This window comes from Citrus sinensis, chromosome 4 (genome assembly GCF_022201045.2).
Source record: "Citrus sinensis cultivar Valencia sweet orange chromosome 4, DVS_A1.0, whole genome shotgun sequence".
In the NCBI taxonomy this organism is placed as follows: domain Eukaryota; kingdom Viridiplantae; phylum Streptophyta; class Magnoliopsida; order Sapindales; family Rutaceae; genus Citrus; species Citrus sinensis.
Genome location: NC_068559.1, coordinates 24,529,884 through 24,584,914, shown reverse-complemented (window position 1 = coordinate 24,584,914; position 55,031 = coordinate 24,529,884). Strand labels below are relative to the sequence as shown.

At 35.4% G+C, this 55,031-nt stretch overlaps 6 protein-coding genes across 15 annotated transcripts; 3 read left to right on the top strand and 3 right to left on the bottom strand.

The window, feature by feature from the left end:
- The first annotated feature begins 3,942 nt into the window (after nt 1-3,942).
- On the top strand, nt 3,943-7,439 carry LOC102627864 (cytochrome P450 85A1-like). Its single transcript, XM_006484289.4, has 9 exons — nt 3,943-4,293; nt 5,188-5,509; nt 5,862-6,011; nt 6,111-6,356; nt 6,444-6,530; nt 6,631-6,709; nt 6,789-6,895; nt 6,981-7,105; nt 7,208-7,439. The coding sequence occupies exons 1-9, from the start codon at nt 4,100-4,102 to the stop codon at nt 7,293-7,295; spliced, it is 1,398 nt and encodes a 465-aa protein (XP_006484352.1). The 5' UTR covers nt 3,943-4,099; the 3' UTR covers nt 7,296-7,439.
- A 2,833-nt stretch (nt 7,440-10,272) lies between these two features.
- LOC102618724 (probable UDP-arabinopyranose mutase 2) lies at nt 10,273-12,315 on the top strand. Its single transcript, XM_006484172.3, has 4 exons — nt 10,273-10,667; nt 11,052-11,302; nt 11,413-11,581; nt 11,800-12,315. The coding sequence occupies exons 1-4, from the start codon at nt 10,344-10,346 to the stop codon at nt 12,139-12,141; spliced, it is 1,086 nt and encodes a 361-aa protein (XP_006484235.1). The 5' UTR covers nt 10,273-10,343; the 3' UTR covers nt 12,142-12,315.
- Nucleotides 12,316-13,619: 1,304 nt separating this feature from the next.
- On the bottom strand, nt 13,620-24,181 carry LOC102628159 (uncharacterized). 4 transcript variants are annotated; one of them, XM_025100429.2, is made up of 15 exons: nt 23,900-24,181; nt 22,539-22,646; nt 22,318-22,452; nt 21,631-22,122; nt 21,257-21,389; nt 21,125-21,163; nt 20,807-21,046; nt 20,141-20,650; nt 18,920-19,779; nt 18,719-18,804; nt 18,411-18,629; nt 17,553-17,681; nt 15,973-16,329; nt 15,341-15,456; nt 13,620-14,262 (listed from the first exon to the last, which is right to left on the bottom strand). In XM_025100429.2, exons 1-15 carry the CDS (start codon nt 24,026-24,028, stop codon nt 14,135-14,137), a joined length of 3,681 nt encoding a protein of 1,226 aa, XP_024956197.1. In that variant the 5' UTR covers nt 24,029-24,181; the 3' UTR covers nt 13,620-14,134. The 4 variants fall into 4 exon arrangements, with proteins under 4 accessions (XP_024956197.1, XP_006484353.1, XP_024956196.1 ...); XM_006484290.4 differs by having other exon boundaries at nt 20,807-21,163; XM_025100428.2 differs by having other exon boundaries at nt 20,807-21,163; nt 21,631-22,092.
- An 8,196-nt stretch (nt 24,182-32,377) lies between these two features.
- LOC102619021 (protein CRABS CLAW) lies at nt 32,378-35,022 on the top strand. Its single transcript, XM_006484173.3, has 7 exons — nt 32,378-32,716; nt 33,123-33,248; nt 33,580-33,685; nt 33,805-33,853; nt 34,106-34,181; nt 34,393-34,449; nt 34,722-35,022. Exons 1-7 carry the CDS (start codon nt 32,621-32,623, stop codon nt 34,725-34,727), a joined length of 516 nt encoding a protein of 171 aa, XP_006484236.1. The 5' UTR covers nt 32,378-32,620; the 3' UTR covers nt 34,728-35,022.
- A 483-nt stretch (nt 35,023-35,505) lies between these two features.
- Nucleotides 35,506-36,888, bottom strand: LOC102628452 (PI-PLC X domain-containing protein At5g67130-like). The gene is made up of 5 exons (XM_006484291.3): nt 36,817-36,888; nt 36,579-36,713; nt 36,369-36,467; nt 35,965-36,268; nt 35,506-35,853 (listed from the first exon to the last, which is right to left on the bottom strand). The coding sequence occupies exons 1-5, from the start codon at nt 36,886-36,888 to the stop codon at nt 35,582-35,584; spliced, it is 882 nt and encodes a 293-aa protein (XP_006484354.1). The 3' UTR covers nt 35,506-35,581.
- Nucleotides 36,889-38,836: 1,948 nt separating this feature from the next.
- Nucleotides 38,837-45,442, bottom strand: LOC102619324 (squamosa promoter-binding-like protein 6). Of its 7 annotated transcripts, none has more exons than XM_025100341.2 (6): nt 44,661-45,442; nt 42,361-43,083; nt 41,773-41,909; nt 39,987-40,369; nt 39,611-39,702; nt 38,837-39,222 (listed from the first exon to the last, which is right to left on the bottom strand). In XM_025100341.2, exons 1-5 carry the CDS (start codon nt 44,681-44,683, stop codon nt 39,658-39,660), a joined length of 1,311 nt encoding a protein of 436 aa, XP_024956109.1. In that variant the 5' UTR covers nt 44,684-45,442; the 3' UTR covers nt 38,837-39,222; nt 39,611-39,657. The 7 variants fall into 7 exon arrangements, with proteins under 7 accessions (XP_024956109.1, XP_015387353.1, XP_015387349.1 ...); XM_015531867.3 differs by having other exon boundaries at nt 39,611-39,863; nt 44,661-45,424; XM_015531863.3 differs by having other exon boundaries at nt 39,611-40,369; nt 44,661-45,409.
- Between the last annotated feature and the right edge of the window lie 9,589 nt (nt 45,443-55,031).

Sequence of the window (55,031 nt, the reverse complement as noted above, 5' to 3'; positions counted from 1 at the left end):
ATATGTAGTTAGTCCAGTCTTTCCCAATTTTATGAAAAAATTGTTTGTATATTCGTCGTGCCAGCCCATGATCGGCGCAATGATGAGCAACGCAACTGAAACAAATAGGTGTTAAACAAGAAGAAATGCAATTTACTAAGAGAAGAAATTTATTTCGGGAAATTTACACTAATAACCATTAAAGTTTTGGTTTTTTTCATCTTAACCCCCCAAACAAATTTCTATCAACATTAGCCATAAAACAAGCTTTGAGACCAAAATACCCCTCTCCCTCATCTCTCCCCCAACACTCCCTTTCACTCATCTCTCCCAAACCGAACCAACTCCCATCATCGGCGGCAACATCAGCCCTCGTCGGCGGTGGCTCCATCTTTCATCGACGTCCGATCTACAATCTACAACTTTCAACAAAACCTAGATTAGCCATTTTTTTTATTTTCATTAATTTCAAATGAAATTTTAGAATAATAATGGTTGTAGTTTGAGAATAATGGTGGTGGTGGTGGTGTTTGTGGTGGTTGGTGGTGTTTTGGGAGTATTGTTTTTGGATTTTTGAGTGTTGTGGGGAGGGAGGGGGGGTGGGGGGCAGCGCGGGCGCATGTGCGCCCCACTGTCGCACCAATTTTGGTGCGACAGCGCCCTACTGCCGCACCAATTTGGTGCGACAGCAAGCCTCTCGCACCCTCTATTCTTTATGTTTTTGCATCCAGTTTTTCCAAATTTTGAATTTGTTGGTCTGCTTACGGGGTAAATGTCAGTAATATTGGTCTGCTTACGGTTGCTTCAAATTTTCAGGATGATATGTCTCGTAAAGACTGGAACTTGGTTAAGGTGCCGAAGAAAATTTTTAAGATACCATAAAGTGATGAATATTGTTCTATGAACGATTGGGCAGTTGAGTACTGCTCTTGGAATAATGCAGTCAATCTTTCTTTCATGCTAAGTTTTGTTAATAAATTTTTCATAGATACTTTGAGATAATCGATAACATGAATCTTTTAATTTCTTCGGATACTGATTCCAAATTCTGGGATTTTCTTCATCTTTCATTTGTTAGAAATTGGTGCCTGAAGCCTGAAGCCAAACGAACATATTGGCAGTTTTAAATCAAGTACCTTGGACAACCAATGATTCATTTAAAATAAATTTAAGAAAGAAAAAAAGAGAACAGTAACATATGACATCTCAAATACGGCCAAAGGTTCAAGCTACAAAATGTGCCAAGCCATGTTGTTGAGCAAGCGTGCCTCTGGAACTTCCATCTTCATCAACTCTACTTTCTTCCAGCAAAACAATAACCAAGCAAATGCGATTAATCCTCGAATAAAACTTGGTGCGACAGGTTGCCTGTCGCACCAAGCTAAGTGCGACAGGTTGGTTTGCAAATCGTTTTACATTACAGAATCAAAGCACTGCAAGAAACTGAAGCCTCTTCGCCAAGAGCACTTACCAGCTGTTCTCATTCGATATTCAAACACAACCCATCTTGATCTCAGTCTCTATCCACGCATAAATGACCATTCTTTATTTGCAATATCGAAAATCACTAGCTTTACACTTCAATCTATTGATCTTTCACGTTCTTGGGGCTTTTCAAGTTCTGGGTTGCTGAGTTTGACGTTGAGCTGTAAGAATTTGGAATGATTTATGGCTTCGAAGTGACACAAAACCGAACTTGTTGAAGACTGGACCCTCTGTAGCTCGCACTTATGGAAAAGCAAAACTTGGTGCGATTAATCCTCGAATAAAACTTGGTGCGACAGGTGCCTGTCGCACCAAGCTAAGTGCGACAGGTTGCCTGTCGCACCAAGCTAAGTGCGACAGGTGCCTGTCGCACCAAGCTAAGTGCGACAGGTGCCCGTCGCACAAAGCGAAGGGCGGCAGGGTGCCTGTCGCACCAAGCTAAGTGCGACAGGTTGCCTGTCGCACCAAGCTAAGTGCGACAGGTTGCCTGTCGCACCAAGCTAAGTGCGACAGGTGCCTGTCGCACCAAGCTAAGTGTGACAGGTGCCTGTCGCACCAAGCTAAGTGCGACAGGTGCCTGTCGCACCAAGTTTTTTTGCGACAGGCACCTGTCGCACCAAGTTTTTTTGCGACAGGCACCTGTCGCCATATTCACCCACGACTCAGTTCACTGAAACTCTCGAGCAAGTTCAAAAAATAACTCATGTGATGCCGATTAGTGTTGGATCCGGATAGATTATGATCAGATTTCACTTTTATCGTTGTCTTTTGCCGTCGCCGTTGGTTGATGATTAAAGAGTGGAAAGCTGCCTTTGGTTTGACGATATGTGAGAAAGAAAGTTGCTTTTGGTCTGTAAAGAAGGGTAATTTGGGGAGAAAAGCGTGTGTTTGGCTAATGTTGATAGAAAAAAGTTGAGAGGGTTAATTGTGAAAATAACAAAATTTTTATGGTTATTTTCGTAAATTTCCCATTTATTTCTCACCTAATTTGAGGAGACGAGAATCGAAGACCATCCATTAACAAGAAAGTCTTAAGTTGGATGGAAATATCGCATGATCCTTATGACTATCTAGTATAATTTTGAATTTAACACGTGTACTTATTTTGAAATTGACCAATTATAATGGCGAGAAAAAAAAAGTGTGAAGTAATTTACAGTGGCAATGCATGAATTTATTTTTAAATCACATTGGAACCATCTCTTATACAATTTGCTTCCAACCATATGTGTTATTTTGTTTTAGGAGACATAAATTGCTGGCATGCATTCCACTCTGGAATCTAAGGAATATGGTTTTCAAGAGCTTCTAGGGAGGAGCTACAATGCAGGACTTGGGTCATTTCAGACCCCAAATTTGTGTAATGATATTCTCTATTAACCTAAAGCAAATATTGATGAAGTCAATAGCTAGCGAGATAATGAGTGTAAGAGCTAGAACTTAGAACTTTAGAAGTGGTTCAGTATAAAGATAATTTCTCCAATGTGGTTGATGACACATTAGTGAAATTTGAATAATGATAAAGATTTTACAACGTTACGAATTTGTTGTGTCACGTGGACTTCCTTCTAAATAATATTTTTAGTATACGAAACCTCTTTAAGTTTATTTAATGATGTAAGATTTTGTGTATATTTCTTCATTAATTGAGGAAACACATCTATTTGCATAAAAAATAAGTTTATCATAAAATTTGGATACGCTTAAAAAATTGAAAAGATGACATGTAATGGAATCAATGCTATGTATAACTTATGTGACGACTGGTTTGATCATGAGCAGTCAATTTTTGACTCATTTCGAAATCAAATCTTCATTTCATTAAATCTATTTTTAACTTCGAAAAATCTAATAACAAGTAGTCATCATCTCTGTTTTGAGCTTTACACATTTACTTAACTAATATTTTAAGGCTTGTCCCGTATAGAATGTATGTAAAATGTGAGGTCTCTCTCTCTTTAATGTTGCAACCACACCAAGAAGTTTTTCTCTTGTGGAGCAAACAAGATAGTCCTAGTTATTCTAATGCATATCCTCCGTATTGGTTCATTGTCATAATAATAATAATAATAACAATTGGGAGGTATTGTATTTGATGAGTAGAAATCTTGAAAATTAAATGCACATTGGTTGAATTTCTCTTTGCCAACCAACATTTACATTTTACAACACCAAATCTTCGAGAAAAGATTTTTTTTTTTTTTGAGAAGATTTAATGAAATGAAGATTTGATTTCGAAATGAGTCAAAAATCAAATCTCCTAGATTGTGCTACTATTTTTATAACTTTTTCTTTTATGCTAATTCTGGCCTAGGAGAAGATTTCACTTGTCAATTTTGGTACCATTTATTACAATGCATAGGTAATGATAATGAGGTCACTAGGAGGTGCATGGTTTGGCCTATATAGCATCCCCTTCTGTCTGTCTGTCTGTCTCTCTCTCTCAATATATATGTGGGTGTGTGGGTGTGTGTGAGTGCGTACATAACTACATACTTTGTAGTATTTGTCCAGAGACACTCATAATACACAGACAACTGACTGAACCAAAACCTGAACCCAAGCCATACTACCATTTGCAGAAGCAGAAGCACAACTTTTTCTTTTGAGGCTTTTCTGCTTATTGGGAGCATCTATGGCAGTCCTGGCTATGGTGGTTTGCTGTTTGGTTTTGGGGTTCTCTTTCTTATGCTTTGCTCTCTTGAAATGGAATGAGATAAGATACAGAGGCGAAGGCTTGCCTCCAGGGACGATGGGTTGGCCAGTTTTTGGTGAAACAACGGACTTCCTCAAACATGGACCAAATTTTATGAAAAACCAAAGAGCAAGGTTAGGTGCTCCTTTTCTTGTTACAACATTTTTTTCTTGTTATTGTTAAGACATATTTTTGGCTTAACTTTCTTTCCTTTTCAGGTGCTTTCTTTTCTTTTTTTATATAATTTTTCTCTATGTTTGTTGAGTGTTATTGTGTCTCTTTGCCTTGTTTCTTCTTTCTCCCACACAAACATACACAAGTTGATTGACCTGTAAAGTGATTTAATTCTCTTTTATATACCAAGTGGTTTGTGATTCTTTCACTCTGAAGTTAGCCTGGCAAAAAGCAGAGTGCTTTAGCTTCAAGCAGTTTGTTAATCACAAGCCTCCTTCTTCTTCCTTTTTTTTTTCTCCCCTGGATTCAAAATGGCTACAGGCATGAAATGATTAGTGGGATCTTTCCAGGTGGTTAATTAACACATTTTAATCTGCATGGATACCACCACTGTTGCTTTGCCATATGATCTTTCTGAAAAGGAACTTGTTGTCTATTATTGTTAGCAAAAGCTTAGTTAGCAATTTGGGTGCCATCATACAAATGATAAATTTTCACAATGTTTCCATCATGTGTACGGCTTTAGTGATCATTTGATGAAAAGTAGGCTAGCTGCCTTTTCTTTTACCTTTTTATTTTTCATTGCAGAACTCAAAAGATACATTCCAATCGTTTGCAAGAGAAGTAATTGTAGTTTTGGATGGTACAATCCTAGCATTATTGCCCCAAAAGTTAAGGCAAAATTGAAACAAGTTGAAAAGAAACAGCTTTACCAAAATTTTCCCATTTTGTATGTCTTAGTGCTGAATCCCTGACAAACCAATTTTCTTTTCTTACAATTTGTCTTAGTTGTATTTCTACTGCAATTTTTATTTACAATGACATTTGTACATCGATGGCCGTATACTTAGCAGGTATGGAAGTTTATTCAAGTCACATATTCTGGGGTGTCCCACCATTGTTTCCATGGATCCAGAGCTTAACAGATATATCCTTATGAATGAAGGAAAAGGACTTGTTCCTGGCTATCCACAGTCCATGCTTGATATACTGGGCAAGTGCAACATTGGTGCTGTTCATGGATCGGCTCACAAATATATTAGAGGATCAATGATGTCACTTATAAGCCCTGCGATGATAAAAAAGCAGCTTTTGCCAAAAATTGACAAGTTTATGAGATCCTATCTTCACAATTGGGATGGCAAAGACATTGATATCCAAGAAAGAACCAATGAGGTTTGCACACTAACCACAAGGAAACAAGAAAACAGTTGTCTATGTTAATTGTCACGTATAGTTCATGAGTCTTAATCCATTGTCATTTTACTTTCTTTTCTAGATAGATTGTTTCAATCTAGAAGTAAGATCACTCATCATTAGAACGACATTACAATTACATGAGGTTCCCCCATTGTTTATAGTTAAAGTTGGATTTAGCTTTTGTACCATTTCTTATAAGCATTTGTTTTTATTAATAAGCAGTATAAAGTAGTCATATTACCAGAAGAATATTTTGAAAAGAAGTTGGACGATTTCTGGATACTGATTTTTCTGACTTTCCCTGCCTTTTTTCTTTTTTGGCATCTAGATGGCACTATTCATATCCTTCAAGCAGATTGTAGAAATTGAATCAAGTCAGCTATATGAGACCTTCAAACCAGAGTTCGATAAGCTGATGGTTGGAACATTGTCACTGCCTGTCAATATTCCCGGGACAAATTACCATCGCGGGTTCCAGGTATATCATTGAAGACTTAATCTTATTTCACAGTTTCTTCAGGATAAATGATGCGTATGGAACTCTCAACTGAGTTCAATTGGACTGTTTAATTTATAGGGAAGGAAGAGAGTCGTCAGAATTTTGAGACAAATTATGGAGGAGAGAAGAGCATCTTCGATAGTTCATAATGACATGCTTGATCATCTTCTCAGAAAGGAAGAGTCTAACTACAATCTCAGTGATGAGGAGACAATTGATCAAGTTATTACAATTTTATATTCAGGTTATGAGACGGTTTCAACAACATTAATGATGGCGATTAAGTATCTCCATGATCATCCAAGAGCTCTCAAGGAACTTAGAGTGAGTTAGGGCCTTTATGATCCTCATAGTTAACATGTAGCTTTATCATTATGGAGTTCATGATCACGCTTTGGTTAACTCATTCAGGATGAGCATATGGCAATCCGACAAAGGAAAAAGCCAGAGGAACCAATTGATTGGAATGAATACAAGTCCATGAGCTTTACCCGCGCTGTAAGCAATTTGAATCAGCTACAAGCCCCGTGTTATTTATTTTATTTTATTTTTTCCAACATGATGAAAATATGTTATGAGCATTACTTTTGCAATGCAGGTGATTTTTGAAACATCAAGATTGGCTTCAATAGTCAATGGGGTTCTGAGGAAGACAACCAAAGATATAGAACTGAATGGTATGTTCGGAAAACTATTTTCGTACCACAGCGGTAATCGTCTAACATAATCTTTTAAGAATTGCATTATGTTTTTCAGGATTTGTCATTCCTAAAGGATGGAGAATATATGTATACACAAGGGAGATAAACTATGATCCTTTCCTCTATCCAGAGCCATTAACTTTTAGTCCATGGAGATGGCTGGTGAGTGACACAAAACTGCTCTTCTAGCTTGTTTCTCTTCCTATTTACTAACTATAGGGCTAAAATCACATGAAATGGAATGCAGGATAAGAGCTTGGAGTCTCACAACTACTGTTTTGTATTTGGAGGAGGAAGCAGGCTTTGTCCCGGCAAAGAATTGGGCATCGTCCAAATCTCTACATTCCTTCACTATTTTGTTACAAGATATAGGTAAGCTATATTAGTCCAATAATGGTAATTCATCTTTATATGAGACAATGAAATTGGTAAAACTCCAGCGCATATGTTTGATCTCAATTTTAATGTTTGCAGATGGGAGGAAGTCGGGGGAGATAAAATAGTACAATTCCCCAGAGTTGAAGCACCTGATGGACTCCGCATCAGGGTATCAAAGTACTAATGTATTATATATATATATATATATATATTCAAATGAACATCAAATTCTAGAAGATATGTATAGATTTTAGAAAGAATATAGATTTTAATCCACAATCTAACGGCTGAAAATGTTGAAGGAATTGAAGATTTAGACGAGACCTTTAGATCTTCAGTTCATTATTACATAATTTTGCACTATATTTTTATTTCGGGACATCAAATTTAGAATGTTAAAATTGCTATTGCTCCAATTACTCCGAGGAATTGCAATCCCAATATAATTTGCAAGTTAGTTGACAAATATTTCCTAAAAAATGCGACTACGGCTCAGCGGCTCCCTTTTGATTCTGCTATTTTCTTTTGGGAGCACGTTGATTGTCTTATACAACTATGTACTTCCCAAAAAAAAAAAAAAATGTAAAATGTGATATTAAATAATTTTCACCATACAATCGGACGACTAGAGTTTTATTATAATAACAAGCAAAACCTTAACTTAATAAAGATTTAATCTGTAGGAATGTCAGATGACACGTCGTCTGCCCCGATCACGATGAAACGTTAGCCCAGGAGTCTTTGCATACCAGTGAGTTAGGTTACTATCATTAATCAATTCGGAAATATAACAAGCACGTAAACATAATAGCCATGTCTAGCGGTAGCGGGACATCGTCGGGGAGAATAAAAGATGGGCTTGGGCTTATAGGAGAAGAAGATGAGCATTTCCAAATCAAAGCCCAAGCTCCATAATTATGTGTTGATTTAAAAATTAGAAAAAAAAATCAACGAGAAGAATAACCTTAATCATTTGTGTTTGAGCCTCAGATTTTAGAGGTAAGAGGAAGTATCATTCGGAAAAGAAAAGAGAGGGAAATTAACCATGTAATGTAGGATGTGGTATTTGACATCAAAGCCTGTGGGGGTGGGGAGGCTCCAAGTCTTTTAAGTATGTTAATGCAACATTCTAAATCCTAGCTGTAAGTCTATGAACGAACGTGAAGCCTACTACTGAATTAATTGGTGGTTCCATTAATTAATGAGCAGTCCCCATGACCAATTCTTCTGTCAAACCACGTTCTTAGCGGATTAGAATCTTTAATTTGCACAATGAATCCACTCATTTAACAAAATTATGGATCAACCCGCAACACCAGCAACATTATGGGATGGCGCATGCGCCGACAGAGCCAGTGGCCAGGTCAACTACCGTGAAATATGGGATTAATTAAACAGCCAATACAGATTACAGGCTGAGGCTGCTGTGAGAGCGACTGAGTGAGAGAGATGTTGGGATAAATGTTGTGTGAAATTAAAATTTAAGGTTATTATTATTTTATTACTTTAAAAATTATCAAATATTAAATAATTACAACAAGTATTGTCTCATATTATTTTTTTACTATATCTTTATAAAAATATTATTTTATTACTTTTCTGTTATAACCGTTAGTTGACTAACAAAATACCAATTTCATCATTTATGATTAAAAAAATTACTTGAAACTTGTTTACAAAAATTATTTTTAATATATTTATTAAAATGGATATAAAATACCAACATAATTTTTTTTTGTTGGAATTATGAAAATGAAGCTTATTTACAAAATAAATTCGTCTTATTATTTTTTTAATGAAGCTTTTTTTTTTAATCATGAAAGGTAAAATTAGTATTTTGTTAGTCAACTAACTGGTCAACTAACGGTTATAACAGAAAAGTAGTCAAATGATATTTGTTATAACGAAAAAATAATAAAATGATATTTTTATAAAGATAGTAAGAAAATGATAAAAGATAATACTTGTTGCAGTCATTTGATATTTAGTAATTTTTAAAGTAGTAAAATGATAATAACCCTAAAATTTATTATTGCACGTCAGTTGCATGTGTGCTCACTGTTCTGCAGGGCCATATTCATTTGTCCGAATATTCTGTGGCTTCCAGTTTCTACTCTTTGTTCATGCTTCCATTGCCTTGTCTCAAATTCAAGCATCCCACTTAATAATATCCATTACCGTCATAACATGCACGACTCTCTTTTTTTATTTTTCTTTATTCCGGCGGTGTTTCTCTATTGGATTTGGATCTTCCCATTATTCCATTCATTAACTTTGAATATAAAATACATAATACTTTGAGGGTCAAGTTTGTTAAAATACCAAGTTACTTATAAAATAAGGCAATAAAGCCACCGCCTAAAGTTAGGTTAACGCGCAGTCATTAGTGGAAAAAAAACTACATATTAAATTTTAAAATATCCACTTATCTCTTAAAATCAAGTCTCTTATATATATTATCTTCTTATTTTCTTTTTACTCCAAAAAAAAATTGTCATTCTTTGTCAAAAGCTAGTACATGATAAGCTGGAAAATAATAAAAAAAATTCATAGAAGAACACTATTAGAAAAAAAATTCAAATATTTTTTTTATTGGAACTTACCGTCTTACCTCTACAATAGACTAGTAATGTGAACAAAATGAAAGAACTTAATGATAAAGTCAAAACCTAAGGGAGCAATTGGGTTTAAATTAAAACAACACGTATTTTTGCAACCTTAAATTTCTATGCATATGGAATGCTTCATATATATTTATTCTTAATCAATTTATATAGAGAATCACATGTTTGATGTGAAATAATAAAAAGATATTTCTGCAACTTGAATATTTATTAGTTGTTTCATAACAAACAATTAGTTAATTTCAATTTTTTTTGGAAAAAAAAATAACAACAACAACTAGATCTCTCTATTAAGATTCAAATTATTGACTTGCAAATTGGAATAAACAACACAATTACACCTTACCAAAAGTCTGCATGCTTCACTTATATTCTTTTTGTCACTCAAAATGAAACTAGGGACAGCCGACAAAGGACGAAATCTACAATTATGAAAACCTCGATGGGCCAAAAGAATATTACTTAAAAATATAAGGACTGATACGGAATTTTATCCTTCACTGAACAAACGCCCTCGTCTATATATGAGCCATAACCAGTAAGTTTGAAAACCCATCTGTAGGACGCGACCGGAAGTCTCTCTCTCATTTTGTCTCAAATTTTTGAAGATGGCAACTCCTTCAACAAAGCCAACGCCACTGCTGAAACACGAGCTGGATATCGTGATACCGACGATTCGAAACTTGGATTTCTTGGAGATGTGGAGGCCATTTTTTGAGCCGTATCATTTGATCATCGTACAAGATGGTGACCCATCAAAGACCATCAAGGTCCCTGACGGCTTTGACTACGAGCTCTACAACAGAAACGACATCAACCGCATTCTGGGTCCTAAGGCTTCTTGCATTTCCTTCAAGGACTCTGCTTGTCGATGCTTTGGCTACATGGTCTCTAAGAAGAAATATATTTTCACCATTGATGATGATTGCTTTGTAAGCTCTCTTTCTCTCTAATTGCCTCATTTTAGCATTTCTGTGAATCGTGGACAGATAAATCATATGATTTGCTCTTGCTGACTCTCAATTTTGAAATTTTGAAGAATACCATGCTATAGTTTTATACTATTTTTCAAAATAGATGTCTAAAAGTTTCAAATTTGACATTTGGTTTTGATCTTCGAACGTTAATCAGTTGAGGATTCTCCCTCTTGCGCCGATTTTGTGATGGTTTTAACTTATCTTATTGTTTGTTCATTCTTTATCACCAGGATCTTGTTATCAGGCTATCACCGTTATAATTTGATGATAACGGCTCTTGGTTCTTGTTATTGAATTTTAAAGAGTTTTAATTTTAAGAATCTGCTATTTGATGTGCAGGTTGCCAAAGATCCCTCTGGCAAAGAGATCAATGCACTCGAGCAGCACATAAAGAACCTGTTGTCACCATCCACTCCATTATTCTTCAACACCCTTTATGATCCATACAGGGAAGGTGCGGACTTTGTCCGTGGATACCCTTTCAGTCTCCGTGAAGGTGTCCACACGGCTGTATCTCATGGCCTCTGGCTGAACATCCCTGACTATGATGCACCCACTCAGCTGGTCAAGCCTCGTGAGAGAAACACCAGGTATATTTGAATCTCATATGCCTGGTGATAATACTAACTACATTCTTCAGAAATCAAGAACCTTTTTGATTTCTTTTTTCATTTATGCATTTGTTCCTTTTCATCCGCAGGTATGTGGACGCTGTTCTGACGGTTCCTAAGGGAACCCTGTTCCCAATGTGCGGTATGAATCTGGCATTCGACCGTGAGCTGATTGGACCGGCAATGTACTTTGGACTCATGGGTGATGGACAGCCAATAGGACGTTATGATGATATGTGGGCTGGCTGGTGCATGAAGGTACTGTTTTACTGTATGGTATATATTCTCTGCTTTAGTTAGGGTCTAAGCCATTAGAAAATAGGGGTGATCTGAGATTGTATTGAGGGTAGCTAAGAATTTGAGAACTGGAAGCATACACATCTTTGCTGCTATTGATAGCTTCTGCCTGATTTAACTTACAAACCTATGCTCATTGAACGGTGAAACTCACATTTTTCATGTGGATGAATTTTCAGGTAATATGTGATCATATGGGATGGGGTGTGAAAACCGGTCTGCCTTACATATGGCACAGCAAAGCTAGCAACCCATTTGTTAATCTGAAAAAGGAGTACAAAGGTATCTACTGGCAAGAGGAGCTAATCCCATTCTTCCAATCTTGTGTTCTTCCAAAGGAATGCACCACTGTTCAACAGTGCTATCTTGAACTGGCCAAGCAGGTCAAGGCCAAGCTTAGCAAGGTGGACCCTTACTTCGACAAGTTAGCAGAGGCCATGGTTACCTGGATCGAGGCCTGGGATGAGCTCAACTCTGCTGGGCAAAATTCTGAAAAGAAACCAAATGCTGCCGCAAAGTAGAGACTTCCAAGTTTGGAATAATTATCTTCTGTTAGTTCTAGATTCAGTAGTTCCTTGATTGTTTTTGTAACTTCAATTATTTTTTTACTCCACTATTATCTTGGTTGTTGTTACTATTATTTATTCTATTAACATGATATATTTGCTTTTGAGTGAAAGCATTGAGCTTTTGAACTTTTCTAGAGTGGTTGCCACAGTTTTAGAACCGTATGAGAGGCCTAGAATTTGAAATTGAATTTGGCTGTGATAGTGGTGCGGTGGCTTTTCTCCTATCGATATATTTGGTCTGGCGGATTTGAAATTTGAACCGATGGTGTCTCATAATGAACTTTTTGCTTGTCTCGTGAGAAAATTGATTCATTGAAGCAGGTTGTTGTGGAGTTTACTGGGAATTTAAGCACACATAATTTCAACCCAAAAGTCTCATCGAAATTGAATGAGGGAATATCTACGCCTACCTCTATTCTACATTTTTTTGGGAACTGATGTTGGTTTGTCGGTGCTGTAAAAAATCAGCAACGTTTATGTGGCCCATCAAGTTACCTTAGTGTGAGCTGGCAGCTTTGTCTCTTTGATGGAAATCTGGAACTGTTTGAATTTCGATTCACCGTTGGAGTTTCGAACGCAACCAAGATTCGGATCCATTTTCCAAATCTGTACGTGATCATTCTGTCCATGTCGTGGGTCTCTTTGTCGACGGCCTAACAATTCAATTATACGTCTGTTGGACGGTACCCATCGTTGAAGAGAAATTAAGGCCGAGCGCGATTAACGTCGAGGCCGCAAATGTTGATCCACGTGGCCCAACTATTCCCTTGTCACATTATCGTCCACGGAATTTCTCCAATAGTGATTTGCGGTTAGATTTTTTATCAATAAATCATTGCTCCATTCTGAGTTTGAATTTAAAGTATCATATCACCAAAAGATTTTATTAAATTTTATTTTTTAAGTACTTATTTATTTATTTATGCATTAAATAAAAAAATACTACCCTCCAAAATACTTTTCAAATAAAAATAAACGAAATATTATTTTAATCAAATAACTTTTTTTAGGAAAAAAATAAATAATAATTAAAGCATTTCACTATTTGATAAAAAATAATAAGATATGAATTAAAGAAAAAAAGACACTCAATGATATTGAAAAAAGAGAAATATTTCTTATTTAAAAAATCTTAATTAAAGCGTATTTTGAAGTCTTAATGCTCATGTGACTTTTCAAATAAAAAATATAATTTTATTTAAATAATCTTTTGGTGATCCTTTTAGTCGAGTTCAATTGCTTAGAACCTACTCTAAGATTGGGGGAAGATGCTCCTTGCTACTAAGCTGAATCTTCAGTGATTTGCTATTAGCTAATCAATCATAAATTCAGTTATGAATGAATGCACGAAAGGGGACATTTCAATTTACCCCTTAACAAATTAATATATTGCAATTTATCCATTTATTATTGAAAACATCAAACCAGCACATTTATCATTAAGAAGACAAAAAATTTGATAAAAATTTCAGTATCACAACTCCCATTTGCCCTAATTTTTAAACAGTAAATGGGAGCCCAACAAAAGAAAATGGCAGGAGAAACCCGGCCCAAATTTCCACCTAGCTCAAATTGCCATGCATCAACACAACGGTAACTTTAATTACAATAATTCAGCTCATAAAACACGTGCATGGAAAACAAACAACCAGATATCGATTAGCAGAAAGAACGGAGAAAAATGTAGTTTAGAAAATTTAGTGGTGAACCAGATATTTGGATTAGAAACTGCTTCAACTTCCTTCCAGTTTTATCATGTATGTAAGTTGAACGTAGCTGTAAACTAACTATACGTACATTGGCAATCTCATGATCGTCACAGAAACCGAACAATGAACTGTGCATTTGCGACAGAGCAGAATACAAAATTGTACAATTCATGTATGTGAACTGGCTTATTCGACTGAAACATGCAAAGTTCATTGGAAGGAAACTTGTTTTTGTTTCATTGATTCGCAATGTTTTCTTGGGCATGCAAATAAACTAGCAACTGACCTCCATCAGGACCATCACCGGCAACAGCCAAGGCTTGCAACCCAGAATCATCCGTAGCTATACATGAAACAGTTCCACCTAACACCATTGAGAAAGAGTAAGAGAAATCACTCAAATGGTCAAAATTCAATTATTTATGGACATGAGATTTAAAAATGTCACGCCCCCAGATAGCACCCCAACAAAAAACAAAGCTTTGTTATTGATCTAAAATGCTCAATCTTGTGAAGCATATTGTTACAATTGAGTGAAATGTGATTAAGGCAAGACACTGAGAAGTGAGAACCCTACTACTGCCCAAAGCAGCGCCCTAAAATGTCAGTCACATCAGTTTCTCTTCTAAATTTTGGAGGATGAATGGGGTCATTAAAGAAATCAGTACTAAGTTCTGTGGAAATAGAAATTCTCTTTCTAATATGGTGAAGTCAAAAAGTCCGCACTCTGCAGCGGATAAATATTTTACCTGAATGAAACATGAACCAGTGTCAGGACTTAGGAATAATAGAGATTGAGAATACAGATTATCAGTATGACAGTATGAAGTTAGAAGAGCTGCAGATGGTGAAATAAGACAAGACGATGGTTTGTCCTTTCTTTTCTACAGACAAGTAAAATAGTAATTCAAATTCACGAGAAAAAAGGGCAAAATTTCATTGACACCAGGATGTATGCAAGAAGAAAAAGTAACAACCTAAGTTCCAGAAGCAGAGCATCTAAAAACAGAAACAGTAAGGATTGTCTTCAATAGCTAAAAGTATAGCACCTTACAGAATATCAAAAACCTCATGCTAGCTTCAAACAGAATGAAAAAATATACTCTAATCACAAGACATTAAAATTATTTTGGAAAAATGCATTCGACCATTCGGGTAATCACGACTCTATGCATCTTAAGGTGTTTCCGGTCATGAAGCCACCAATTATAAAAGCCCGATTACTAACAATCTGCACAAGCAGTAAGGTCCATTAAACGTTATCACCTTACGCAGTCATACAAATTGCAATAAAAGGTTTCCTATAGATCAGTATGAAGTAAAATTGGAAAAACCTAACCCACATCACTCATTTTATGGTTACATGCTCAGTACTGCTTCCAAGTGGATTACTAGCTTCTCAATCTATCAAATGCAAGTCACTCCTGTAAGATGAGACAAACCTTTGAAATGATGCAGGATGCCAAGTTTATTTCCTGAAGACAATTCCCACGCATAAACAAGTCCGTCATTTGTCCCAATGATCCCAAGGCCAGATGATGCACCAATAGCTGAGGCCCTGCACAGTAAGGTTTATAATTTGGATTCTTTTGTCACATTTAATGCCTAAGAGGATTCAAAATGACAAAAACATGAAAGAATTAGTGAAGAATCAGCTATACTTGAATACATTTTTTCATCACGGAGACAAATTCATAAGTACATTTTCCAGTTTTTGCACCCCTCTAGAGGTACACATTTTGACCATTCACCTGAAAAAGTGGGGACATTTATCTTGTCTCATGACCTTGTAATTGATGTTGAACTGGTCTAATCAATGGATAATTGTGGCAACCAGAACATTTACTTGCAACAAATATACAAGACTCCATAAAATGTCTAATCAAAGCCTGAAATCACATGAAATATGTTGCAAGCATCACACTGCATTTCTATCAACCCTACAGACGAGCATTAGATATGACAATGATCAAACAGAATGGAACAAGTCCATTTTGGTGGGCATCTAAAAAACTGTTCAATTTCTGTAATCAGGAAATCCAGATTAAAACTTGGACAATAAACTACATAGCACCTTGGATCCAATGGGCTTCCCAAGATCACCCTATTTTTCACCAGCAAGGCTAGCCTCCAAAATCTGACTGGATTTTTTTGGCAGTCCCTCGACATGCAATTATGTTGAGCATCAGAATCAGAGATAGTTGAGACAAGAAGCCAAATGGCAGAGTCTTCCCCCACTGATGGGCAAAAGGAACTTTTCTCACTGTGCTTTGAGAACAATGATGTTGTTGCAGTATTGGTGAGCTCCAGACTAGCATCCATGGAAACAGAGCCATTTCTTTGCCAACTAAATAAATTGATTGGAAAAAATTGATAAATTGAAGCCCTTGCAGCAGAGAACCTTGAAACAAGGACTCGTTTGGAAATATCCCTGAAAAAGGGGGGAAAAATTTGCAATTGATTAGAAAGAGTGTCTCAAAGAGAATTGAAATGAGCTGTACCCTATGGTGGGAATAGCAGCTTAATTATGTTAAATAGAGTTGTCTGTGACAGGAAAAGAACTCGTATGATCAGTTCCCAGCTCCAGCTTTTGTAGATAAGTCAAAAACCGATTAAAAGTTCTAAGTAACAATAAATGTGTTTAAATAGTAGATAGCAGAAGCAAATTGAAAACCAAGGGATATCAGAAGTAGAGAGCTTTTAAGAAGGTCGAACCCCAGCTATCCGACGGAAGAAACAATCTGTATGGATTAACATACTCTATATCACAAATGGCTAAATTAACCAATAGCCCCGTAAAGTTTGGTCAATTAAACAAAACGGCAAGTAAACCCTGAGTTGATCAGATTAAGAATACAGAAAAATCTGAGCTTCTGCACAAACTTGTAATCACATGTGCCTGGAATCAAGACCCATGTCTTTCTGAAGTTTCTTTCCACAATATTAGAGGCCTTAATAACTTTCATGTCTTCGTTTTAGACCCTTTTGCAACATCAAATATGTCTAGTGATCTAAATTTCTAATGTGATTATTTTACTTCTGTAAAATCCAAGAAGTCCCAAGTAACTTTTAGATTCCACTTATGAACTAGATACCCGTTAGAGTCGTAGAAGTTTGAAAATGGATGTGCAAAAACAAAACCTTGCAAAACCACAAAAATAAAAAATAAAAAAAGAACTAATGATGCAAAATTCAGATCATTGTGCCTTTATGTTCTCAGTAAAACCAGTACCAAGCTAAAATTTGTTGAAGAAGTACAACCAAGATTTGGTCCAATCAAGATATGTCCAAAACCAGGAAGACCCTGTAGGAACTCTTTACTATCCAATTGAAATCCATAATTATAGAAGTCAATCAAATTCGTTCAACTAGAATGAAAAAAATGATAATAATATTGAAATTTAACCTTGTAGGAAATATACTTGTAAAAAAAAATCGCAACTGGACATGAAATTGATGAAATAGTAGGTATTTCGGCTAAATGTAATTGTATTCCGTTATCAAATAAGAGAAAAATATGAGAACATAAAGGTTTCTACTATAGATGCCATTAACTAGACGAACAACACATTGCCTGATTACAAAATTAAATAACAAATATGAATTAAAGAATATAGTTTTCATACAGTACATCAGTTGGAGAAAGCAATTTACCATATACCAAATTCCCCGAAACCATTATGACCAACAACAAGAGGGGCACACTTTGGGATTCTCTTCATCTCCACTATGCAAGGATATATGCAATCATTAATTGGTATAATACATTCTTCAACCTGTGCACTGAAATTGTGACATTGAAACGAAATAAGTTATATTCTCCATTTGCAAACATTAATATATATATATATATCTAATATGAAACATCCCCAACGATAAAATATTAAAACAAAAGTACAAATGTTCACTCATGTGGATAAGTGGTTCATAATATACCAGAGACCATTACTTCATGCAAGATCTTATCACTAGAATGGGAAGAATTAAAACTCTGGACAAATCAAAGACATCATCAATTTAAGTTAGCATCTAAGCTTGATGAATTCTGAATAAACAAAGATCCAATTCTACTGATCTAAAAATTTGCCGACCAGTTACTCCGCAGGACTGGGCTTTTTTTTTTTCCTAAGGGGAGGAAAAAATGAAACTACATACATATAATAGCCTGAGAATTCATTTCCCCTAAGTGTCACTCCCCTTTATCTTGCATCAATCCCTCCAAAATGTCATGAGCATCTGGTAGGAGGAATTGAGTGGAGAAGAAAGAGGAAAAGTGTTTAAGACTTGAATATAGTCTAGCAGTTTATGGTGTGTATAAATTTAGCAAACAAAGACTTTATCTCCAATCATAAAGAGACAGAAACCCAGAGAGGAACCAAATAGTTTGACGTTGAGATCAGTTGACTGCTATAACATTAAACCCCAAGAATAATTACGCAGGTTATCCCCCAAAACCAGAAAAGGCATGACAATTACTTAAAGGAAAAAGGAGAAACTATCAGATAAATTCACCTCCAACTTGAATTCATTTCCCAGAGATGCAGTTTTCCACTCTCTCCAACAGCAATGAGATGTTTGGGTTCACAAACCAATATACACTGCACACAATCATCAGTTTTCAATTTTGCCACAACTGAAACATAGCCAGGTTTTACTTTCACAATCTTCACTGCATTCTCGTCAAGGCGATGTGATGTACATGTTGAGCACAAACAATCACTTCTCCCTTCCCTGAAAAGAATGTATAAGAAATTATTTTCATTGTTCTTGTCCCCGGTTACTAAAGATGTTTTGCACCTAAATCGTCAGAGACAAACAACCTGCAATAAGGTGTTTTCATGCTGTCAAGTAGAACAAGATACTGTCCATCCGGAGTGAATAGTGCACAAGATCTTTCCAATGCAATCTAGTAAACAGTAAAACATGTGACAAACTTCATCAATAAGCAAGCAAGCATACAAAATGCAAGGAACCAAAACAAATTATATAAAGGTGTGCAAAGTATTCATATGAAAACTTACTTCTCTACCAAAGTTATCTTTCAAAAATGGCAACATTACTGATGTATGACCGACACAAGAAGGGTTCCCTACCCTTGGTTCTTGAATATCAACTGTATAGATGAACAGGGTTCTCTTCTTATCAACTAGAAAGCCACATGAAACACAAACATAGATTTTATCCCCAGTTGTGCTCAACAATACTGATAAAATAGGCAAGGGGAAAAAATAGCATCCCATAAGATCAAAAGTGCCAGCTAGCTCATTAATACATTCCACATTCTTTTGAAGCTTCAAATCTGAACTAACTTGAGATTCCTTGGCATTAGAAGAGGTATATTCACAGCCACTTATCTCCTGTTTTTGAGATACCACAGAAGAGTTGAACTCTGCAAAGTTCAACTGTTCATCCAATTCCTTGCCAGAATTTGCTTTTAAATTCTTCATGTGTAAAGTAGATGGATCAAAAGAGTTATGGAAATCCTTGTCTTTGGTGGCACAGAACACTGTTGAATTCTTTGATATAACAGGCAAACAACAGGATTTTACCTCAAGCAAATCTCTAGCAGCATCAAAATTTTCTCTCCGTGGTTTGTAATCAGAAGATCTCATTTGACTAATCTCAGAGGCAAGCAACGTTTCAGCAGTATGTTGTTGTTTGGCAACATGATCATCTATAAAGTTTCTGCATATGATACTTTCCGAGAAAGGACCATCAAATTTTTTCATTAAAGGAGCTCTCTTTGAGACCTTCCTGGAATATACTTTATGTGGGACTTGCACAGGCGACCCAGTCTCACCACTTGCCACTTTAACAGGAATATCCTTTCTTGACAGTTGCACGGTACTATTCATCCCTCTTGTATCAGCATCATTTGCACCTACAGCAGTACACACACCTATCACTATTTGGTTACCTAAGAAATATAAACAATAATGTAAAGCTCCTGTTCTTGAAACTGGTCCACTTGCAGATAGTAGATTAGGTTATGTGCATCTACTGATTTACAGCATCCAGTTTTTGCGAACAGAGACAACAATTAGTTCCCTTCGGAAACAAACTGTTTCGGAAGAAATGGTATTATAGTAAATCTATGTATTGATCTATATGAAGGGGCAGGCATAAAGTGGTTACTTGCCCCTGCTGCCAGGCACAAAGTGGGTAAATTGGGCTTGTCACATATTAACATGCGGTGAATACTAAATAAGAGCTACAAAAGAAGATTGGACTAATGGCATTACCTTCAGTACTCTCGGGCTCATTTTTGAGGTCTTTCTCCACAGGATGGATTTCAGCAACAGTTGAGTTTTTGCTCAAATTTGCAAAATTATCTTGTACTTTTTTGGAGAAAACTTCCTTGCTAGAAGATCTGCAGTCTAGAACGGACTCAGATATGCATGCATCTCTGTCCAGAAGCATTTTATCTAGGTCCATGTTTGCCTGACTCAAGACATTTTTGCTGTTACTGGTCTCAACATGATAAACAAATGATTCATTCCTTGCATCTTCTACAGCACAATCTTTCTGAGGGCTGGGAAGATTTATATCTTTATCGGTACTAGGTTCATCAGCTTCCACAATATTACAAGACAATTTTACTTCGTTAGTTATGTGATCCCGATGTTGATCATCTTCAAAACTGTCGAGAACAAAAGACTTAGAATTTTCAAAAATTGGGGCATCAAGCCCAAGATCCACATCCTGATTTTGCAACTTTTCCTCCCTATCACCATTGGTCTTCTCAATTGCAGCTGCAAGTTTAAGAGAAGAAAGCAGTGACGAAACTAAGGACACATACACCAAACTTAACTTGAGAAATCTTGGCAAACTAAAGCATTAGAGCTACTGTACTTGATATCGGCAATAAAATTATCAGCAAATGCTCAGGTTTTAGGATTCAATTGTACCTGGAGATGAAGGTTTCATCGAAAGACTAGTTTCATTTTTCCCCTCCTGCAGATTAACCCTAATCGGTGAAGTCTCTGAGAGTCTAAAGTTTGCCTTTTCCTTTCTTGAGACGTTATTGAGCAGAGGAATTGCTTTTGGAAGTAAAACTGTCATCATGGCCTCGGTGATTTCCTGACCAACTGAATCAAAACCACCCTTCCCAAAACTTGCATTTGAATTAGATGTGCCAATTTCTTCTTCTGCATGTGAATCAGCTACAATTCTTTCAGAATGGACATTGTTGGCTGTAGTAAAGTCCTCTTTCAAACTGTAATTACCTTTATCACGAGTAGATGGAGAGGAAGGCATAGTGTTGTCTGCATTATCAGTAACAGGAGAATGATGATATATTGTTGATAGTGGTGCATCCATTACCATTGTAGAAACAAGCAACTATGGATAAGGAATACCTTGCACAAAATCTAAAGTATCAGGTGCACAAAGATTGACAGTTTCTACACATGGAGAGTCTTTCAGGACTGGTGCATCTCCAGTTACATCTTCTGTTGCCTCCAGTAAACTGAAATTTTTTGACCTATCAAGCTGTGAGAAGTTAAGAATGTTTCTCACTCTACAGTATATAACCACTGACCATTAAATCCCATATGTACATACCCAGCCAAAAAATAGAAATGAATAAATACATAGCTCTAAATATTATAATTTGCATGTCACAATTTGACTTTACCAACACACTGTGGAAAGTAGAATGAAAAAAGTGCCAATCACAAGGCACTAATATATCCTTATAAAAAAAGACGAGTTATAAGATATACAGGCTCACAGGTTTTTCCTCTTCAATCAAGCTGTTGGCTACTTCTTGAACAATAACAGATCCCTCTGCAAGGTGAACAGAGAAGTCAATGGATTCTGAAGGAAAACCATCTTTGGCTGAAAAGTTACCATCTCTCTCTTTATTAGTTTTGGAATTTAAGTGCACTGATGGCTGCACTTTTGAAATGGATGGAGGTGCAGAACATTCACGCTTATGATTCATCTCATTTGCAGGTCGGGGTTTTTTAAAGCCACTCCTACCAACTGGCTTCCTATTAGTGACTTCATTTTTCCTGCTTCTCTTCTTTGTAACCGGTGCTCTTTGCAAGTATGGTTGGAAATCAGGATCTGCACATGCTCCTGAGTTTTGATTATCATGCTTTGAGCTGGAAGCCCCGTTGCAGAAGCTTGAGGACAACAAGTTCCTCTCCGCTTCTCCATTGATATCTGCCACCAGTTCTCGAAGTAACCTCTGGACAAATGAATTTTTGAACCCAAAAAACTGCACATTAAATGCACACACAAGAAATTCCATTTAGCATAATATGTCAGCACTTGGTCTCAACTTTCAATCCAAACCATGCAGGCATATATTATATTCACAGAAACAACATGAGGAGGATGAAACATAAGCACAACCATATGCATTTTGATACAAAGAAAAAACTGACTGCTAATAAAATGCAGTAAGATCTACCTCCACACCATCTATCTTGCACGAAAGTCTCTTTCCATGCCAAGTCTTCATGCGGGGGCAATGTTTCTTTTGAAACTTCTCCCATGCAATATCTGGAGTTTGCCCAGAGCATGAATGTGCATCAGAGGAAGTAATCTGCATGAAAATGTTGTAAACCTTACTTAGTACAAGCCAAAATCCTGCTACATCACAAGTTGAAAGTGCAGGATCTTCCTACCCACCATGAATAAAGGGCCTTTTGGACCTTCATGAATTTCCATCTTACATGTGCTCCCATTGTGAGCTTGAACAGCATGGTATCCCACAGGATAAGGATATCGATCTTTACCCTACATTAATATGATTCAGCCAACTGCAATTGTGATCTGAAATATTAATTTGAGCATATAGCACTTAGTATATGACTGCCATGCCTAATTCCATATTCCCCAAGGATAATAGCCAACACCTTGGCACAACATTCTAACGAAAACCAGACACAAGCCCTACGGAGTAAATTCTTGCTGTTTAATCCAGTTTATCTACCATATTTAGTCTCCAAAACCTTGTTCACAAAAGTTTTTAATGCAGGATTTCATGCTCACGGACCAGCTTCATTAGAATTCAATAAAACCTGTGTCTGAAGGGGAAAAAAGAAAAAAAACCCCAATCTTATTCACTCCGCAATTGCTATTGATTTATTATGAACATACTACGCCCATTCTTCTTATTCAAGAAATTTAACAAATCTTGATCAAACCTATCGCCTCAACGACTGTATTCATAAAACATAAAAAATAAGAAATGAGAATAAAAATAAAATAAAGTTCCAAACAGACGCTGACACCTGTATACAACTTTTCAATTGTCCGAAGATGACAAAGAATTTCTCAATTTTCAAAAACAATGGGCAATCAGATATGTCAAGGCAGACTACAGCAGCAATCCTTAACAAAATAGGCATCAATGGCCTGGGATCCAGTAACACTATGGTCATAGAATAAACATTTATCTTGTTCCGAGTTATCCAGTAGAATGGTTTGGAGTTCTGGAAATTATTTCAGACACACTGAAAGTCTCAAAAAAAAGAAAAAAGAAAAAAAAAAAAGGGCTATCTAATTCGATTCTAGATAAAAATACAATCCTTTTCTTTCTTTTATTATATTATTATTATTTTATATAAATCCGTTTGGGGGAGTTTGGAAGGAACAATTTTAGATATAATTCTAGACAATAATTAAAAATCTAATAACAATACAGAGCTAATTTTTTTCATTTTCTATCCAAACACTCCAAATAGCATCCTGGTTAGAACACAGTATTCAAAACGCAAATCAAACGCCCCTTACAGTTTCCTTCTTAAATTTTAAATTCATGCTGTCTTTGGTTACCGCATGTATTTCATACTAACAGATGCAAAATATTTCAAAATGAAGAATAAACAAACTGCGATTTCAATTATCTTGTTATCTAATCGTCTCAAATTCTAAATGCAATAGTTTGATTAACAAAACCATACATCACAAAATATTTGTAAAATTGAAGGCGAAACTGAAATTGAAATTTTCAGAACTCAAATTGAGAAGCGAGGTAGAAATCGAACCCTGGAGGAGCTCCAGTACTTCTTTTCCCAGGGACCTTTGTATAGATACCCAATCGACACAATTTCGAGTCCCTCAGATTTCACTTCTTCTTCGTCTCCTCCAAACACTACCTCTTTTGGCGTCGCCATTGGAACGCAAGTGCTGAGATCTCAAAACATCTGTAACAGTAAATGAAGAATGTAAAATGAACAGTGATTGATCTGGTTGTTCAGAGTTTAAAATGGCGGGAAAGAAAATCACAAAATGCTCGCCGGGTTTTTGATTCCCTCCAGAAACAGGAGCTATTTATTTTCGAAGTAGAGAGTAAAGTTAAAGCCACAGCCAACGAATTTAGATGTATGACTGTCGGCTACGATGGGGTGATACGCGAGAGGTCAAAGATTGACTTTTGTGTTTTTGGGAGATCGTGGCTTTTTGATTGGTTGGTGACTTTTATTAATCATTAAAATCGGTTAGGAAAAATTCCATTCATTCCCTCACAATTTTACTAAAATATGAAAATAACCCCCGATTTTAAATTTTTGAAGAACTTGGTGGCGGGCCGCATTTAAGCCCGCAAATTGCTAAGCCCAATCCAGACAACAAGCCTAATTTCATTTTAAAAAAGGGGAACAGAAACTATGATGTAATTAATTAAAGAGATTGTGCAATTCAAAAACATATTTGCGTGGAGAGATTGTGGGTATTGTCTGTTTTTCTCAAAGAATCACACCAAAACTTTATTCCGAGTAAATACAAGTTAATAATTACTTGTTAATAAAAAAAATTACAAATTAAAGCTACAAATTTTGATCATATACAGTAAAATAAAATAGTATACAGCTGGGTGCAAGTTCCTTATTTTGGACATTTAGCTAATTCGATGGTTCATGATTATCTTGTACAATCACTTTGGATTCTTCTGGAAATTTATTAAAAGCAAGACGACCCAAGTGACATATGATTTTACAATTCATTTGTGAGTTAATATATTTCTTGATCATGCTGAAGCAACATCAATATTTATCGAATGTAATGCCTTAATCTGTGTTTCAAAGGGACCAGCTTCCAGAGAAGCTCTGAAGGAAATAGAAGGCTTCCTATCAGTCAGCTAATTAATCAGAGATTTTACATTCGTTTTAGAGGACTTTATTGTTAAGACACCAAGAAATGAAACGGGGTTTGGAGAAGTATTGGCTTCACGTCTCAAAGATGCCACAAAAGGGGCAAGAATGGCTGCTAGTTAAAGACATGGTAGCCAGTAAGCAGAGGCTTCTTGTCTTCTTCACTTCAAAGAAATCATGGCAAGAAAGTGAAGGAATAAGTATTGCTGATAACTAGCTTGTCGTATTAAAACTAATTAATATATTTTTTTGTCTACTTCTAATTAATGCAGATGAGGATGAAGGGATGCATTCTGAAAAAAGTTCAAACCATGCAGAATCGAAACACTTTGAATCTGTTCCACTTAAAATAAAGAGTTGTAATGACAATTCCTCAAGTGATTGATTGATGCGGTTCAGACATGTTATGGTGCGGCTGGGAACCGTTGGCTAAATATTTGTTGCCGTCGACTTTTACGATTAAAAAATTAAAAAAAAAGGAGAGCATTTAAGGTTAGTGAGAAAATCAATGGGAACTGGAAAGTACGGCATGTGGTGTGGTTTTATTGAGAAAAATTTGGTCCCAATAATCACTATTAGCAAGTGATATAATATAGATTATATCTAGGGGTGGGCATAAACCGATTTGAATTCGGTTCTGTCCCCAAATCGAATTGAACCAAAAGTAATTAGTTCATAAATATATGAACTGAATACGAATTTAATTATAGAACTGAAACGAATTATTTTAGTTCGTTATTATAGTTCAGTTCAATTCGGTTTAGTTAGGTCTAAGTTAAGAATTTTAATAATTGTTCTTATATATTTACTAAAATTTTAGACTTTTTATCTAAATTTAAATTTTTTTTCCTGAATTCAATTCAATTTTAGCCACTACGATTCATCATTTATACAAAATATCAATGTAAAATAAACCTTGAAATAAAATCTATAACAAATGCATTTGTTTTCACCTTTAATCACTTGTAACATTCTTGATTTTCCCCTGAAAAAAAAGCTATATCCATTCTTTAATAGGACTTTAATCTCTACCTGTCTTGTTATGATCAATATTAGTATATTGTTGTTACATATTTCACTTCAGATAGTTAAATTTCAATGCAATATAAAGAGAAAAAGGTAAAGCTAAATTAATATTTCCTTCGTTTTTCTAAACCAATGGGTGCTTTCATTCACCCATGTACCAATTTTGAGCGTTTTATGATTCATCACGAAGAAGATTTCGAATCATCCACGTAACTATATTTTCTCAATATTCATCTTGATAAAAAAATATCCTTTAAAATAGTCATTTTATGTTATTTCTTTAACAAATTTATATAGGACCGGAGGTGGCAGTACTAACTATTAATGTTTTTTATCATTTAGCAGAGCAATGAGTCTCAAAGTGGGCACCTATGAGTTCCACCAAATAAAATTAAAAAACCATAGAACCACTTTGAAACCCATTGCTCTACAAATGGTAGACTATCGGGGCTTATAGGTTTTTTCTGGATAACTATGTAAGTTTTTCTCTATAGGTTTGTCTAATACGGGCAAGTTTAATTTTGCTCATGTTAGATTTTTTTTTTTTTTGTCTCCATAAAAAACTGTTTGAAGTTCTTAATGAAATCTACAAATACACATCTTCATTTCGAATGCCACTAGGTTTTATCTAAACTTTGTTGTTTAGGCCCTCAAGTGTGCATTACTTTATTTCAGTAATTTTAAGACAATTATTTTAACAATAAAGGTCGAACGTTAAAATTATAATTTAAGGGATGCAATGGACATATATATAAAATCTTGAGTAGCAAAAATGAGAATATTAAGGGGACCTAATGTTCATTCTTCCTAATAAAATACATAAATTTATAGTTTCCTGCTTCCCTAAGTTTATCAGCACTAATGTAACCATATTCTTCAAGTTGAAAGTTCTTTATTATATTTGAGACATAAATATGAAAAGAATAACATCAATCGTGCTTAATATGAAAGATGTCAATATGATATACATTTTTTTATATTTAATCTTAAATCTTAACGTCAACCCAAAAGTACATGAAGCAATGATTTTCGACTGGATTCCTTCTATGTTTTGAGGATTATGTAATGATTTATTTTTTTTTTTTTTTTGGTTAATATTAATTCATGAACAACATATTCCTTCCTTAAATCGGATTATCTCACACAGCATAATAATTGATTCCAAACAATTTCATTATGTAATAGCCATAAATAAAAGATTGAATACGAGGGAACTGTTCTCTTACACGCAGAGACGAAGGGCGAGAGAGAAAGAGATGGAGAGAGCTGTCAAATCAGAAGTTCCCTATATAGATAAGAAAGAGAGGTGAAAATAGATCAAATGATTGTGTCCAAATCCGTTAATGAACAGAACTAAAAGTGTCAACAAGTTCATAAGATTAAAGGCAAAGACACGGGAATCTCGTGGCAAACAAATGCCCCCCTTAAAAATGTATCAGGGAGCTACGGAGAGGCTGTAATTAGATGAAAAAAAAAAAACAACAACAACAAATACATCGGACTGAGGGCAAAGGCAAAGGCAAAGGCAAAGGCCCTAAAGCAAAGCACCTCGGGAGAGTCGAGTTACACGAACAAAGAAAGGTTAGGGTACCAAGTGCCAAAATAGCTTTATTACTAAGTAAGGCATTTCAGGAACCGTCCCATCATATATAAAGACACAAAACCCATCTCCCCCTTCTCCTAAATGAATATGATATTGACGTGTGATTTTAGGTTCTGTCACCGTCAACTTTCCTTGTTTAACATTGCACCCACAAAAGGTGGAATACATGGGCAGGTGCTCTTCTCTTCACTATCTTTTCAATTCATTCAACTCCTTTGATTCGATATTTTGGACAGGACCCCACGTAGTTTCTCTTTTAACTCATCTCGTTATCACTTCCTGCTAAAATTTCGCTGCAGCGCTGTGCAAGTTTTGGTTCAATATCGATCATGTAATATATGTGTGAATCATGCGTGCATGCCACATATATAATTCAATTACTAATTGCATGCGTGCATGTCGTCTTCTTAGTTTTGTTTTTTTTCCAATTATTTGTTTTATATGATAATTAAAATTAGTGGTAGCCGTAGCTAGCCGCTAGGGTTTCATGCTGCCTTGATCATATGAAGCTCGTGCACATGGGCTAGTCCAATTAGATAGTTTGGAAATATAATCTTGATTATTTGACTTAAGCTTGTTGAAAAAGTCATTCGCAAGTATTGGAATGAGCCATTTAGCCTTATCTGGTTTTGCAACAGCTAGCAAATCTCAGAATATAAGGAGCGATTAATGTCAAGAATTCGCTCATGAGAGAATATTTCTATGATTAATTTTCTCATTTTCCTGCTGAAAATAGCTTCATCGCAGATTATAATTATAGAGCAAATCGATCGTTTAATTTAATTCTTTTTTTTTTTTTGCCCATGTACCTCTTTATTGCAAGTAGCGGTGTTCAAAATCCAATCCAATCCGCTCAATCTGTCTGATCCGCTGAATCCGATCCGTATAAATCCAATCCCTGGATTGGTGGATTGGATATGGATTGAAAATTTAAAAATCCGCAGTCGATGGATTGGATATTGATTTACTTCTATAAATCCACATAAATCCGTGAATCCGCAAAAAAAAAAATAAAATATATATATATATATATATATAATAAAAAAATTATTATAAATTTAATTAAAAAAATTATAAATGTGACATTGTATAGGTACTAAGCACTATAACATATCTTAGCCATTACCCAATAATAATATAAAATGAAAAATAATTAAATAATTAAATAATCAAATATACAAATATAACTTGTAAAAATTATAAAACAAAATAAAAGTAAAGTCACACGCACTAGCAAAAGCAAAGTAACATAACGCTAAGTCATCAATAATTTGCAAACAAAAAACCCTAAGCTTCCTCGCCGTCACACACACTAGCAACACTCAATACTGGTTGGATACACTCTCGACACAGATTTAAAGGACATCGGCCGCGCGATTCCAGCGAGAGCAAGCCATCTTCTTTCCCAAGTCCATCTAGCCACTTCACATTCACTGGTTCCAACTAATCACAACCTTCAAGATCACCACCCGTACGGCTTCTCCTGGTTCCCATCATGGATGGCTCCGTAATCACCACTTTTCGACATGCGCAACAGCCCTGGTGAAGAATCAGATTGTGTTTGGTTTCCGAAATTTAGCCATTTCAATTAATTGTGGCTTTATTTGAACAATTAATTTCGGTGTTATATTAATGTATTATTGTAACTTTATTTGAACAATTAAGCTTGGTGTGTTATATTTTGAAATTTTGAACGTATTATTGTAGCTTTATTTGAATAATTAGTCTCGATGTGTTATATTTTGAAACTTTAAATGTATTATTTTAGCTTTATTTAAACAATTAATTTATTTAAATTTAATTGGTAGCAAAATTATTTTTATATTAGATTTTTTTATTTCATTAGTTGGAGAGAACTAAAAATTTTTAATTCGAAAACTAATGCGCAAAATGGTGGATTGCATATGGATTGAGTCAAATCCGCATTCGATCGGCAGACGTATGGATTGGATATGGATTGAGTCAAATCCACATTCGATCTGCATATGTATGGATTGGATTTGGATTCAATTTTATCAATCCGTGGATTGGATTGAATTGAAAAATTATAATCCGCAAAATCATGGATCGGATATGGATTGATGTCCAATCCGTAAAATCCGATCCGCAAACACCCCTAATTTCAAGAAACATTCAAGTGTAGCTTTACTTCAGCCCGCTAATCTCTTGTTTACCATGAATGCTCTATAAGCATTAATAGTACTTACCGTAAGATTTATTTATGTTGCGAAAAAGGTTATAGATGACAACTTATGGGAAATTAAGATATGGCGCAGTACAAAAGTAATCATTCTCAGTGCGAGTATTTGCATTTTTTAAAATACGGTTTTAGTATTTTATAAGAGGCATGCTATTTACACTGAGGGAAGACAAAATGAAGACAGAAACGACTCCTCTCTCTCTTGTCCTCTCCGTGGGCCCAAGGAGAAGCAAATTATAAGTCACTAAACGGCAACAACATGCTGCCGTTTTTGTCTTCATTTTGTCGTCCTTTAGTTCAGTTATCATTTTCTCTTATGGGAAATTAAGATATGGCACAGTACAAAAGTAATCATTCTCAGTGCAAGTATTTGCATTTTTTATAATAGTGTTAAATGCTTTTATAATATTTTTAAACTATTGAAAAATCATTTTACAACTTTGTAAAAGTATTTGACACTATTGTAAACTGTAAATCCGTAGTTTAAAAAAAATATAAGTATCTGCACTAGAGAAAAACTCAGTACAATACATTTATATCCGAACCTCCTATTCAAGAGAAAACAGAAACAAAACACGAAATTAAAAAAGAGAGAATCACCATGAGAATTAAATGGACGTAGCAGAGCCGCACCTAATATGTTAAATTGTTGTATAGATGCCCATACGTAGAACGTATTATAATTTATTTGCATTAATGACGTACTTTTGTCGGTTCCAACCCAACAAATTTTTTAGCTTGAGGAAAACCATGAACCTACGAGCTGATCAGTGAATCAGTGATGATACTTCGTTGCAAAGCCTAAAATTTACTGTACTTTGTACTTTGCCTTCATGTCCAATCCATATTTGACATGTTCTCAAGGTCAGTAATTTGTCAGCCTCTCTAATGTGTCTGTTGTCTGTTAATGGGAACACATAACGTTGTTAAAATCACGCACTCAAAACAGTGGTGACATATAATTAGGCTCCTGTCAAACTGCTTGAATTTGATAAAAAATTTAACACTTTTGGAGGTAATTAGTAAATTGATCGCAAATCCTATGCAAAACTGTGTTAAGGCAGTACAGCTACTAACACGGCGAGGTAATTAGGGAGAGGGTTTGGAGTTTTGAATCTTCCAAGCTAGCTTTACAGTGAACTTAATCCAAACATCTAGATTTGTGAAACTTTTATGTGTTTGAAAAATTGAATTTAGAATATATATATATACAGCATAATTCTCTCACTTCTTGATAATTACTATCTTTATAAACGAGCTGTATTTTTTCACTATCTTTTCCTTAATTACTGTTTATTAAATACGTTGTTTTAAAACCAAACGGTTGTGGCTCAGTTGACGACGCAGACTGGGAAAGTGGGAAGAGCTCTTGGGTTCGATCCCCACTAAACACACTATTTGGGAGGGGAAATGAGCCTTAACTGTGACTACACCTAGAATCCGAATTAGTCGAGGCCCAATGCGGTAGCTGGAAACCGGGTGATTTTAACCCAAAAAAAAAAAAAAACGTTGTTTTAAGTGTTTAAAACATGTTTTATAAAATTTTATGCGGTGCACAGCCAAAGTTTCTGCTATTTCATTTTCTATTTTCTTCTGTAAAAACCTCTAATCCGCCGAGGAACTTAGAGAGACATTTTATGAAAGCAAAGTTATAATTAGAAGAAATAACTAAAAGAGATCATATAGAAGTAGGCTACAGGGCTTATTCGTACTGAAAACCTAGTACATAAGTTGCGGGCTAACACAAGTTTATAATTTTAGCCTGGTAATATGAGATATTGTCAAGTGGAAACACATGAAATATTTTAGCTTAATATTCTTTGAAATATTTTAGCTTAATATTCTTTCTTTTTTTTCTTTTTCTGGTCGTTGTTACGTGGAAGGGTATACTATGATATTTTCACTTGTAAAGGTAGATGGATATTTTTGCTATCAAGCTAATCTTGGTCTTTTTGACTGACATATGGGATATTTATGTTATCAAGCTGATCTCAATCTTTTTAAATGGTCTTTGTTATGCCTAAAGGTAGTGTCAACTCATTCACAGGTAAATTAGAGTCTAATATTACAAAGAAGAATAATGATAAATCAACAAACCCGAGACAAAACCATGACAAAAACTTAGGTATTTTGACAAATTTTTGGTTTTTTTTTTTTTTAAGAAAGAAGTGAAATCATTAAAGAAAAATTCATAAATCTGCTATAACACAAATTTTTTGTCATGATTTTGTTTCTTTATCATTAATCTATATATTAGAAACTCATATGCCTAATTTATACGCAACTCTAGCTTGTGAGTTGAGATTCTTAACTGGTGAAATGATATTTTCCTATTTTTAGATACGATGATTATAAATCCACAAGAAAGAAAAAAGTTGATGTTATTGGAGCGAACTTTGTTGCCCACTTTTATCGTTATGATCTCATAGGATTGGGACAAGACCAGGTACAACATGGCAAAGAGTAAAAAGATAATATCGTGAGATTTTTACCAGTGAGTTGAATCTGAGCATCAAAGCAAGCGCCAGTGCAAAATCAATTCAGCTCTGCAGAAAGAAAAAAATGCAGCCCACGTACATATTGACTTGTATAGTAACCCCTACATCTTTTTTATTTTTAACGCCTAGGTAGCTACTCAGTGCTCACACCTCTAATAATTTACTCTCTCACCACTTCTCTCTTCTTCTTATCAATTATTATCTGAAACCCTAAAAGCTCCATCTTCTTTTTTCTCAAAACTTAAACCTAGCTGCTTGTAAAAAACTTAGTCCCCTCTTCTTCTTTGAAAATGAACCTTGAAGACAACATCTCTACGGACCTTCAAGTTCCACAATCTGAGCATCTCTGCTATGTCCGCTGCAACTTCTGCAACACTGTTCTTGCGGTAATTTCATGTTCACCCTTCATTAAACTTACCCATTTGATCAATTTATGCCTATAGGAGTTCATCATGCATAAAGCGATCTATTGGAAAAAGAAGGAAAGAACGAAGAAGCATGGTATACACACACACACACACACGTATAGAGGAAAGGGCCGCGTTTATGCTTTGTGAATGTTGCTTTATTTTATTTATGTGAACGTTGCTTTAATTTTCGCCTACTAATAGATAATTAAGGCTAGAAATTAATAAAGAGTTGGAAAATTTATTTGAAGAGTGCTTATACAAAATATGAAAATCAATGATTTTTTATATCATTTTTTTAAAGAAAATTTCTTCTTCTTCTTCTATATTCTTTTTTTTTTTCAAGTTCATTATTAATTCATTTTTTTTTTTAAATTTTGGATAGGTTGGCATTCCATGCAAACGGCTGCTGGACACAGTGACTGTGAAATGTGGTCACTGCAGTAACCTCTCCTTTCTCAGCACCAGGCCTCCACAACAAGGTCCATCTCAAATGAGTCTCAGATTTCAGGTATATGTCTCCAACTCCAAATGCTCCATTAAATTAAATTTTCAAAGTCAAAATCAAATTAAAGACTGAATTATTTTATTAAACATACTGTAAAGAATATGGTACTTATTGGTACCTATGACAACTGAACATTCATTTTTCCTTGTGAATGATATGAAAGCAACATTATATATCATAATTCATATATTGTTATATATACATTCATATTGTGTTTTCACAATCAATTTATATGCCGTTACCCATTTTGCATCATAGAAATTACTTTTATGAACCCATAAAGTAATATCTTCTGGATCTTATATTAATGGAAGGTGTGTGTCCGCTCTTTTAGGAAAAGCAGAGCTTTTGCAATGACTTCAAATTGGGCAATGCCTCATCATCGTCTTCATCAACTTCTAGCGAGCCATTGTCCCCAAAGGCCCCATTTGTCGTGAAACGTAGAAACCTTTTCTCGACAAGCATTATGTGTTGAATTTTTATTACTTTTATGAATTGCTTCCTTTTACATACAATTTCGTTTTCTTTTTTTATTATTTTTTAATTTCTTTTCCTGCAGCACCTGAGAAGAAACACAGGCTTCCATCAGCTTACAATCGATTCATGAAGTAAATCCAAGACTTCTTTTCTCTTTAATCTACTGTTTATGTTGTGACCTTTGATAAGATATGACACAATATTAAAATATACTTATTTTTGGATACATTATACGTTATATTGATGCTTCTTTTAGCTTGGTAACGGTAATTGTCAGACTCGATCTCCTTCGATTTCCAACGTTCTTGTTACTGTTATTTACTTTACATGATTTATATATATCATGAAACGTCGATTTTATATCTATATATTTTCATTGAAAGGGAGGAGATTCAGCGCATTAAAGCAGCCAATCCTGAGATACCACACAGAGAAGCTTTTAGCACAGCTGCGAAAAATGTAAGTTCTACATTAACTTTCAGCTCACATACATATAATATGGATGTTCCTTTCTAATGAAACCAGCAAGTAAATCAAGTGTCAAATGCTTGTGCACGATTCTCTCTAAAAGACTAAGGCTAAAAAGCTTATCTAATTGATCTCTATACCCTCCCTTCAATTAATTATGATTGATAATTTCTCTAATCTAAGTTGTTGGTTAATTATTCAGTGGGCAAGGTACATTCCAAATTCGCTAGCTGGGTCAACTTCTGGGAGCAGCAGCCATGTAAGAGATCGATAACACTCTCTATTTTTTTTTTTATAAGATAACACTCTCTATTTTGAAAAAAAGAAAAAGGATGGGAAACTAAATATCAGCCTCTAAATTAATGCCAAGATTTATCTTTTATTATTATTCGAATTCGGGTGACCACGACCTGAAAGAGGGCGTCCTCCCTATTTTGTTTGAAAAAACAAAGTTATCTATTAAGGGTACTTTAATTTTTGTTTCAGCTGCTTGAAGCATTGATGCATATTAGGGTTTTATTTTTATGGCAGGAATGATATAAATCTATGTTTCAAGCAAAAACGCTGAGCCGACACTGGATGTTTTCAAAAAGCATGCACTTGAAGTTGAAAGATGATCGGTTCAGTTTGTTAATTTGGATTTTCGCCTCATCAAAACTTTACTGTCTTTTACTACTTTATCATGTCTTGTTTTATTTGTTATTTGATGATGCTACTCGTTTCATGACAACTGTTGGAAGACAGTTGGAACCGTGTTATATTGTTTGATGTTATGGATATGTATGGTACTCTAATTTCTTGTCAATTGCTAGCTTTTAGATGAGAGTAATAAGTTTCTTCTTTTTTTTTTTTTTTCCTTTCTGGATCACTATAAATAAGTGCTAAGCTTATAATTACAATTCAAACAATGAATTACCATATACATATGTATATACAGCAAAAAACCTAAGAAGTTACATTTTTTTCTTTTGAAAAAAAAATGTAGAGTATTGTGAAACAAATCTATTAAAGCAATGGGATTGGAAGTAGTAGTGATGATCAAGACCATGCTTCAATCACATCACGTTGAAATATTTACTCGATATATAAACATATAAATGACCTTGCTAGACAGTGATCCATGCATTTAATTAAGCAGATTAAATTAAACTGCATGAAATTAAAGTTCAAAGGCTATATATGTGTTTCCACTTAAAAATTTGCCTTAAAAAAAAGGGGATAACGCAAATTGAAGGCCTAAACAAGGAAATTTAGACAGAATTCAGCGAGCCTATTGATGAAGAAATGAGTTTATAAATTTCACCCAGAGCTTTGAAATGGTACATTATGGACAAAAATCTGACACCATTATCAGCAAAATCTGCTCGTGTACTCGAACCACACCACAGTTCTTACTTCCCATTGTTGATTTTGTCAATTGCCTGAAATGCTTCTCCTTTTCTGTAAAAGTCGACGGCTACAAAGTTAGCCCAACGGTTGCCGGCCGCGCCATAACATGTCTGGACCATATCAATCAATCCCTTCGAATTGTCTCTAGAACTCCTTAGCTTAAGTGGAATAGATGGAAAGTGATTTACAAGCACTAGAGATTTGGTTTTGTCATTAAGCGGCACCGATTCTGCACGGTTCGAACACTTTCCAGAATGCATCCCTTCATCCCCATCTGCAGTTAATCACGAGTGAATAAATTAAATATGTATTAAGACTAGCCAGCTATCAGCAATACATATTAATTTTTCTAATAACCATCGCTAATGGCTAGCTACCTACTTACAATGGTTTTCGACAACGTAGTTCCACTGATATGCTATTCCTTCACTTTCTTGTTTCGATTTCTTTGAAGTGAAGACAACAAGCCTTTGATTACTGGCCACCATGTCTCTAACTAGCGGCCAATCTTGCCCGTTTTGCGGCATCTTTGATACGGGAAACCAATACTTCATCAGACCCGTTTCATTGAAAACTTTGGTTAATCCTTTTGGTGTCTCAACATAGTCCTCTAAAAATAATGTTACGATCTCTGATTTATTAGCTGACAAGAAGGCTTCTATTTCCTTAAAAACCTCTCTAGCAGGTCCCTTTGAAACGCAGATTAAGACTTCAGATTTGATAAATATTGATATGTTGCTATTTATAGCATGCAATGCGTGATCAAGAAATATACTGATCATAACTTACAAATGATGTATAGTCCTCGCATTTTCCCTTGGAAGCGTGACACAACCATATGTCATTTTTATAGTCATATGTGTCCAACATTAAGGCTCGAATACCATGCTGCAAATTCAGAAGAGAAAAAAAAAAAGAAAAGTTAGGTCCAGCTAATTTGACAATAATTAATAAATTGTTGATTTTCAAATACGCAATCATCAAATTAAATAGACTCACATTAAGCTGTTGTGTGATTTTGTCATCTTGATTTGTAATGACAAGACTAAAAAGTCCAGAATGGTGCCCTTCGCTAATTGCAAAAGAGTTATGAGTAGTCAAGAATGCATATTTATTGAAAGGCAAAGAGTCATTCTGTCATAGATGAAAATTAAAAAAAAAAAAAAAATACCATCAGTAATATACATAATTCAAAATTCAAATCAAGCATGGATGTTAGTAGAAGTTAGACAATGACCTTGGCAGTGGCGACAACGCTGAAACAAACTAAAGTTATAATTATTGATTGCAAATATCTGAGAAACACCATTGATGTTCAGGGGTTATAGGAAGATTGTTTTTCAGCTTCGGGAGAACTCCTAGTAAATGAACTGGTACCTTAAAATGACAAAAGGGCGTAGTGGTTAAATAATCTTGGGTATATCCCTAAAAATGGAAAGATTGATCATTGTTGTATCAAGATTGGATAATACAACGTGGATGGCAGTGTCACTTGGGTTGCGTTGCCTTCAATTAGAATTCCGAAAAAAAGAAAATCTCAAAAAAAAAAAAAAATCCAGAGTCATATACTCATATTTAGCTTTGTTTCATAGTTGTTATTTTATCAAATTCATTGCTATGACCGAAATAATAGCAGTTTCTACCGAGACAGCAAATTTAAGAATGGTGAACCTCAACCATTTAAAAATCGAAACAAAGTCAAGGAAGGGGGTAGTTTATCCAAAATTTCCAATCCACGCATTGCCTACGCAAATGATTCAATTAATGGAGTTTGAAAATAAAAAATAAGATGAAATTTAGGGACTCAAAAATTATTACCCCATAAAAATGTAGATAAAAGATAAACCTCTCATGCGTCAATTCTTTGTGTGGAGCTTATACAATTGAATATGACTTGATAATGGCAGCGCATGAACAGCAGCGAGCTAGTTCTTTGTGTTGACGCCCATAATCGAAAAAGAACAAACTAGAGAGGCACGTTATAAAAACTGAAACGTTAGGGGCAAAAACGTAAATTTAAATAAAATAGGTTAAATTTCAGAAAAACCCCCTGATATTTCCCGGAATTAGTTTTTTGGTCTCCTTTATTGTCGTCTATTATTTATAGGATGGATTAGTCGATTTCCTTTATTTTAGGTTAGAAGTACATTAATTCCTCTTAAACAAGGATATCTTTTGGGAATTGTTTCTTAATGAAAGATCATATTGATTTGGCCACTACTAATATCAGAATATGTCTTATCTCTTATAATAATGTCCTATGTTCGGAGTGATTAATGTATTAAATAAAAAAATTGTGGGGATGTTAATGTGGTCCAACTATGTATCCCATGCCATGCATCTTTATTATAATCTTTAGTTCTTGACTTCTTGTATTCCAGAACTAATCTTTCTTGATTGCTTTATGAATCATTTTAGGCCTGCCCTGTCCTATCAATCTGTTCAAACAATGATTCCTTTCGTATACCAAATGGCCATTAACGTGTGTCATCAGGCTCATCACTCATCAGTGATGTCTTTTATTTATTTATTTTCTTGAAAGATTATGAACTACACAAAAGTAGGCAGCTATGGGGCCATCCACGTGCAAAAAAAAGGCAGTTTCATACTTAATGAGCAATTTGTAGTTCTGTGGAACAAAGTTAATTTAGATTCCCATGGGGATTGGCGGCTTCATTCATAGTAACTCTTGTGATTGGTGTGCCTTTTACAACTAAGTGTCATGCTGATTAACAAATGAACCGTTATGGGTGTGATTTTGCTGGTGTGCGAGATAATAATATTCACAAAAGACCCACCTTAGACACAAATCTTTAATTCTTGATTTTAAAAATTCAAAGAAACCAATCCTAGTCAAAACCCCCACAGTTTTGGTATAGATTATATAAGTTAGTGATTGCTTAAGAAATTTGAGAGAAGTTATTATGGCTCCAAGACCAAATGCTGTCCACAAACACTAATGCTGCATCATATTTAAAAAGTTCTAGTTGCTCAAGCATAACATGTGTGAAGTAAATAATTGGTAGATCTTATCAAAAAAAAAAAATAATAATAATAATTGGTAGATCCATAATTATTAAATACAGAAGCTTTTAGATTCCTTTATCAACTTTTAAGGTGGCACAACCCCTTTGCCTTAATTTATCTTCCAACTTGTCCCTTCCCTTCACAACCTCCAAAGAGATAGGTGAAGGTGATGGAGTGGGTCTGTGGGGATAGAGAGTCGTTCGAGAAACCAAAAGCTAAAAGTGCCTGAATGATGTAATAGTTGTGTAATTGATTAATTGAATCCTTAATCCGGCACTAATATTATTCACAGTTAAAAGGGGTGGAGAAGTTAAAAGGAACAAACTTACATCACTTTACAGTCACAAGATCAACAGCCAAAAGTTCTCAGAGTATATAGTAGCTGTATTAACCAGCATGATACTTGGATAAAGATCAACGGGGGAAGGGTTAACTGAAGGGACAAGCAGACTTTACAATAAGAAACCCAGCACAGCTTTCTTCCTGTTATATGTACCTAATATAGAAAGGAATTTCCTATAAACTTTATCTGAAGTTCTAATAGCCTTTTCCAAAAGCACAAATGAAATTAGCCAATTTTTTTGGTGCAGAATATCTCCTACTCCTTTTCCTTAACCTGCAGCAATAATAATCTGTCATTTGCGAGTTAACATACATAATACATTGTTTCTTTTACCGTACAATGAAAAATATCTTCAATAAAACAAAGTAAAATGCAATTAAAAAGATGATGAGAAGTTTCACTTCACTGAAGAAGAAAAGTTCCTAGAATTTATTTTCATCAAAGAGAATCTCTCTCCGATGAAAATACTCCAAGATTCCAGAAAAAATAAATAAAACACCACCATTTGATTTATGTTTTAGACAACCACAGGCATGTTTGCTTGCCAGCCTATTCATCCATTCACAAACACATCATACATTAGGCCGGCAAAATGCTTCAATTCTCAAAGTCTGTTAAAAAGGTATCAGCAATAGGGCTTCGAATTGTTATGCTTACATACCTTGATCCTTCTGCCCCTTTCAAGTGGTTAGGAAACATCAAAGGTCATCAGTATGCTGCTTCGGTTGAATGGAATTCCTCTGTTGCTCCACCCTTTTAAGATGTGATGACAGTTGTATCAAATCAACAGTGAACCCTTGTTCAGGAGAATAACAGTTCTTGTCCTTAAAAAAATCTGACTCTTGAGAAACTTCATCTGTTTCGACTTTCAATTCAAAAGCATGACCGGCATCAGGAACCATTAAGGACCGCATCTGAGCACCATCCATGGAGTTCATTCCAGATGTATAAAAGCCTTTTGTTTCATATTTTCCCAAAGGTGTTGTGCCTGAAGTTTTGACAAAATTTTGACCAAGATTAAGATGAGTGTGACTTACTTGACTAATCAGGGGCCTAGCCATTGGGATTCCTGATAAATGATTAGGCATTGACTGTGATTGAGCTGACAGAAGAGAGAGAGCACCACTGGAGTGTGAAATCCCAGATGAATCCTGGAAGGTCAATGCTGTATCAAGAGGAATTGCAAGCCTATGTTGTTTCTTGTTGCCTTGATAGAGGGAAGATTTTGTTAGCAGCTGCTCGTTAGTGTTTGGTACTGCTAATTGAGGACTATAGGGGGGTCTCTCTGAAAATTTAATCTGCTTAACCGGTTCATATCTTTCTGGAAACAGAATGCCACCTGGAAGCATGTCTGGGTACACAAAGGATGTTCCGTTTTGTAAAGAAGTCCAAGGAAGTTCGGAGCCTGCATGATGCATATCTATACAATGTAAGAAATAAAATTTCTGTTACAAAAGGAAACATAGAGTTCTGACAACATGTCATTTAATACATTATCGAAGTAGGTCAATGATCCATACAGGTCCCATGGGCATAAGGATTTAGTTTGAAGTAGTCTAAGAATCTTATTTTCAAGCATGAAAGCAAATGATTATTAAAGTAAGAGCAAGGTATAGGTAGCTAAAAAGTTATATCTTATTTCAAATTATAATTGCTTCATACATTTGAAATTGCACAAAGCCACTGCACAGGTGTGTAGTTAAGAAACCTATACAAGAGTATCATGTGTAATTTATACTTCTACTACCTTGAAGTTGTTTCCACATCCTTCATATTCAACACTGATTTGGGTGTTTCAAGACGAGTATTGCTTGATTTATGATATTTTCTCAAGACCATGATATTACTCAATTCTAATAATTGGATGCTTTAAAACCAATGAGTCACTTCTTTAGACAATATAGCTCTCTTTCGTGCATATTGCTACTGCTCCCAAGTCTCTCACAATTATCTCTCAATTAAGAGACTCATACAATTCACCTAGACAAAAATTAAAGGCAATAAGATATTATTGTAGCATAGAACCAAACATACAATTGTTGGTACCATGATTTGACAAAAACACATGTTTTGCACCATAATATGGTCTTTACCAATCAGATTGATATAAAGTGGAATCTAGGGGACATTATTGGCATCTTTTGTGATTCTTGATGATCTGTAAAGATGACCATGGGATAAACCATCTTAAAAATGACCCTCACGGCTGATGATTTGACAATTCCTTTGCTTTGAATATGGAATAGGTAAATTCGTAGGATAGAAAGTTTTATTTTTATATGGCCGTAAAAGTTGACCTAGTCAAAGAGCCCAGGACAATAGGATAACTTATAAAAAGAGTGGGATTTCGGAATAATAGAAATTATCATGCTCTAATGACTAAGTACCGCCCATACAAAAAGTCTGTCTACAGGACATTTATGAAAGTTTACTAGCCAATCGTATAAATCTGTCATAATTAGTTTCAACATCTTGCAGTTTCCCAGGGACCAGTTACTAAGAATAGAATGAATATTTACAGGTCAGGATACAAACATTTAAGAATTTAATAAAAAAGAAGAAAAGTATCAGAAGAAAAGTCTAGTACAAGAATCAGTTTAGTTATTATCCCAGAAACCTAGCAAAAGGAGTTACAAGCATAACAGATAGCACATGTTAACTGAGGCAGAAGAAAAATAAAATTTCTTTAGAGACTTTTAGTATGTGAATCTAAACATAGTCTCTCTAGATTTGAGGGAGAGAAAGCTAATTTACTCCATTTCAATCGTTCATAGATGAGTCATGCATTTTCTTAGTAGGTAAGAAAGCAAATATTATTCATACCTTGATACAACTGCAGCAACTTACGTGATCTATCAGAATGGATATTAAATTGAGGCTTCCGTCTACGCTCATTGTGGCCTGCAAGGCGTCTACGACAACTGCGCTTACTATCATCAAATTCAGCCAGCAGATGAAACCTGATTAACCAAAAAAAATTTACCCCAGTTCATAGCAACTACAAGAAATAAACAAATGTACTTAACAAAGGATGATGATTTGGCTAGAACGTACATACAAGGAAAATATCAAAAAAGTAAAGGAAAATTCACAGACTTTAGGTTCATGTTACAACAAACTGATAATACTACAAATTAAAGAAAACCTAGACCTATTGGTAACTTGAAAACTTGAACACAATTTTTAACAAGTAAACCTACTAAAAAGAACACAAAACAGAAGACCTTCAAAGTTTTATATAAGTTGAAAAAAAAGAATCATCAAATGAGGCTAAACTAGTTACATTGAGCCAATAATACACATAATGTGAAAATAATACTAATATCTTATGTAAAAAACTGCTTTGATATCTATGACAGTATAACTACAATCAAAAGCGAAGGCCGGAGGGAGATAATAAGAAAAACTAACCTGCTACACTGCTGACAAAACCTTTGCTCATTGCCATTAACAATAACTTTGGGAGTCTTTGAATGAACGTCACAAACTTTATGCCTTTTGTGATAATCCTTTGAGGAGCTAAGATCCTTGTTGCAGCCATAAACTTGGCAGAGGGGAGTTTGAGAGCATGAACTAGTCGTGCGAACTTTCTTTGCCATCAAAGATGGATGCGCAGAAGATGCAACCGACCTCTCCTTAAAAAGTTTACCACACTGCTTATCTCTGCCATCAACCAATCTCCCTAGCTTCAAATCAATAAGTGCTGAATCCTGACTAATAGACTTCATACAAGAACTCGATATTTTTGACCCAGATTCCGCCCCACAAAATGAATTTGAAGTAACCATACAAGGAGTAGTAGTTAACCTTTCGTTAGTATCACTACCGACTTCACCATTAGGTGTCCCCAAACTTGAGTTACTATGACAAGGTTTTCTTGTCAAGTCAGTGAAACATAGATCCATAAATTCCATATTTTCGACATCATCACTATCTGAAAAAAGCTTATTGATATCAAAATTATAAGAGGGTTTACTTTCCCATGCCATCAATGTTTTTCTACTTCTTGTAAAAGGGTCAACAGATGAGTCCACCTCATCAGAATACAAAATGCCTTTCCCTTCAGATCCATAGATCCAAGACTCCATCTTAAAGCAGTATCGAAGTTGCTCAAAGTATGCAATATGAAAATGCCTATCAAAATTCGCAAAACAGCAATCATCATTTCAATTCAAAAAAAGTAACTGTGAAACAATAATGAAGTCTCACAAGTTCACGCCTAGTATACATTAAATAGCGATAGCAGCAACATATAAGAAATAACAAGTAATATTGATAAATATGAATACGAGGTAGCTGATACAATAGATCGAGTCCTGTTGCAATTGAAATACAATAGCTTAATACCTAACATCAAAAACAGTGTTTGTAACCAATATGTGAAAAAACAAGAAGGAAAAGGGCTCTGTTTGGTTGCTGAGAAAATGATGAGAAAAAATGACAAACGAATGGATTTACTTTCAATATTGGGAGAAAGCAAAGAATCAACTCAAAAAATGTTTTGTCACAAACTTTGTCTGAGTCAAGCTGAGATTTGTTTTTCCCTTTTCTTTCATCTAAATTGAATAGAAACTGGAATATTAACAGATTCAAACTTCTTTCCACTCATTAAATTAAGTTTTCCCACTAACCAAACAGGACCAAATTAAAATATTCAAAACACATAACCATAAACACATTCAATGGTGAAAATAAAAGCAACCGACTTTACAAAATAAAAAATTTCAACAACGACTTTCACTTTCAGAAGCCCAAGAAACAGAGCAAAGAAGCTTGAAACTCATAACTGTGCCGAAAAAAAACTTTATTAAAGAAAATGAAAAAAGCAGGAATCTTTGAAAGATTAAAACAATAATACCATCCACGTACGATAAATAAAAAACTATACAGGAGTAATTTATCAGCAGTTGCAGTATCCTAATTTTTTTTTTTAAACTCGTTTCCTTCACTTCCCCAGAAACCACTTGCAGCAAAAAACGAAAAGCCTCAGAATAATAATAAAAGTGGAGGAGCGTTCCTTCATTATTTGTTTTCTTACCAGAGCAAAGACAAGCAAACAAGAACAGTGAAAGCCAAAAGCCAGTGAGAGCGAGAGTCTGTTGGGTTTTTTTGGGTGAATTTTTTTTTTTTTTTTTCTCAGGGGAGTGTTGAAGAGGTCGAAGGAGATACACTGATGAAAGTCAACATGATTTCTACTTCACTAGCGTCGCTCAAATTAAAAGCATGTCTCCAGTCGGGGTCTTTTTTGCAGCTAATTTTTGACGTTTTGTGAAATTCCACTTTTGGACATGACACAAGTTTGATATTGATTGGTGCTTCCACTGTTCTGGTAATTAACGGTTAATGTGATAATTGATGGGGGCGGATGTCTGTCTATCTCGCTCTCTCCCTCTGTGTTAATGTTTTGTGTTATAATCATTCATTGAACTACTCACTAATCCACACTTATGTTTTATGAAATAAATTATCCAAGTAAATTGGGGAGATTGTGATGAAGGCAGGGCATATCATAAGGGGAGATACACTAAATTATATACATCTCATGGGTATGGGTGTGTGTGTGTGTGTGTGTGTGTGTGTGTATTAATGATTGACAAGACCCCTTGTTGCCACGTGTAAATCTGGTTAAGGGACCACGCGTTATACGAAAATGGAAAGGGTAAATGGAAATGGAAATGGAAAGGAAAGTGGGTGGGAGTGAGTGAACGAACCTGCTGAGCATCTGGTGGCACATATGGCATGCTCCTGCTGCAGCTGCGGCTCGAATTTGTCTGTATGAGTGTGACTGTGACCCCCCAGCTTTTTTTTTTTTTTTTTTCTCTTCAAAATAACCACTGCATGAATCAATGCCAACTAAAGGCCAGCCAGCCTAGCCTTTTGCCTTTGCCCTCTGCCCTTGCCACTGCCAAAAGTTGCCCATTATGTTCTTTATGCTGCAACTACTGGCCCTCAATTCAAAAGGATCCCAATCGAACAAGATATGAACAACAAAACACATGACACTTGCACACTTTCTTTCTTCTCTCTCTCTCTCTCTCTATCTATTGCAACTTGTATTTGTTTTGGAATTCCACTGCATCACTTAAAAATCCATCATTAATTGACGATTAAGCTCCTACTCATTTCTCTCTCTTCTACGCCAAGGAACCAAACACACGCTTCCAATCATGACTTTAGGCGCGGACACAATTCTAAACAGAGTTTTAAAAAGCTCAAATGATGCATACATAGCTTGCTACAAATTTGCTCTTTCCATTAACAAAGTTGGGAATATGCACGGTTTTTTAAAAAGTTGAACACAGGACAGGGTGCATATGCTACTACTACTAACAGCTTATTTAACTCATTCATACATCTAATTAATCAATATAGGCAACATTTAAGTCAATTCATTTTTTGTTAAATACAACGAGAGATCGATGTCTTGGTGATAAAAGAAGGTAACCAAGAATGGCGAAATGTAATTTGTCGGCTGGGGATATACATACCGCAGAAGGGAAAAAGCATGAAAAGAGACACCTGACACATTTTTGTACATATCCTTATTTTTTATGCCTAGCTATTCAGATACCACAAGTCCACAACACCACACACCAAAGGCGCAATTGTCTGTCCCTATCCATTAGCAATCAAACACTCTTATCTCTTTGGGCTCTGAATTGAAATTCAAATGATCATGCGAGTGCAAAGCTGCGAATTGCTTTATCTTTAACGGCCACGGGCCACGCGCCACTATCACAAGTGCTACTTTTTGTTGGCTGGTATGTGCAGCAGAGAGATCAAAGAGTATCTCAACTCTGATTTTCATTTTTTCTTTCCTTTTTCTTGGGTTTGTTTCTTTGTGATTTAATTTGGTGGTTGTGTATAGAGTGTTGGCTTGTAACTTTTTTATGCTGTATTTAGTGATCGTTATTCATGTAACATGCTCCGGCTTCAAAGAGGAGATTAATTCCTTATTTGTATACCCCGCACGTGCCATACAAGACAGACCATCAAATTCATTGATAAGTAATTAATATGACAGGTATGGGCTCCAGCCCATGTGTGAGAAACACGTGTCATGTGCACCAATTGGGCAGGTTGAAACCCAGCAAAATTGCAATCAATTTGGGCCAATTGGCAGCAAGTGTGCGTGATGGAGGGGGGCCGAAATTGTGTTGTTCATCTCAGTTTTGGCTGGTTTTGCTGCATTAACTTGAAAGCTACAAAAGTGGATGCAGACATTAGACGTTAGACAGGATACAGACGTGCTATTTGGCTATTTTAGGTTTGATTTCGCCCTCTCTTCGGGGGACCACAGATATCAAAGAGAAAGATGTGCGAAAAGTTAATGACAGCTAAGTTCATTGTGAACATTTGACACCGATTCTTATTCACATGGCTTTTTAGCTTTAACTCATTCCTATTCTTATGCGTTTCTTCATATTTACTTACTTTTTGTGTATATAGTATAATTTTACATGTATACATATATCGCAAATAATATCTATCTTGATCACCAATGAATTCTATTGATTCTTATTACATGCATATACAAGGAACTTTGGGTGAGTGAGTGCACGGGCGGATGGAACTAGAAATTTTAATTCTACTTCTATAGGAATAAGGTGTCCAAATGTAAATTATCATATAAATATGTAAAATTTCACTGAAGTCAATTATTTTTTCTTAAGAAATTTCCGACCTGGGTACCGGGTATGATTTAATTCGGCCCAAGACCCATTCTCAACTCAAATCAGGTCCAATCTAATATGTCATGGTATTGGATCAAAACCACCCACCAGACCAAAAAGCTTCTGTAAAGTTTGTCTTCTGTTTGTTATCCTGATTGAGCCAAACAGCTGGGGCCAACCAAATTGGTATATTGTTTCTGACTATACCCCACACAATATTGAAGACTAAAGGATTGGAAAGGGCTACATGATATCTTTTGGAACGTATCGACCCAAACAACAAATTTATCATTCTCAAAAGCTAACATAGTTAAGTGTGAGCAATAACGTTACAAAACCTAAGAGTACACATTGAACTCTAAAATTATCAAAATCGTTCATTTGATCTTGAATTTTAGATACCATCTAATACACCTTGATTCCGCTGTCTTTCCTATTGTTAACTAGATCAGAGACACCTTGAGAATCAGTTTCCATAGTAATTGAAGATACATATGCATTTTTTGTAACCTGCAACCCCCATTCTACTGCCTCAAACTCTGCAAAAATCACATCTTCATGAAACTTTGATGTCTTTACTACAATAACTATATAGGTCCCATCATAATCTCTTACAACAACTTATGTGAGTTTACTTTCTGCGAATCAGAATGGATAGGAATCGTAATGAGGAATGTAAATCTGAATAAGTTAATTATTTGAACTGTAGAAATCAAAATCAGAATCAACAATGTCCTAATTGATATACATATCTTATGTTCAAAATGAATTGTTACAAACCACAAAAACACTCTAAGTTAAGATTATGTATTTACAAAAAAATAAGTAAATATTTTTAAAGGAATATATGTAAATTTATTATAATATTGAGTGTAGTGCAATTATTTTTAAGTAAACTACTTCCTTTTCTCTTCTTTATTATTATTGTTGTTATTGTTAAGATTATTATTATTACTACTACTACTAATTAAAGATGACAATTTTTCCTGTTGAGATAGGATTCTGCAGGATCCCGCAATATCCCATCCCGTTTGGGATGAGATTGATGTTGGAGAAAAAGATCAGTTTTTTAAATTTAAATAAAAAACCTTTTAGGATCGCTCTCATATAATATATAAGAATTTGTAATCTAAAAATCGTACCTTAAAAATTCGATTTGACTTTTTCCGTTGAAGTGATTTAGGCTCCTAGATCACAATTCGTCACCACCACGCCTGTTAGATCACAATTCGTCACCACCACGCCTGTTAGATCACAATCCGTCACCACCACGCTTGTTAGATCACGAACTGTCACCAATGATCTTCCAGATTATGACTCAGATTCGATCTGCACTTGACGTGTGGGCGCCTTTATCACCACCAAAGCAACTAGCACGAGAAAATTTTTCTCTGATCTGTATAAAGTAGCTGCTCTCTTTTTCTTTAGAGAAAATAAGTCTTTTTATATCTCTCTTTAGTGAAAACCCTAGGCTCCAAATAATGAAAATCAAAACTCACGTTACTTGCTTTTTCTATAGGGGACCCACCTTGTAAAATAACATAAGGCCTCTTACACACAAGCTAATTAAATGGAGTCTCCCACTAAATGATATATTTAGGCTTTTGACCCAAATATTAATCCAATAGTGGTGCAGTCAATTAAATGAGCTAACCCCGGGATCATTTGAGAACATACAATAGTGGCTATAACAATTAGGCATGTAATTAAAATAGCATAATTATTTAATTCCAAATCTACTCAACTAAAAGATTGGAATTGACCTCCATAATTGTATACTCGAATAATAATTCGTCCCAAGCCTCATTGATTTCTTTCTGCACAATCCTTTGTATCACATCATTAATTAAATCGATATCTCAACTGTCCAATCAATTTAATTACATCTTATTCCTTAATACTTACTGGTTTTCTCTAATGATCATTTTCAACATACTAAATATGTTGACACACTCTGGCCAGAGAATTTTATGATCAAGTGCCGAAAACCCATCAAGAGATGTGTTGTACAAATTCTATATTGTTAATCCATAACTCCAATACTTATAATTGCTCCCACCAAAATACCGGGTAATCTTGACCACAAGTATGTGTCGTGCCCATTGGTAACTCAAATGGAATAATAATTACAATCATGAAATCATAATTAACTCAAGATTAAGATTACAGTAAAATCAATGCCTATGAGATTTAATAAGTCTGACAATTATTACAAAGTTAATTAAATCTCATATGTGATCTTATTCAATGTAGTCGTATTACATCAATAAACTCATACATCATTAAGACAAATCATTCAATGAATTCATTACAGTCTATACCTAAATAAAGTGTCCAACTTTATTTATCAACTGCGAACTAAATTTATTTAATCATAAGATAACTTGTATTTATGTCTTCTGTGAATCCACATGGTGATCACATAAATACATATAATATGATTAAATGGACGTTAATCAAAATATTAATGCAATTAAGATATTTGAATAAAATACCTCATTTATTTTATTAATTAGAAAAATTGTTTATTACAATTAAATAAACACATATGCTTTTAAAGAGCACATTTTCCCAACAATCTTCCGCTAGCTCTCAAAGCATATTTGGCATCTCACGCATGCCCATGGATTCTAAGTGCAAGTTAAAAGGTTTCCCAGGTATGGCCTTAGTAAAAGGATCCTCCAAGTTTTGCTGTGACACAATCTGAGTAACCTCCACATCATCTCTCTGCACTATATCCCTTATAAGATGATACTTCATCTCAATATGTTTTTGTTTCTTGCGGTTCCTTAGATTGAGCTACTGCACCATTATTATCGCAAAATAGTTTAAGGGGTGCAGTTACAGCAGGTACCACCTCAAGATCTTGTAGGAACTTGTGGAGCCATACAACTTCTTTTGCAGCTTCGGATGCAGCCATATATTCAGCTTCAATTGTGGAGTCTGCGATATAAGATTGTTTCACACTCCTCCAACTAATAGCTCCACTTCCCAATGTAAACACATAACCGAAACTTGATTTTCTAGAATCCTTATTTGACATAAAGTCAGAATCAGTATAACCCACTGGAATGAGTTCATCATCAGAATACACAAGCGTATAATTTTTAGTTCTTTTCAGATACTTCATTATATGCTTGACCGCAGTCCAATGTTCAGGTCCAGGATTAGATTGATATCTACTAACCATCCCTACCGCAAAACAAATGTCTGGCCTAGTGCAAAGCATGACATACATGAGACTTCCCACAGCTTCTGCATAGGGAACTCGTCTCATTCTCTCTATCTCTTCAGATTTTTTAGGTGATTGATCCTTAGAGAATGTAATTCCATGTCTGAATGGTAATAAACCAGTCTTGGAATTTGCCATGTTAAATCTAGCCAATATCTTATCGATATAAACCGCTTGAGACAAGGCTAAAGTTTTATTCTTCCGGTCTCGTAGTAACTTGATACCAAGAATATAACTTGCATCTCCCAGGTCTTTCATATCAAATTTTTTGCTAACCAACTCTTTATTGTAGTCAATACTCTTATATCGTTTCCAATTAGGAGAATATCGTCTACATAAAAAATTAGGAAGGCTACAGATTTTTCTTGAATTTTCTTGTACACACATGGTTCATCAATGTTCTGAATGAATCCAAACGATTTAATCGCTTGATCAAATCTGATGTTCCATGACCGGGATGCTTGCTTCAATCCATAAATGGATCTCTACAACTTACATACCATGTGTTCTTGGCCTTTTTGTATAAATTCATATGGTTGCTGCATGTAGATTAGGGATGGCAATTTAAGAGCCTAGGCCGGGCTTTGCCAAGCCCAGGCCCGAGCCTATATAATGTTTAAAAAGTTTAGGCCCTCTCAAAGCCCATCCAAAGTGGGCGGGCCTCTGCCGGGCCGGGCCTAGGGCCGGGCCTAGGCTTTTATGAATTTTCAAATATTTTTTTAATGAAATTATAAATTTTCAATACATAATACTACAATAGGCTAAAAACTTAAATATAATTCTCTAATACATGATTAGCCAACACACAAAATATGAAAATACTAACATCACAAGTACCGTACACAACATACAAATCAACCACTAATATAAAAAAGAAACTAATCCAATATTTGCGGGCCATCTTCGTCCACATCCTTCAATTCCTCCCCAGTAAAAATTTCTTCTTCAGGAACTCCACCTAATAAAAAAAAGTGTTAAAATAAATAATAAAGCAAAATAATTAGTAATTAATTTTGTAAAAAATGTTTTTATACCTCCACTGCTGGTAGCCCATAACCAAAGCTGAGAGCACATGATAGCTTCCAACGTGTCTGAATGTAGTCTACTCCGATGTGGACTCAATGTTCTACCCCCCTGCACTAAAAGCCGACTCCGAGGCAACAGTTGTCACAGGTATGGCTAGCAAATCCTTGGCCATCTCTGCCAAAATAGGATATTTACCTTTGTTCATCTTCCATCATTGTAAAACATCAAAATCCAGAGTTCTTTTGACTAAAGGATCCTCCAAATACCTATTGAAGTCGGACTTCGAACTAATAGATTGACTATTTTGGGTTGCATATGCATCAAAATCACCCATATCATCTATAGCATCAAAATCAGTATGAGATTGGTTGGAAGGAACAACAAGTGCAGTAGAAGACTCACCAACAACACCATATCTCATAGTTGCGGATTTGGCCTCATAATAATTCATCATTTCATCACAAAGCTCTCGCACTCTCTTAAGTTGATTTTCAAGGCCGACTACATAAATCTTTGGATAATAATAATTAATCAACATCATCTTATATCTCGGATAAAAAATAACAGCCATGACCAATACCCCACTAATCTCATCCCAATACTTCAAAAATTTTCCAATCATGTTATCCGCCATATTCTTAACTGCAGGAACATCTGATGTTTGCCACCCCTTCAATGCAATCCTCAGTTTATAAACCAATGGAAAAAATAGATTAGCAGTGGGGTATATTGTACCCGAAAACATCTCAGTCAACCTTGAAAAAGGCCTCAAATAATCTAACATTTGCTTAGCCAACTCCCATTCCTCACTACTAGGCAAACACTTGTATTGCGGCTCAAGTGTTTGCAGTCGAGAAAAAACACCTTTGTACTTCACTGCAAGTTCAAGCATCGCAAAAGTCGAATTCCATCTAGTTGGACAATCAAGCCCCAACTTTTTCATATCCATTTGCATTTGACGACATGCCAACTCAAACTTTTCCACCCGTTTTGGCGATGAACTCCAGTAAGACACATTGTCTCTAACACATGTAATACCACTCTCAATCACCGACAACCCATCCTTCACAATTAAATTCAAAATATGAGCCGCACACCTCATATGAAAAAAATTACCGCTCAATATTAGAGACTCAGTTGACAACAATTCCTTCAATCTTCCAACCATCGCATCATTAGTTGAACAATTATCCAAAGTAACCGTAGATAACTTTCTATCTAGATTCCAATCCATCAAATACTTCACCAAAATTTGGGAAATGCAATCAGCTGTATGTGGGGCTTGCACGTATATAAATTTGTTCATTCAAAATAATAATAATAATTATGCCAAGTTACAAAAAAATTAAATAAAAATTTTTTAAATTTAATAAAGTACCTATACTATACAAATTTAAATACAAAATTTTAATATTTATAAAGTAAAAATACCTTAGGATTCGATTTTGCAAATGCCAAGAGTTGTCAATGAAATGTCTTGTAACAACCATATAACCTTTCTTTTGATTACAAGCCGTCCACATGTCCGTAGTAACTGCCACCCTACTATTATTTATCTCCAATAAATTCATTGCCTTCCCCTTTTCAACATTATATATCTCAAAGATCTCACTCTTTAAAGTGTTTCTGGACATATGCTTCACCAATGGATTGCAATAATCAACAAAATCTCTAAATGCCTCATACTCCACAAATCTAAGAGGAAGCTCATGTTTAAAAACAATTGTTGTAAGTTTTTGACGTGCAACAAATGGATCAAATTTTTGAATTCCAAGCTCACCACTTTCGATTTTCACCAAGTGTTGCTTATTCTCAAAAACTTCTTCAATTGTCGGTTGATTAAAACCATGAATTTGTCTCGTATGCCTATTCAAATGACTAGTTCCCGATCCATAAGAAAGAAACATTCCACAATGATTGCATTTTGCCTTTGCTACACTACCAACATTTATTTTTGTGAAATGGGCCCAACAATTTGAAACAACCCTCTGTTTTCTTTTTTTATCACTCCGCATTTCTTCTTCAATATTTTCTGACTCCACAGATGGATTTGAAGGCAAATTAGTAGATTCAGAAACATTTTCCATTATAAACCTATACAAAATTAAAGAAGATAAATAAATAAATTAATTAATTAATTAAGCTAAATGTAAATGTTGTAAACACATATTGCATTTACAAGCACAGGAGTGACAGTACACTATGAATTGCAAGAAGTGAAACCAGTATCATCTCAATCACAGTACAAGTGTACAACTACAAACACTATGAACTGCAGGTTTGCTGCTCATAAAAATTGCAACGCCATGGCTCTACTATTTTCAGAAAATGAACAAAGGATCAAGATTGCATCTGCATGGCCCTATCGATACCATCAACTGTCAATTAATCACTAACAAATCAATTACAAGGGATTCACTTAAATTAACTCAAATGGCAGGCCAACAAGGCAGCAACCTACACGGCTACAGTTTACACACGCAAAAAAGGAAAAAAAAAAGGGACGGATGTGCCTATGGCTGTGCTGGTAATGGTATTTTAAACTATAAAATAAAAAAAAAATTGAAGCTTAATTGACCAAAAATAGACTTATGAAGTTATGCTTAAAGGCACTTTACCGGAGTTAGATGCATTGTCGCGCGACTGTGCTGGAAGGGTGGGAGGCGCTGCTGCGACACGCAGGAGATGCTGTTGCTGCCTTGCTGGGTGGCTGGATGGTGGGTGGCTGGGCGATGGGTTACTCCTTACGCGGGAGATGCTCGCTGTTGCTGCTGCTGTTGGATGGTGGGTCGCTGATGGCTGATGCTGGCTGGACGCTGCTCAGCTGCTGGAACGTGGAGATGCTCGTTGTTGTTGGCTGCCGGTGGCGAGAACAGTGAGATGCCATGACAGTGATAACTGATAAAGAATGCTCACGATTCATGCTAGAGAGATTTAGGGATTTTGCGTTTTGCCCTATTTTTTAATCGTTTTGTTTAAGTTTTTTTTTTAATTTTATGATATATTAAACAATTTTTTCTTTTAAAAAAATATATTATTTATTATAAAGCCCGGGCTTAAGCCCAGACTTTTCATTCAGGCCATTGACTGAGCCCATATGTTAATGACTTTATTAAATATGAGCCCTTATCCATAATTTCAGCCGCGGGCTGGGCTTAAAGCCCACGGGCCTGGGCCGGGCTTGAGCCGGCCCAGGCTTTTCTGCCAATCCTATTGCAGATGTTTTCTTCAAGATGCCCGTTAAGAAAGGCAATCTTGACATCCATTTGCCAAATTTCATAATCTAGCACTACAACAATGGAGAGTAGAATCCTGATGGATTTAAGCATAGCAACCGGAGAAAAGGTTTCCTCATAATCGATTCCCTCTTTCTGAGTAAACCCTTTGGCTACTAATCTTACTTTAAATGTTTCCACCCTTTCGTCTACTCCTCTTTTTCTCTTGTAGATCCACTTGCACCGTATAGGTTTTACCCCATTTGGTGCCTCTACAAGTTCCCAGACTTTATTAGAATACATAGATTCCATTTCTTGATTCATGACCTTTTTTCAAAATTCAACATATCTACATATTAGAGCTTCGTTGTAACTAGTGGGATCTTGTACATGTTCATCTGAGATAGCCGTATAGGTTTCTCCCAAAAGCATGTATCTCGCAGGTAACCTAGTTACCCTCCCACTATGACGAGGTTCTAAAAGTGATGGTTGTTTAGGGATAATCTTGTGTTGATCATCTGGTTGTTGTTGTTCTTCATGTTTTGTAACAGGCGTTGAAAGATGAGTATCAACCTGATCACCTGACAGTTCTTCAAGTATTACCTTGCTCTTAGGTTTGAAGTTACTCATATAGTCTTCCTCGAGGGAAGTGAAATGTGTGCTCACGATCACTTTCCTATCTTGAGGACTATAAAATAAACCTCTCATTATTCCTTTGGGATACCCCACAAACATACAAACCTCAGAACGTGAATCCATTTTGTCTGCCTTTGGTTTCAGCACATGTGCTGGTGATCCCCAAATACGGACATGTCGTAAACTTGGTTTGCGACCTGACCATAATTTTATTGGGGTTTTAGGCATTGATTTAGATGGAACTAAGTTTAAGAGGTAAACTACAGTTTCCAGTGCTAGTCCCCAAAAAGAGATTGGTAA

Coding starts and splice junctions, on each gene's coding strand:
- LOC102627864 (XM_006484289.4), top strand. CDS start 4,100: ATGGCAGTCCTGGCTATGGTGGTTTGCTGTTTGGTTTTGGGGTTCTCT. Junction 4,294..5,187: donor ATGAAAAACCAAAGAGCAAG/GTTAGGTGCTCC, acceptor TATACTTAGCAG/GTATGGAAGTTTATTCAAGT. Junction 6,531..6,630: donor CCATGAGCTTTACCCGCGCT/GTAAGCAATTTG, acceptor TTTGCAATGCAG/GTGATTTTTGAAACATCAAG.
- LOC102618724 (XM_006484172.3), top strand. CDS start 10,344: ATGGCAACTCCTTCAACAAAGCCAACGCCACTGCTGAAACACGAGCTG. Junction 10,668..11,051: donor CCATTGATGATGATTGCTTT/GTAAGCTCTCTT, acceptor TTTGATGTGCAG/GTTGCCAAAGATCCCTCTGG. Junction 11,582..11,799: donor GGGCTGGCTGGTGCATGAAG/GTACTGTTTTAC, acceptor ATGAATTTTCAG/GTAATATGTGATCATATGGG.
- LOC102628159 (XM_006484290.4), bottom strand. CDS start 24,028: ATGGCGACGCCAAAAGAGGTAGTGTTTGGAGGAGACGAAGAAGAAGTG. Junction 20,651..20,806: donor GATGAAACCTTCATCTCCAG/GTACAATTGAAT, acceptor TTAAACTTGCAG/CTGCAATTGAGAAGACCAAT. Junction 15,457..15,972: donor GGAAGCCCATTGGATCCAAG/GTGCTATGTAGT, acceptor CTTACTGTGCAG/GGCCTCAGCTATTGGTGCAT.
- LOC102619021 (XM_006484173.3), top strand. CDS start 32,621: ATGAACCTTGAAGACAACATCTCTACGGACCTTCAAGTTCCACAATCT. Junction 33,249..33,579: donor AAATGAGTCTCAGATTTCAG/GTATATGTCTCC, acceptor CCGCTCTTTTAG/GAAAAGCAGAGCTTTTGCAA. Junction 34,182..34,392: donor TTAGCACAGCTGCGAAAAAT/GTAAGTTCTACA, acceptor TTAATTATTCAG/TGGGCAAGGTACATTCCAAA.
- LOC102628452 (XM_006484291.3), bottom strand. CDS start 36,888: ATGGTGTTTCTCAGATATTTGCAATCAATAATTATAACTTTAGTTTGT. Junction 36,269..36,368: donor GCGAGGACTATACATCATTT/GTAAGTTATGAT, acceptor TGCGTTTCAAAG/GGACCTGCTAGAGAGGTTTT. Junction 35,854..35,964: donor CTACGTTGTCGAAAACCATT/GTAAGTAGGTAG, acceptor GATTAACTGCAG/ATGGGGATGAAGGGATGCAT.
- LOC102619324 (XM_015531863.3), bottom strand. CDS start 44,683: ATGTGCCACCAGATGCTCAGCAG. Junction 43,084..44,660: donor TGCCACCAGATGCTCAGCAG/GTTCGTTCACTC, acceptor GAATTTTGATAG/GCATTTTCATATTGCATACT. Junction 40,370..41,772: donor GTTGCTGCAGTTGTATCAAG/GTATGAATAATA, acceptor TACATTGTATAG/ATATGCATCATGCAGGCTCC.